Raw genomic sequence first — 72089 nt, 5'->3', positions numbered from 1 at the left:
ATCCCGTCTCATCACAGTATCATGTAGATGCGAGTTTTCACTCAAATCTACCTGCTCCTCCTATCGGCCTACAGTTCTACTGGTGCATGTTGGTGGGGATGATAACACCGTTGCATTGTGGACGTAGACATGGAGAGTGAGACTTTAAGTTGATCTTAACTATGGCAGGCCTTAGTTCCTCTAACCATTCCTGGCATAGGTTTATTTTATTTTATTCGATTTGATTATTGGTTTCTGCATCTTTTTTCTTTTTTTCATCATACATTTTCATGAACATAATATGGTTTGATTCAATATTTTAAGTGTATATAACTTTATACAGATAATAAACGAAATTAAGCAAAGGGACGTACAAATCGTGGTCACACATCTACAAAATTTACCTTTTTTGATAGTTCATTATTGAAGGAAAAGATATTATCTACAGATCATAATTGAGAGACCAATAGAATGGTTAAGTGTGACGTCATCAAACATTTATTTTTAGAATTTCTCATTTTTGTCTTCATTTTCCAAAAGGGCATAAAAAATAATGTCCAATTGTCGAAAACCAATTGAATATGTTAAGTATTGGCTGAGATATGACCATGTGATTAAATAGATTTCCAATAGGAACTCAGTGTTATTTTGTGAAACACCCCCGTGGTACGAGTGTTAGGATGATGGTGCCCAGATGTTCCTTGCTCATTAAATAAATGTCAGATTATATCGAGATGCATAGTTATCATACACACTCAGAGGGCCGTTCGCCTCTTTCATTTTGGAATCTCTACTCAGGTGATGCCCCAGACAAAGTTAGTTGACCCGAGGACTGTAACATTTACCCCCCCCCCCATTTCGATATCAATGCAAATAAACTTATTCACAACTTAGTATTCAGAACTTTAACCAAATATAATACTCCGTTGACGGGATTCAGAAAGATGTAGAATTTTTGATAACATTTTACCCTGCACCACGAAACAACCAAAAGTTCGCCATAAATACTTTTAATTTAGGGTTGACTCTGAAAAAGAGATACTTAGCTTTAAACTTATAATTATTACTCATCACAATTGGATTTCACTAACTCAATTAAAAAGAGAAGAATATTCACTCCCGTAGAGATAAAGGGTGTTTAAAATCTGTAGTCTAGTTATTAAAGCACTCTCACTCCCATTGTCTTGTGCAATGTGGCAAAAAGAGGATTAAATATTTATAGAAATTTCTGTGAAGGAATAATCAGATTGTCGTTAAATTTGGCACACTTATTAAACACTTCATGTACTTAATGACTTCAAGGATTCAATGTAATAGCTTACTCTTTTTTCGTATATGAAAATGAGACCAGTAGCAAGGGTCGTACATAAACAAAACATGAAATCTGAACAAACGTAAGTCTACAAAATACTGCCAAAATACAATTTCTTGTTTTGTTTTGTGCTTCCAAACTTTGAAATTACATGGAAAAAAGTATACTGAAAACTAAAATTGGATCATCCTGACCAAATCACTTTCATGGAGCTCTAACCTCACTATGCGACTTTTTGGTGGCCTTGTGGTGCGGGGTCACAATTATAATTATGTTACGACATTGTGTAATCATAATAACACACATACACATACACGCACACGCACACACATACACATATTATACATTAATGAATAAACAAAGATGGTACAAAGTAATATGTGGCATGATTAACTTATGATTACATAACATACAAGAATAGATTTGAAGACAATAGTTGTTTTAAGAATTCCGTTATCATCACACCATCGATGAAGCTTGGTGATGAATAAACGTTGTTCCTTTCATTCAGGGAGGGGGCGGGGCGGGGGGGGGGGGGGGGGAGGGTGTCGTTACCTCGTCACCTTCCACATCTCTAATCTTCACATATGAACTGTTGTACAGTGTATATCATTCTTTCTATTTTTAGTGTAGATTTTGATTTTTCTCTATGATTACCAAATCAGAATTCATGCACAGATCGTCTAGCGTGCGTGGATATGATCACGTGACTCGATTAGGTACGTATCTGTTTGAGTACTCTGTACGTAGTTATCAAATTAATATTCGAGGATGGAATTATCATCGAGATGACTGATTAATAAACATGCGAACGATGCTCCGATCCCGATTAAACCATAATCACATTTTCACCCTGTTTATGCAGGCCTAGTTGTCGTTATTTTCTTTAGTTTATCTTGTACAAGAAGTTTCTCGACATTTATAAACAAGCTATTTCTATGACATTTTGCCTATATGCACACTTACCTCAAATTTTTCCAGAAACATAACTCGACATAATTATACAAGTACAATAAAACTGAAAAAAGCAAACGAGAAAAACGGTCAAAAGCAGAACGAAGCCTTCATTTTAATAAGGAATAAAAAAAAAAGTATTTTTCGTAATTAAAAACAGTATAGAACATGGATCTTCAACAAATGGTATTAATCTAGGCCTATTTTATAAAATTTGTCAATCCATGTAAATAAAACGGTTCCTTTTTTTTCTCCAGGAAATGCTAAATCTATTAGTCGCAGGGTCGTTATTGCATTATGGTTGATTAAAATATTAGAAGGTGAGCCAGGTTTTACCAGCAAGGGTTCAATATTAATATGTCTCAGTATGAGGCCTATTACATTGAATTATGAACAGGCATCGATGACACTCATCATGACCGTGGAGTTATTAAGTTGAACAATGTAGGCTCAGAATCATGCCGTCTATCTATCTCTTTACCTATAGTTCAAGGTTTATCACTGTGTTATAATGTGTATCCACCTGTTAATCAAGTTTATTATTCTATTGTATCAGTATGTCTATCTAATTTGATTATTCTTCTATTAATTTTGTAAATATCACTCAATCCAAAATTAGTTTGATCATCGTACTGACATAGCCTATGTTATCGCACATATCATCTCAACTTCTACATTCTCTACAAATGGCGAAATTAAAGGTAGATAGTGACCCTTTATCTTGTTCAAGAAGTTTGGGAGTTGACATTTGCATAAGTGGAGGAGTCGAGGTTTAGTGGTTCATTCATTTTACTCTCAATCCAAGGGTCCAGGGTTCGAATCCCAGCTCGACACTGACGTCCTTTGAAAGGACACTTATCCACATTGATAATTATTACAGCCCCCAGGAAGATCAGAATTGACGCTAATGAGGCTTCCCTGGGTAAAAATAATTATAATTAATATATTTTATTTTGTTTTGTTATTGTTATTATTATCATCATCAACATTATTGTTAGTATTAGTATTATTAATATTATTATTATCATTATTATCATTATTATTATTATGATGATGATCATTATTAGTATGATTCACTTTCATTATCATTATTATCATCAAGCAGTATGTCTTGTGTCCTTCCTAAATTTCTTCCTGCCTTTTAAATTCATTCATTCAATAGTGATCTGTCAGTTTATGACTGGTTCAAATACAAATCGTAAACGGGTTACTGAAATAATTTATTAGATTTATACATTAAATTTGATTACATTACGAAAATGGACTATTCCCTTTAAATTTTGTCATTACATTCAGGTTCACGGTCTTCTTCTTATCCAAACAATTTTTAATGCCATATAATCACCATCGGCCCCATGAGGTGATGAAACGCAGCCAACTTGGATTGAGGGTTAAAGGTCACACTGGTTTAGTAGCTGTGAATGCCATGTGTTTTCTTTCTATCACATCGGGGACCAGAGGCATGATTCTAAATCTATATAGTCCGCATAAATCATACGTGAAATTAAACCAGGTACGTGTACAACTAAATTAATCTGGATTTTCTTTTTTCAGTTGCTTTACAACGAGGCCTAAATATAAATGAATTAATTAAGTTCCAGGAAAAAATAACATCATGCACGAAGATACACATCATACCTGGTTTGTAAATAACAAAAGGAGGTTTGGCGGAACAAAAGGAGGTTTGAGCTCAAACCTTGGTCTGAGCTCAAACCTTGCTTTGTGAATTCGGGCCAATGTGGTGGGAAAAAAAAAGGCCAACAGGCATATTAAGGTAATTACCAGACTCAATATAATTATATAAAATGTTTATTCATCGTGCTTTATTAATTAAAATGGAACAAATGAAGGACAATTACAAACAAACAATTAAATAAATATATCAAACAAGGAAATAAAAACACAATGATAGAAAAAGGCAAGTTAAATTTGTATACTATTGTACTATATCAACATTTAGGCCTACTAGAAAGTTTTTGAACTTTATTGTAATTGTTGACATGTCGGGCATAAATTTGTGAGTCAATTTGGAAATTGGTTCCACGATCGTGGTCCAGCATACACAATGGTCATTCTGGAAAATTCATTTGTATACTTGGGTAAGTAAAAAAGCCCAAATTTTCGAAATTTGTTACATATCTATTATTCATAAAACAGTCATATTTATAAAAACTTTGGCAATAAATGTTTACAATAAAAATACATAAAATAATAGTAATTTGTTGTTTGTGTACATTATGTATTGTAAAAATACTATGTTTTCTAAATCGAGAAGCAGTAGGAGAGCATGAGTATAAGTTGAAAATAATACGCATGCACGTTTCTGAAGAATTAAAATCCTATTTAAATGATTCTTTGCGCAATTTCCCCAAACTATACTACGGTAGTCATGGCGAGATCATGCTGTTTTTACAGGTTAAAAAGAATAAGGTACAATCTTTTTTATTATATTCATCACATCAATGGCCTTAGTGGCTTGGCCAATGGCCAGTTTGATACGACACACTGTAGTTTACACTTTGGCAAAAGAGAATGACTGTTGCAAAGATTTACTGGAAAATGTACACATGCAAACTTTTGTTAAAAGCCATTCGAAACCCCAAACTAATGATAACAAGGATAACGAAATAAATTTGGTTCCCTCATTCACCGATATAGAATAATTGGGAAATAAAATTAATTTCATTGTTTTTTTGTTTCCTTTGACCGTGGACAATGATACCTCAAAATGCTTCCTCACAAACAACGATCAGGTTAGGTCTAATCAGATATCAAAAGCTGTGGGGAATACCATAATGTTTATGTCCTTCGGTGAGTAGACGGAAGGGAGAGTCGGGTGATCTATCCATTAATAGAGACATCAGAGCAGATTATCTCATGTAATTATACTGTACTCTCGTTATTATTAGCGATGATCTACTCTTCTCTCTTCCACTATGATTAACTCTGTTTTGATCCCCTTTCTTCCTGTTGAGCTGGTCTAACTCAACTCTTATTTCAATAAATACTGATTGAAAAATTTGTATGATTTAATATAAATGCGAATGTATGGTAGTATCAACCAATAAAAGCATCAATAGAGAGAGAGAGAGAGAGAGAGAGATAAAGAGATTGAAAAAATGATTCATATAAGCCACTGGACCACCACCGCATGTGATAGAGAGAAAGAGGGAGGGAGAGAGATATTGAGAGAGAGAGAGAAGAATTTAGACATAACGTTTAGTGGCATAATTAACTAACCGCGTGCATCATTCGCTATTACATTATGTACATTTAGGTTATTTCTTTTTCTTTTTTTGGACTTAATTTCTGGAGCAGACGATAATAAATCATACAAATTATTCACACCCGATGAAGATCTGATCGATATCTTGTGACCGCTGTGACTGCTTAAGACTGATTGCCGCACTATGACAGATTTTGCATAAAAATGATACTTCGTTGATAGATTGTTTTCATTGATTCATTCTCGACACTTGTCGATCATGTGTCATTTCATCGTGACTCAGTGTCTTGACTTCGTCTTGACCTTAAACTGACACAATTAGTTGCCCGTGATAATGATGAAATTTCCAAGATTGTGAACGATTTTAGTTACTACGTAATTAACTATCCAACTATCATTCGAACGTGTTTTTCCAGGAGAGAGATTATTCTGATACTTCCTTATCATGTCTCTTGTTCGCGTTAAGATGCAGTCGTCGAGAAACTTCATCTTAGTAAAAGACAGAAGAGGGAATATGAGAAGTTACGTAAAGGTACTTAGACCCTCGAAATCAATTAAAGGGAAAGTTGAGTTCTGTTGCAGAGGGCGCTACACAAAATATTTTTTGTTGTGAGATAATGAAAAACTGAGTATCAAAATTGAAAGAACATACAATTTAAATGAAAAAAAATCATCTTTGTTTGATCAAAATCGGTTCAGAGACGGCTAAAATATCCATAAATATAACGATTTATAATATTTGTGTACCACTATTCGATAATTTGAAAAAAACCGTTGAAAAAAACGAATTAGCGCTTTTTACGTTGTCTTTCAGCCAATGCTGACGTTGGCTTTTTTGTTGACTTTTACTTGTTTTTTTATATTGCGCACAACCAGCAAGCCCGTGAATTGAAAGTGGAGTTAAATTGGTGTGATCGTATTGGCTAAATTTCACACATTTTGGGGTCTAAAATTACCTTCATAGCAATTTTAGGTCCTAAAAGGGCACTAGAAATTTCATAGATAAGAATAAGAGCAATAACCATTCATTTTAAAGCCGTTTGCGGTCTGAAGACAGAACTCAACTATCCCTCTAACATTGAGATTATACAGAATAGAAATTTACAAAAGACAAAGCTAAATAATTGATTTTCTATTTAGAGATAAAGTTGAGTTCTGGTCATGTGATTACATTGTGAAAGAAAGTGTGGAAGCGATTGGAAAAGAGTGATCAAATCTAATAAGTATTGGTGTATAACATGAGGTTTTGGAATCACCGATATGATAAGAAATTGGCCACTTCTCGTTAAAAGTCACTTGCATAGGGACTACAGCACCTCGGTTGCTTCATGTCATGTTTTGCATATGGGGGCATTTCAAGAGCCATCCTTTTCAGGGGGGGGGGGGCATTTTACTATGACACTCTTCCACGCTACCATAACAAGAAAGAAAAAGCTCACAATTTGTTCACCTTTCCCAGAACTGAACTCAACCGTCTCTTTAACATGTACATTTAACTACCTTTACTATTTCCATTTCCACTACAGTAGTATTACGTTACTACTATCTGCTACAATACACGAAAACATCAATAATCTTTCTACGTAGTAAATTCATGTTCAAAATAATGTTCGTCTTCCACGTCGTACACCGTCAAACATTTCGACCAATTTAAATAATTCGTGTCAGGAAATTGCTTAATTTATTAGATTCCGTCACTGATGAGGCAATTTCAGGACTGACAGTAAAGCTGCAGTGCTGCATGTGTGTGCAGGCGCGTACGCAGGGGGGGGGGGGGGGGGGTTTAAACCCCCCTGAGTTTTTTATGTGTATGTTTTGTGTATATTTGTCGGGAACCCCCCCCCCCCTTCTGATTTTTCTGTTGATTTTCTTTTTAAATAAAAAAAAGAAAAAAAGGTGACCTTACCCCCCCCCCCCAACGGACAAAAATGTCAAATTTACAAATTTCGAGACCCCCCCCCAAAAAAAAAGTGTCCTCTTACCCCCCCCCCCGTCCCACTTATTCAGTGGCTGGCTGAGTCGTTGCGAAATTTTTGGCCCGATTTTAAAATTCCCCCCTTGAAAAAAATCCTGCGTACGCTACTGTGTGTGCGTGCGTGTTTGTTTGTGTGTTCGTGTGTGTGTGTGTGTGCGTGTGTGTTTGTGTGTGTGTTTGTGTGTATGCGTGTGTGTGTGTGTATATGTTTGTCTCTCCCTCTCCCCTTACCTATCCCTATATCCTTTCTTTGTGTTCTCTGTCTCTCTCTTTCTTCCTCTCCCATCATCACTTTCCCCAACACTCGGACTTTCGTCTCTCCCCTCTCTCTTTCCCTCTCATTCTCTCCCCTCTCTCTCTCTCCATGTCATTCTCTCCCATCTCTTCCCCTCCCCCTCTCTACCCTTTCCTCTCTTCTCTTCTATTCTCGATACTAATGATTTCCCAACTCGGCAGTCGTCTAGTACGTTATCCCAAGTCTCCGTGCTTTTCATCACACCTGACATTAACCCACAACTACACACAGGAAAGACTTGTAGGATAGATTAACAAGTCCCAAACCACCCGGAAAAACAACCTTTGCCCACTTCATTATGATAGATCATGAATCGATTAATCCGATCTTAAACTATAATTACCGTCATCATAATTTTACAATCAATACATTACATGACGTAAAGCCTGTAGGTGGTAGCGTTTCGGATCTGATCAAATCTAATCAATTCGCGGACTCCATCACCACCTTCGAAACGCGTAGGATAAAACGAATGATCAAGGTTCAACGAAAAGTGAACAGTGACTTGGCATTATATGGCTATCCTTCGACAGAAACGGGAAAATCGAGAACAAAAATCATGATTGGTGGTTTCAACGAATATTGAAATTTAATTCTTCGATCAAGCTTTTATATACCTTTCCTTAAAATCAGCTGAAAACACAAAGTGGCAGTTTCTAGCAAACTCTCATTAATTTGTATAAGGATTACATAAGGATTACATAATATAAGCGAATATACTTCGGCTATGAATTATGCGTTATACATTTAGAGCTTTCGGATAAAAGGGTATTTATCAACATTCAAGCAAGTGATTTCCAGTAAAGGGGGGAGGGGTATACCTGAGAATTGTCAACGTATTTCAGTATCTGAAATATGACGTGTGTAGATCCTTTTTAAACAAAAAATTGGCATTTTAATGCTATTAATGTGTTATTCTAAGTAATTTGGGAATAATAACAATAGAGATTGTTTGGCTTAATTTACAAAATAATGTATCAGATTATGTATTTACTTTTCATTGGTTAATTTCCTATTCCTCCCTAGGATATTAGCTACAATAATTGTATGATCTATTTAAATAACGACTCTTTAATTGGAATGAGTTGTTAAAATGGTTAGTCACAACTTAAAATATAATTGTCAACCTGTCATAGTTCTAATATACATCTTCTCCTGATAAAAGCAACATCGTTAGCTTAATTTCATTATCCACTGATGTCATATACACAGTTTATCTGAAATCTAAGAGTTGTGGAAGCGTCTTATTAATCTGTAGTAACATCCAGTTGCTTCAAAACCACTGGTCTACAGCCCCCTGTTTTGTCATTCTCGCTCGTCCTAGAAGAAAATTGATGTTTCATACCAAAAGAAAATAGAGAAACCTTATCGATTGTTTTGACCAAAGGCAAGTATAATTGCTAATGTGCTACCATGCTAATTGTTTATGAGATATTTAAGAATTTTGCCATATTGTGGGTGTGTGATTCAACATTTATGAGAAACCATTTCCATATTATTGTTCCAAGCCATACGGTATCATGTTTCAAACACCTCTCTACTAGTGTTATAATGATACGTATAATAGTACACGATTTATGCTTAGAAAGGACGCTTTGCCTGGGCACAAAGCGTCTGTTTGGTTGGTGTATACACTCGCATTATAATTCTGCTTTTTATTCAGTTAATTGTTGTAATTGATTATCTTTATTTCTACAATCGTTGATCGTCAGTGAGACATGAATCAGCGTATGGAATATTCTATTCTACATGTATATCATATTTTGGTAGGCCTATATGTGCTGGGATGTGTGTGTAATCTTAAAACTGATATACTGTTTCATCCAAAACTTGCAACTCCATTGTTCTGAGTGATCCTATTATGGTGATTATACCTCGCTTCCTGTCCGCACATTCGTCATGAGGGCAAAGTCTGTAGGCCTATACGGATACAATGGTTTCATGTATCACTTTGTGACAAAACAAAACAAAACAAAATACCAATTTGTTTCTTTACTAGTCATTTGTCACCTATATATAGAAAAGTTCTATAGAAATAAATAATTTTTAAGTGGGGGTAGTGTATACATTTTTTGTGACTCAACACCCCCCCCCCTTGAGCAAAACAAAAAGAAAGAAGCTTTTTTAACTTTTTTCTGGCCAGGGGGACCGCCCCCTGACCCTTGATCCGCCACTGACAGAAATATTGAGGGGGTGATTAACCCCCTAACCCCCCCCCCGCGTACTCGCCTGCCTAAAGCCATCATGTTTCAGAAAGTAACTTGATGACTAAACAGTAGCGAATCTTGCCTGATATGTCACCATAGTGCATTAGTGCATGAATGTCAATGCCATTCTCTAGAATTTGGCATTCATGGATGACCAGTTGGGAACAATAGCCCCAATGTTATTTACAAGAATACACTCTCTTATATGTAAAGGAAATAAGTGCTAGCTCTGCATGACGATACCAGAACTTACCACTTCCTTTTGTAACTTTTCACTTTCGACCTTGCCCCTTATTATGATGTTTTGAAATCATAACAAACATGGTATCATCTTTCAGAGAACTAAACACACTTAACTTTATAATGATAATAATCGAAGCGAGGATTATGCCATGATAAGAGAGCTAAAATTGATCCAACTTGACTTTCCGAATCCTTTCAGGGATGATAGTGAGCACTAAAAAAAAAAAATAGGGGGGGGGGGGGGGAGGGGTTTCCACTCAACCACGCCCCCTTGAGTAAAAACAAAAGAAAGAGGATTCGGGGGGAAATGGAATCCAACAACACCCCCCCCCCCCTTTTGAGTAAGAAAAATTGGAAAATAATAGGGAAAAATAGGGAAGAATAGAGAAAATAAGTGAAAAATCGGGAAAATCAGGATAAAATCGGGGGAAAAAATCAGGAAAAAAAAAATCAACAAAAAATAATCGGGAAACCGATTTAAATCAGGTTTTTATCAGGCCTGCCTTGGAAGGGGTTTAGAGTCGACCAGTTTCCGTATCGACAGGCGTAGGTCTACCTTGTGATAATTCAGAATGATCGAAAATTTGTTTAGACATGTAATCAAATTTAATTAATAACGACGTAAAATGTCATAACATGCATTATTCGTGAGTCACTTTCAAGGTTCCTGATCTGCCATGCAAAGAACCACAGGAAAGGAAACTACACCACCCGTCAAAATGATAATACAATATATTTTTGCTAACTCAATTATTCATAAACAATCTTACGAAAGCGAAAATACAATTAACCGTATAACGTCACTGAATTGAAATTATAACATATCAATACCGATTATTAAGATGTGAGGCTAATGACCCTTTCAAACATAATTTTGTGTCATATGATATAAGTCCCCAGTGTGACATTAGCGCAGGCCTGGAAAGGACTTTCCCATGAGGGGCCGGGTCAAGTCTTTCTACAGTGCTTATTTTCCTTTAGATATGCTATACCAAGGAGGATATTAGCTGGTATCTCTTTGGCTATACTCCTCATCCAAACATTTGCATATATCTTCTTCTCTTCTTTTTGTTAGTTCTTGGTCTTAACGATTTACGTTCGCTTCTTTCTATGTGTGTATTTTCTATGTCCCTGCTTTTTAATTGGGAGAGATTGAGCACAGAGAACATTCGAGGTACTTGTTAACCCCCAACAGTATGTACAGCAATAAATCTACAATGCTTATATCCTGCCGATATGCTGTTCTCCTCATCTAAACATTCGCATATCTTCTTCTCTTCTTTTTGCTAGTTCTTGGTCTTATTCACTTACGTTTGCTTCTTTCTCTGTGTGTGTGTGTCCTCTATGTCCCCGCTTTTCAATTGTGAGAAAAAGAGATGGAGATTGCGCATAGAGAACATTTGAGTTACTTGGTAACCCCCAACAGTATTTACAGCCACAAATCTACAATGCATAAATTTCCTTCCGATATGCTATACTCCTCTTCCAAACATTCAAATATTTGTTTCCATATTGCTTTTTTTTCTCTCTGTGTGTTCTCTTTGTCTCCGCTTTTCGATCGAGAGAGATTGATCAAAGAGAACATTCAAGTGAATTATTGTTAACCTCCAGCAGTATGTACCCTGATATACATCAGCAAATCTGCAATTCTTATTCCATTCCGATATGCTATATACTCCTCATCCAAACATTCGCATATCTTTTCCCCTATTCTTCGTCGTCCCTTCTTTCAGTTTAGCTAGTTATTGGTTTCATTGATTTACTTTTGTTTCTCTCTCTCTCCGTGTGTTCTTTATGTACCCGATTTTAAATTGAGAGCGCTTGGGCATGCAGAACATTCGAGTTACTTATTAAACTCCAAACAGTATGTACAGCAATCTGTATATAAAGAAATAATGAAGCTTGGATGGAAGATTTACAGCCTTCCTGTTATCGACAATAACATGACCATATGCCTAAATCATGTTCGTTGTATACATGAAAGAATAATCCCCTTGCACGCTAGGCTCATGTTCATAAATTCTCGGCAAGTCATGAAACACTTCAATCTATTTAGATTACCTTATCCGAAGCGTCTAGGAGGGCATGGATTGGAGAATAAATCTAGACCTCGGAATTATGGGGGAAAGGACAGCTTGAGGAAACATCCGAATTAGTGATCTCTAATACAAGATTGATATAACGAATATAATTTTCGGGATGTCACTGGGGAGAGGATTAAAGATTGCCATACCTCCTAGCTTTCATGTATTCCTCCGGGCTAAGGAAGATTGTCATATGAAGGAAAGGACAAGAAGGTAAGGCTAAGGAACAAAGACCGTGAGAGAGCTCGGTAACCATGACAACTCTAATTGGCTTCGTAGATTAACAGGAAGGACATACGCTGGACAATGCAATGTCCTCATTTTGTCAGAAATCTAAACTAAGACATTTCATGGGTCGTGACAGTGTTCTTTGATGTCTATTGTAATCCAGCTGTGTTTCGCCAGCCGAAACATGGTGTTTCATGGCAGTTGTATATATTGTTTACTGAGTTATAAAACGCAACTTATGTGGTGATATAAAGAGTTTATGCAAACTGACGAAACCAATTAATCCTAAAATTTGTTTCATAATTGAGACGTGCAAGAGGAGAAGGGAGGAAAAAGGAAAGGGGAGGAGTAAGAGGGGATTACAGGGTGAAAATGAGAGCAAGAAAGAGAGAGAGAGAGAGAGAGAGAGAGAGATGATAAAGGAAGAGAGCATAGGGCGGGAACAGGGAAATAGTGAGAGAGAGAGAGAGAGAGAGAGAGAGAGGGGGGAGAGGGGAGGAGGAGGGGAGAGAAGGTACAGTGTGTGTGTGTGGGGGGGGGGGTGAGATAGGGGAGGAACAGCTTGTCGCTATTTTCATCAGACACCCCAAATCCAAAAGTTTACCCATTGCCTTGTATTTATGTCATGTCCTCTGTAAACGGACATAGCCTATTATATCAATAAATCAAATCAAATCAAACGATCAATATATGTGATAGGGTTACACTATGAAACAGGAAAGCAGTATAGCCTTCGCACTTTCGCCTTTTCCCTTTATGCATGTTATGTACTCTCTAAACGGACAGAACCTTTTATATCAATAAATCAAATCAAAAAATCAATCTAGGCTATGTGATAGGGTCACACTTTGAAACAGGAAAACAGTATAGCTTTCAATGATGCATCACATCATTGAAACAAACAGGAAAGTTAATTAAAGGACCTCAGGACAACTCGAAGAATATGCTCACTCTGCACTGCAAAAATAGCTTAACTCGTTATTTTGTTGGTTTGATTTTAATTCTGCATGTTTCAACATGATAGAAAGTACTATACACATTAGGTACATGCTTATTATTAATAAAAGTTAAAAAGCATACGTAATCATAATCATCATTATATAAATCAATTAAATACTTATAACTTTAAAAAACACAACATAGTTGACATATCATTTAAAATTGAAGAATGCAGGAGACCACCATCTTGAGCTAGAGCATGAACGTGATGATGGTATCGGGAAAAGACCAAACCTACAACATAATGTAATCATACATAAATAAATGTTAACAGTTATGATACGTAACCGAACTTCAGAGAAAGCAATAACCTCTGTATTGGACATTGCGGTGGTATGGACCGGGAAAAAAAATCAACATAATATATAAAGAGAGAGAGAGAGAGAGCGCGAGAGAGAGAGAAAGAGAGAGAGAGAGAGAGGGAGAGAGAGAGAGAGAGAGAGAGAGAGAGAGAGAGAGAGAGTTACGACTGTAGAAAACTTGGCCATGGCTCACCTCACATGTTTAAAACTACACTGTTGCTCATAAAGTTGGTATATTTGTTCTTGCATTTTGATTTTTAATGAAAAGAGGCAAGAACAAATATACCAACTTTATGAGCAACAGTGTAGTTTAAAAAAAAAAAAATCAAAATGTGACAATTTGATTTATTCTAGATAATAAAGTTTACACCTTATCAGATCTTTAGTGATCAATATTCAATATTTATTGAACAGTTCTGAGAAGAAACAAACTTAAGTTCTTCTATCAAGAATGCATCGTAATTATTGTCACAATCAATTCATGAAAAGAGGTAAGAAAAATATATTCAAACTTAATGGACAACAGTGAAGATGACCACGCTAAAAAACAATGGAGCTGAGCATATTAAAACAAGATATGAAATTCACATGACAGCTCATATCAGGTTTTATCACGTGAATTCAATATCAACAAAAGGACTTGTACGTCCGGACTGATATGCTCTGTACCACATCGTAAGTGACAAGCATATCTATTCGTGTATTTATTCAATCGTGAAAATATTCAACAAATTATTCCTGTTTTGAATGGCATATGATCGATTTTGCATTGAACATTTCCCGACGTACATGTTAAAAACGTTTAATTTTGTTGAACCTCATTACTATCTATTCATTTTTCATTCATTCAATAATATTTATTTTTGCTCCTCAATTTATACTTTTTTCGATATAATATTTGTCAACGCAAAGTTGGATGCTGGATAAAGAAGGGAAATATTTTTTGATGAGTTTATCGATGGACTTGGGTAAATTAAAAACCGACTGATAACTTGGAACAGATCCATTCATGCATGAATCATGCTAGCTATACAATGCATTAGGTCTCGTAGGAACGCTATTCTTTTTATTATCATTTTTATGTTAAAATGTACTATGTGAACAATATTTAGCAAATATGTTTGGGAATATGTACTAAGGGTGAAATGCTCACCTAAATTTAGTCACAGCAATGTGGATAATTCAAACCTTCATAATGTATATAAAAATTATTGGTTTTAGACTAGCCTACTTGTTTATGAATGTTCACAAAGAGAAAAACAAATGTTTTTCTTTCAAATTTGAAACATTTGCACATCCCTGCGATACAATAGTCGGTCTTGGTCCGGCTTACATTGCGCTATTCAAAAGCACGGTGTTAAAGTAGACAGTAATGACCTATATTTACGGAGGCGTGAGAGATGACGATGAACATGATTTTTTCTTGCTAGGGTGGGGGAGGGGGAGGGGAGAAGGGGGAGGGGGAGGGGAGAAGGGGAGGGTAGAGGGGAAAGGGAGGTAAGAGAGGGTGTTTGCTAAACAATTTACCAACAAAATTCAAAGAACGACAATCAAAACCAGAAAAGGATCAGCAGATTTCAAATGTTGAAAGTGGAAGGGGCTACTTATCACCCCCTGAACCTCCTCTATCGACGCCCCTTCTGTAGGAAGATGGCATGGCATAATTGAGAGATCTCAGACCGCTGCCCGGGGGATACAACCCCTGTGGTATTTGAGCTATGCTATACTGTATACGATGATGGACCTCAGTATAATCACTATGCGGGGTCTCGATTATTTAGACTATACCACACATCTAACTTAAAGCCGGACTCTGATATTCCAGATTTCCGCAAATGATTCGACGCACCAGTCACGTGTCATGTGTATTTTTCTTCTAACTCCGTATATATAAATATATATTCTTCGGTTTTGTTTTAAGGACAGTAATAGCAGATCAAGAGAGCAATAAAACTTGAAACCATGACAATCGAAAAGCACCGGAATATTCCCAGATGACATAATCAGACACAAACTGTCATGAAAATTACTTAATTTCAATTGTTGACTGCTCGTCTTTGTCATGGAATTTTAAAGCTATATTTGCGTGAGTTAATTACGAATAATAAGATCAGAGAATACTTAAGTTGACGTTAGAACGAAACATGTACGAGATGTAACTAAAGAGTATTGCTATTTTATACGATTGTGTCGAAATGAATGTTTTACATGCTTTCAATCTTAAAATAGAGATAGAATTGTGTTTTAATCAAAATGAATTCGCAAACCGAAATTGATTGATAATGACGATTGCTTTTTGGTGTATTTATAAAATGACTATTTTTCGTAATAAGTATGGGTATGATAATAAAGATTTGAATTTGATTTATTTATTTAAGAGAGAGATGACTAACAGAATACAAATAAATGAACATTTGAAAGTACAGAATATGAAATTTCCTACGCATTTGCTTAGTTATATTTGAACAAATATTATGTGTGTTATTGACGTTCCATTGTTTTGCTTAATTGGAAGTAAAATGATGTTATTGTTTGAATATTGAATACACACCTCACCACTTTCAACAAATAATATTGACTTTAGCTGCGCGATGTATCATATCATCTGTATCGTAAGAATCCAATGCAACAATTTATAAACTGTAGTTGTTATATCCAGACATTATTTTGATACGGAACAATTGGTATCTGTTTATAAAGTGCCTGTTCATTAACCAATTGACTAATAGTATTTCAATGGCTAGAATACATTACTGCACATATTGCATTCATGTTGTCGGGTCGGACAAGTTGGTTTGTCCGACATAGGGACGACTAGTACATGTAATTTGCATTCTAGATGTTGAAATACGAATGCTCTTTTAACAGGTGCAATGTATGTCACTATACACAAATATGGATACATTTGAATGCTTTACGAGTCTATTCTGTTTTAAAAAGTGTACACAGAATGTTAAAAAAGCCAATAACAGATGTATTGATATGGTGGGGAAAATATGTTTACTGACATATTCGAATTCATTGATGTTTCTTTTCTGGGGACCTTGTTACGAGGTAGGCCTAATCCATTAACCTGCTATTAATTAATGAATTACAATACTTGGAATCCAGTCTGCAATCATTACTAGTTAATATGCTATGTCGGACAAGCCTCGGGCAAGCTTCTGGGTTTTGTCAACAAACTGGTCTATTGATAACGGCAATTTTAAACGAATTTTAATTTGACAAGAAAAAAGAAAGAAACGAAGGAGGTCTGTCATACATATTCGATATCAAAACTTGGTAGAGGGAAGAAGACTTACCTTGTAGAATAACAATGGTTGTCAAAGCTATGCTAAGCTTTGGATATGTTAACAAATTGGTCTTTTTTTAATACGGCAATTTCAAACGAATTTTAATTTGAACAGAAAAAAGAAAAAAAGGAAAGAAACTAAGAAAGTCTGCCATTCAAATTCGATATCAAACCTTGATACAGAGAAGAAGACTCGCCTTGTAGAATAACAATGGTTGTCAAAGCTATTCGTAAGCTTTGAATTTGTCAACAAATTAGTCTATTGAATACGGCAATTTCAAACGAATTTCAATTTGAAAAGAAAAAAAAAGAAAAAAGAAAGTAACGAAGGAGATCTGCCATATAAATTCGATATCAAAGCTTGGTACAGGAAAGACGACTCACCTTGTAGTATAAGAATGGTTGTCATAGCTACCCAGTAGCCGAGAGAGAATCCCTCTACCCTGATCTTTAACTGGCTCGACTTCATGCTGTCTTCTGCTCTGGTCATCCCACAAACGATTAAACTCTTGAAATACCGATCTTACTTCGTCTTGCTCATAAGTTCTGCAACGCTATTAGTATATTTAGTTCTCAAGTTGGTGTCCGTCTTTGCACCGTACCTTCTTAATTTCATAACATGTTTTAGAGTTATGAATGTAATGTTATTTGTAAAAATGGCAAACTTCAATCCAACATTTCACAATCGTGTGCTCACATTACAGCTTAACCGTCTAAGATGTGTCGTGTAGTTTCCCTCAGATGAATTACAAGCGAAGAATTGACCTTTCATTAAGCAGCTGTCAAATCCGTGCAGTTAGAGGCGATTATCAAAGTGCCATATTACTCACTTGCACTGAAAATTTGTCCAAGTGCTAATTGTTTAATAACTCATTGTAGCACATGTAAGAAATCGCCTCTGATATTATACAATAATGCCTCTAGCAGCTGGCACTGGCGTTGCTAGGATATATTGGTCCTTCAAACGAATGTTTATCGCTGTAAATGAACTTGGGGGAAATTTCGTTCAAAACACTACGTTCTCGACTATTTCATGTTCGACTAAATAGTTGAAAGCTAAATAAAGTGAGCACTCTTCCTCTTTCTATCTCCTCTTCGAGACAGTGTTCAATTGCTGAATGATAGTGCTGGAACTAATGCCAGGTAACTCCTTACTTAATATTCTGGCAGACGATCCGATGTTAGCGAAAGCATCGACACTAGTATCGTGGACGAAGTATCCTGGTAAAGTATTGTCTAGAATGATTTTCCCACCGACCCTCTGCTCGAAGAGATGATGTCATGAGTATGCGTGAGATCAGTAACTTGCAGAGTAATAGCGCTTACGAATTCGATCCTCACGAGCGCAATGACCGTGCATGTGTGCACGCATGTTTATACTACGGATTGATAACTTCGTATATTCCAGGTTAATAAACCATATCGCTAAGGAACAAAATTATGTGCAAACACTGTTTTATGAGGGGTGAGGGTCTAAAGTCCACGACAGACTAAAATGGTAGTCTAAAATAATTTTCTTTTATTCTTGTTGATTGACGCGAACAAAGGAACATGTAATTCAATGCTCCAAACATTAATGTTTATTCACAGCGGACGTTGGCCGATTCGATAATCTATACTTTGTGTATGAATAAAGGAACTTATTTTAAAGGTACTATGTTCCATTTGCAGGCAAAAAAAAATGAAAAGGTTAAATTCCAACAGCATTTGAAAGACAATTCTAATTTAGAACTTTCCTCAAAACGAAAGGGCTTGAAAATGGCTTTTAGTTGTCGAATTGACTTAAGTAAAAGTCTGATTTTCAGACCCTTTGGCCGAATGGTCGTACGTTTTGTGCTGCACAAAGATTCAGTCAGTTTAATTTTGGCCACTACAAATAGTGGGTTATTGATGTAAACAAAATGCTCATGTACCTGTTACAGCTCATTTTATGTATGTTATTACCAAAGAAAAAAAGATGTCAGTCAGTTACTCACTAGTGTTCGACAGTGAAGTCTAGAAGGTAAACGATTTTCTTGCATAATTTGAATACTAGGACACTGCTAATATTTAAATTTCACAGATAGAACATACATGACATAATTTATAATTTCTGCAAAATTCTACAGAATTTGATGTTGGCTACAAAAGGGACATAGTATCTTTAAGTTGCACATATTTGTTGAATTCTCTCAGGCCTAGCTACAGATGTGTTTTCAGATGCAGGAACAGGTTGGCTGCATCATTTGTCAATGAGAGGGCTCAATCATCAGAAATAATTAGAATATGAAAGAACTTATCCTTGAATGCTCTTTGCTTCCCACATTGGAAAAGGTCGTTGCTTGGTAATAAAGTGATTATCAACCTTGCCGTGCACTTGCCAACATGCTATATTGTGTTGTTATGATTGGAAATGAAAAGATCTGAAATGAAACGAAATGAATTGAAGCACGGTAGATTCCTTTTTAGATTCTAGGACAAAGAAAAGTGATGAATCATGAAGACTATTCTCTGGAAGCAGGCATGCACAAGATTTGATGCACGCTGACGATGGTCTGGTACTTAATTTATACTGGGAATCTCGCTCAACAAGCCTAGCTTTGCTGAGATTCCCCCTTTCCCCTCTCAGTCAAGTCAAACAATATAAACTATTTTGTCTACAAACTCAAATGTACTCTGTAAACTTATTTTTTTGCATATATACTAATTAGTATTCGTTACTTGTATAATTAATTTGTTCAAATATATATTGTAATACTGAATGTGGATATTTGACTGGATAAATAAATAAATCAAATCAAATCAAATCAAATCAAAATGCATGTATATACAGGCATGTTGAATGAATATATACAGGAGGGAGCTAGATTACATGAATGTAGTATACACTGCACTCGTCTCCGAGTTGAAATGTCAGTTAAGTGGAAAAGATGAAAGCTGAAATATCAGAAACACTTGGGGTGTGTTACATCATCAAATCTCTCTGCATATGGCCATCGTGTTACAAACGAGCTTTGCTTTCAAAATGAAGATGTGTCACATTGACTTCAAATTTCCTTGGGCTTGATGAAATAAATACGCTGGCGATTGATTGAATGCCGAGGTTACCCCAATCAAGTCGCTCTAACCCTCACCATCCATCACACCAGTCTCATACTTAGATTTCAGAACTGTATTTCTGAGCCGTAGGAAACACACGTGCAGAAGATAGAGGTAAATAATTTTCCAATTTGCAATTTCCAGAGTGTCACGTTTTTTCCAATCAACTAGTATACGCCTCAGAAGAAATGATATTACCAGTGTCGAGTCATATCAATTAAATGATAGTGACATTTGCAAACCAGAGTCTCATATCAGACGATGTAGCGAAGATGATAGAGAAATTCCAAGTGCGAGATCAACTTTGTCCAGATTTATGAGACTATAATATCATATATGTTTTCTTCCCGTCCAAAATGGTAAAGTAACATATATGACCCTGCACCACAAAACCACAAAACCACCAAAAAGTCGCCAGTAAAGACTTCCTAGTTCAGGGTTGATTCTGAGAGAGGAGATTCTCAGCTTTAATTTTAATGATGTATACCTCATCACAATTGGAATTCCCTTACTTAATTAAAGAATGTCTAGTCCCACATAATATTACTTTAGAGAAAAGGGTGTTTAAAGTATGTGGTCTTTTTAAACACTCTGACCCCAAGGTCTTGTGCAAGGTGACAAAAAGGATTAAATATATTGATCATCTTTATTTAGTCATATTTTGTTTTCAGGATATACATGAAAATCAAATTAAATAAAAGTAAAGATGTGACACAAAAACCCAGCCCCTTTGGGTTATGAACATTATTGCTTAACCACACAATATAGGCAGGGTGTAACGAAACAAATGACAACATAGGAGCTCAACAAAGAAACATGCATTTTATAGTAATTAAGTAGCATTTCTCATACCATTATACGATATTGCATGTACTACCAATCTTCCTTTATCAAATCGTTAAAGAACCAAATAAGTTTCCTATTAAATACATAGCATAATAATAGCATAATATATTGGAGGGGGAAATTTATATATTGAAGTGTAAAATTCATGTTGAACTATCGCATTTTGTGTTACCTATGTTCAAGTCAAATGTACTATTCTGTATCCTTTGGTATCTTATTGATGTTTATAATCTGTAATCTTGTACTGACATGCAAACGAAACAAATTTCCAATCATTGGACAATAAATTTCGATTTGAATTTTGAATTGAATTGAATATTATATTAAAATCCAGAAACGAAATGTCCCCTTTGTTATACATGTATATGGGGAGGTAAAGAGAGGACAGTGAATACTTTGGTGAGTGAAATTCATATATTTCATTATATTTAACGAAATTAGGTCCAGACGGGACTTATCAACAGAAAGGAAGTAGATACATATAAATATAAAGACGATGACCCAGTATTATAAGTGTTATGACTCATGAAATGTCATAAATGTCTGCAAGGGATAAATAGATCGTCCTAACACTCAGCTCACTTCTTGATCACATCTTTAATAGTTTAAACATATTTGTAGCTTACACCCAGTAAATAAGATCGATTGAAGCATTACATTTATAAAATGATCACATCTTGTTCTTTATTTCTTTTATAATAAATCAATGTTATGGCTTACTCTGTTTAAAAGTTATTGGAGATCGAAATGAAACCAGTAGCAAGGGTCGTAAATATTAAAATCAGGATTTCTACAGCAAACTCAGAATCAGAAAGATACTTTTAAATTGTTTTCTGTTTCCAAATCTTCAAATTACATAGAAAAGGAATATTCTTCCAGGAAATGCTGAAAACTGACCAAATACATATTCACTGTACTCTCTATGAAAACAACACTGCGACTTTGTGTTGGGTTCGTGCCATGGTGCCCACGTTATGGCCTCTGTCGGTTTATTTTGCGAGGCAAAACCGCGGCGTTTTTAAAATTGTGTTTGTATGACGATGTAAAGTGTACACGCCTTATTATATTAATTTGTATAGTTATTGATAACACAGAGCTTATTCAGTCAATACGCACAGGGTCTTTGTTGGTCTATGGTTGGGCGCAGTTACTATTTGATTTACACATAAAACAATCAAACGAACAAATAAACAAACGAATACAAACAAAAAACAAAAAAATTTGTATAGTTATTGATAACACAGAGCTCAGTCAGTAAACACGCACAGGGCCTTTGTTGGTCAATGGTTGGGTGCAGTTACTATTTGATTTACACATAAAACTACCAAACGAACAAATAAACAAACGAATACAAACAAAATACAAACAAAAACTCGGATGTTTACTGCGTCAAATTTAAATGATTCTTAATGCCAAAATGTGTATCACACAGACTTAAACTATTCTGGTATCATGTCGCTGTTTATGATCCTTCATTGCTTTTTATTTTGTTGACGGGGGGGGGGGGGTAAATGTTGATCTGGCAAATATACTTGTACTTGTACGGATGTCATCAATTTCTAACGGTTATAAGTTATATAAAATATAAAATATATTTATATCGTAAACTTTACCCAATCTAAATACCTTTCGCAAAAGCCACAAGAGACTGAAGTAAAATGATGTCGACGCAGATAACCTTGAAAACTGATTGTGACAAGATATATGTATATAAGCTGTCATTTATTCGCCAGGAGCAAAACCTTGTGACGGTCACGGTCACAGTCAAAGTCACGTCACAGTAATAAGGCGTGCACCCATGGGCAACCAACCATTGTATTGTGTATGAGTAGACTGTTTGAACGTGCGGTTTAAATTTACCTTTGTAATACAATTATCATTGCCTTGTGAATGTGACTAATCAGGAAGTTCCATAAAACTAACTAGCATAGGTTTACGAGGCGGGTGTGGGGGGGGGGGGGGTACTAAGGGGGCTTAAGTCGCCCACAAAAGTTTAAAAACTACAAATACGCGTATAATGTTTGTATCCTCAAATTAAATAAAGATGGATGAGGTTGCTGCTTCATAAATTACTATTTGTATGTTATTACTGTTCTTGATATCCTGTACTCTACCTCTACCTCATCTCTTCCCTCCCAGAGCTCCTCGTTTTCTGTCACCTTCTCTTTTCTCTTTTCTCCCTCCTTCTCTTTCTCCCTCACATTTCCTTTCTGTTCTACTCCATTCGACTCCTCCCTCTCTCTCTCTCTCTCTCTCTCTCTCTCTCTCTCTCTCTCATTTGTTCTTCTCTCTCTCTCCTCATACCCCTTTCTGGGAAAGAAGGGGTGAATGTCTCAGAGCACTTTTAAATTCATTTATTCAATGCATTCTGTCCATTATCAAGATTCATTTTTAAATGTCAGTTTTCAAGTTTATATGTCAGCTTTGTTAATGCTATTATTGCTATTATTATTGTTATTATTATCATTGTTGTATTTTCTTTGTATCGGTATCCTCGAATGTATTTATATATTGTTTATGTTGTTTGTATACATGTATGTACGTCACTCGCCAGTGGAGGACGAATTTTTGTATTTTTTAAAATCAGACAATAAATTATCTTGAATCTTGAATCTTGAATCTTGAATATAATTTCATGTTTTCCAACAAGCCTGCCTCTCCCCTCCCCCCTCTCTCTCTCTCTCCTCTCTTTCTCTCTCTCTCTCTCTCTCTCTCTCTCTCTCACCCCTCTCTCTCTCTCTCTCTCGCTCTTTCTATTCTCTCTTGCTCTATCTTCTATCCATTCTTTTATGTTTATACTATCTCTTTCACACGTTGACGCATTTCTCAAGGTTATATTCATGGATGAGTGGCTTTACACAAAAATCTTGTTAATAAACAAAAAATCACGTTGATGAAATGATTTTATATTTAATACAATGATAATCAAGGTTGACACTGTGACACTGTGACACAAAGCTATTTGTTTACCTTCATACGAATCGAAACTGATAAGCATGAATATTTTATTACAAAAATTACTACTTTAGCAATCAAATAGCAGGATATACTTGAAAAGTTGACTAATTGTAAGATGGTAAAAATGAAATTATTCATAAATGCAAAACACTTGAAATGGGGTTACTAGTACTTTAAAATAGTAGGCCTACATTGTTCTGATACAGCGACATGCGCAGTATAAAGACCCATGAATGGTGGCGAAAGGCCTAATAGTACCAAAGAGTTAATAGTACTCTCTTTCATATAATATAACCCTGTGCTAAATTATAAGTGATTTAGACCTTCAATATAGAAGAGCCTTAAATGGAAATCCAAGCTAAATAGTAACCTCCTTTTAAAAACATTTTGAACGAAATCACACAGAAAAATGAGAAAGTTATGAATTTCTGAAAGTTGTAATTATTATTTGTATGTCACACTCCAAATTGGTTGAATCGGTAGTGTCACTGTGACGAAGTGACGGATAAGTTTCCCATTTGTTCTAAGACACAAAATTACATTTTTTATTTTCTCAATATGTATGATTCAGGACAGTCTATTCTTTTTAGAGAACCTTTGAAAATAATGCTACCCGCAATATATGTTGAGACCTTGCCCAGGGTAGAAGGCACTTACAGGTGTAGGAGAAAAACATCAATCTATGGTATTTCTCTACATGATAAACGGGACAGTTGTCCGTGTGCACGTCACAACCCAAATTGCCAATCAGCGATTCGCTTAACTTGAGTGATCTCATTTAAACGCTCATAGCTAGGCCTATCTTATTATTGGTCCGATTTTAATATTCAAACTTTTGCCATTCTGTCTATCTTATTTTTCCGCTTTCATTCAAATACATCTCATACAAGGGTTGGATTGCCCTTTAAGTACAATATTTTTTTCTTCAAATAAATTAACTGTTATGCATCAAGATAAACCCCATTATATATTTCCATGGGAAAAGGTGTGGTGTACATCAATCTAAAAGTGAGTTGAGCCAAGGTTATGACTGTCGCTCAAATCTATGCTCAGATCAAAGTTTAAAATTGCAAGTTTATCAACACAAGAGGGCGTTTGTTCATTTAACCATTGCTACATGATTTATTGTCGTGGAACTTATGGAAACTTGTCTCATAAATAATTGTTTGTTAATAAAAACATCTTATTTAATGTATTGATTTACTGAAGATATAACTACAGCACATTCAGTCATCAAAAGGCAATTGGAAAAGCTTTTATTGCATATATACTGTTGCACAAAACAAGGCTACTGATTATACCCAAATCTTTTACATGATTACAGCTACACAGACCAATAAACAATGAGCATTCATCTAAAGTCTCTGGAAAGACCCAAATTATGTAATAATTATTTGACAAGGATACAAACGGACGACGCATGCATCTTTTGCATTGTAAATTATATGAATAGGGTTTTGAGGAGTCAAACTTTAATGGGAGTCATATGAATAATATAAATGTCAAACTTAATTGATTTGCATAGTTCACATAATGGGAGGGGGGGCATAACGGAATATTCAAAGAAAAATCAAACAGATAACAACAACAAAAAGGGATATGAATGCTAAAGGAGACAATGTGTTATTATAAAAAATATGTTCAGTTATGTACATGTAGCGCAGCTAACATTTGAATATACTCTATTGCGCTTAATACAAGTATCTTATTATTACTACCCCAGCAGTAACTGAGCCGCCATTATAAGGCACCAAAACATTCAAGTAATTACTTTCTACCGGGTACCCATTTACTGGGTGGAGAGTGGCAAAGGTAGATTAATGTGTTGCCAAAGGACATTGGTGCCGCAGCGGGACTCGAACCGCGAACCATGTGATCCTTAGTCCGGTGACGTTTCCGCTAGACCATGACACCTCTACATTATCACCATTATGTACATTAAACATCAAGTGAAATATTTCCCTTAAAAGTTAAAAGTCGTCATGGTCATTGAAATCGCAACACATTCCTCTAAAGATGAAAGTCGTTGTCATTGCATATTTACAGAGAAGTCCTTTTGAAAACTTAAACAGACGAGTTAGATTTATTTCCTAGAAAACAGGACAGTTTGAAACCTGTCATAACGATTTTAAATAGTTTGATGCCATAATATTTTAATTTATGTTCCTTTCATTTGGTAGTCGATCAGGACAAACCCTTAAAGGGTTCGCAGGAGCAGGTGCCTATGATAATTATGTGAGATACTCGAATATCCCACTTTTTTTGTAACCAAACAAATTGACTCTCATGGTATAAATCCAGTGTGGTTGATTAATGTGCTATTTTTTTTATCAGTATTGCCATGCCCCCTTTTAAATCCGTCCGCAAATAGTGTGTAAATGAAGGAGAGGCAAAGAGGCAAATTGTCAATCCTGACAGATTTTCGACCATGAAAATGAAATACAGCCTCACTAGCAGTATGTTGATTAGGATTCACTGTTAGTGTACACGTAACCTCTAACAACTTCCCTAAAGGGATAGTTTAAAAATGTTAAATCTGAGATACACGGTCCTACATGTTACCAGTGTCTGTGATATGCCCTAAAAAATCGCGCTTTAAAATGATCAAGAAGTGCCTCAAAAAAGTAAAAATCTTTGAGTGACCGGTTTTACCATACTCGTTATCCCCAAAAGACTGTAGTGTTATTTTGCCAACGTTTGCCAAACGGTTTTCAAAATTTGTAATTCCAATCATTAATATCTTGATAATCAGACAGGCGATCGGCTCGTAAAAGTCATGGAGTTCCTGACTGACCTAAAGGTTTATAATTATCATTGCAGCATGAGCTAAATCAAGGATTATTTCTAAAGGATCTAAGACAAAGTTACCGGATCCCTTTAAATGATACATTTTAGGCGAAGCCCCCGCCCCTCCACCCCCTCTGCAAGGCAAACCCGGCCAATCCTTGCTGAAAGTGTATGGATCTCAATAAGTTGAAATATTTTGCCCCTTCTGAGGCCAAGGGTTGGATACGCCTCTGTAGTGTGCATTGTATACTTGTAATCATTAGTCCACTGCCGGGACTGTTTCTGTCTCGCGCTCACAATCGGCTTAGAACATAACACATCCTCAACGCTTAAACAGAGAACGTTTTTGCCTTACATTCGACGGGTGTATTTTCTGATCGGGATCTGTGCGGGATGCATGTAAGGGAGGTGGACATCGTTGAAGAGTGAAAAAATATATAACAAGGGACATAATCTGGACTAGTAATCAAATGAAGCTCGTTGAGGGACTCCTCTAGTTTTCTTGAATGACTGATCGTATCCAGGCATGGTAGAAGCTAAGACGGGTGAAGAGGTTCGGAGTGTAAGGAGTGCCACATGTTGACCCACCTGACACTGTGCCAATAATCGTCCACTTGCCTTCCCTCTGTACCACGGCTGGGCCCCCAGAATCACCCTGGAGGAGTAGATGAAGAAGAGAAGAACATAATTAAAGGAGAGAGAGAGAGAGAGAGAGAGAGAGAGGGAGAGAGGGAGGGTGGGGAGAGATATATATATATTGAAAGGGACGAACAAGAAAAGCAGCGTGATACATTGTCCCGAGGTTTTTAAGTGTATTTATTCACCTATCCTGTCCAAAGGGGTGTTCTAAAACAGTTCTAAAATATTTGATAATTTATTTATTGTGGCGTTTTCTTTGGAAACATATTTTGTTGAACAGTATTCGATTCAATGTCAATATTTGCATGTTGATGTTGTACTCCTACATGAAATGATTTCTAGAATTATGAATATTCTTATCTAATCCCAATTAAAACCATGATAACTTACGTAACAAGCACTCTGAAGTCCACGCTCATAACCAGCGCATATTATACGTGCTTCGAGGACACTGGTAGTGAACTTGCTCCACTTATTACATATATGCGGTGGAATTATGGGTAGGCGAGCCTCCATCAACTGGATCCCATCAAAACCTATGCAGAAAAATAGAGAGAAAGAGAGAGAGAAAGAGAGAGAAAGAGAGAAAGAGAGAGAGAGAGAGAGAGAAAGATTGAGGCAAAATAGAGAAAGGGAGAAATAAACAAAATATCAAAATATAGTGGCACTAGTAAAAGAAAACATACACATTCTGTTATTTTCAGTCAGTCGGAAAGTTTCTAAATTGAATATGAAATCATTTTGTGTGAAATATATGCTCTTCTCAACCTCTCTTGATACAAATAATTACGACCTCTCTCTCTCTCTCTCTCTCTCTCTCCCTCTCTCGTAGGTCACTTTAGCAAGTTAAAAACCACCTTATGATTTTGTTACCAATCCCCACAATGATTCATCCATTTTTTAAATTTTTGTTTTATTATATAGCAAACTGTTTATCTGTACAGTCCACAAAGCTGTGTATAATGCCAATGTTTCTATGCACAACTTATTTTCTTTTAGCGCCTTACTTTTGGGGGGATAACCCTCCCCATGAGTCATCATGGAATCTTACCGCCTCCTGTAGCACCCCAACCGGTAACGGTCAAGTATTCTCCTGGTGTCAGCTCGATATCCTCCTCAGCAAGACACACCGGCTGTACCAGGGCATTGTATGTGAAAGGTTCCGTCACACGAGCCATAGCTACGTCGAATCCACCCTTCGAAACGTTTGGGTGTTGAACTACCTGACTTATACCTCGATACTGAATGTCTGGATGAATGTCTGTACGATCTGTAACGCCTGCCAAGACGTATATGACTCCCACGGACTGTGAGCTGAGAAGGGACGAAAAAGTATTATATCCCGCATCAACAATTTATTGGCTTTTAATTGGTTGACAGCTCGTCACATGACCATATATATTTCAACTCTTTTTAGAAAGTGCTATTAATATGAGAGTACTATTTGGGAGTAGAAGTACTATTTGGGAGTTGACATTTAATTTTTTTTTTTTTTAAATAAAAATAAATCAATTATTTTGATATGTTTTCATTTGTAATTCTTTTTTAATAAAAACTGTAATTGTTAAAACTTAGAATGTTCTAAATTTCAATAACAATTTTTTTTTAAACCATAAATTTTTGATCCAGGATATAAAACAAATATACCATGCCTTCTTTTCGAGGTACTGGTTAAAACTATGGGCCTCGGTGACTCCAAAAGTACCATTTGCTTTGCCCCTCAGCAAATAGTACTATTGGAGTCACCTCTTGCGCATAGTTTTAACCAGAACCTCTCAAGACATATATAGTGTATATTTGTATATTATTAGTAGAACAGGTAGTATTAGTTTAGCTTTTGCAAATACGTTCATGTCAGTCAAAACGTCGAATGGAAGTAAAGGTGTGATATACGACAAACCTGGCTACGGTAGTTAGGTATTTCTTTGAAAGTAAACTGCTTGTCTATGATGACATCTAAAGTTTATATGTTCCTTTTGACGTCCATAATTTACTTAAATTATTAACACTGGGAAATATAGGTTTACTTCATCTTCAGACGATACATTCACGTATGTTGAAAACAAACCAAATACTCGCAAACTTGCTGAAAGGCATCGGAAAGTTTTCGCCAACGAGAGAAGTCTGAAACGCTTTTGCACGTAAACAAAATAGAGCTAGAACTTTCACACATTATTGGCTCGGGACCGCAAAGTCTGGTGATGACGTATAGGTCACGTGATTTGCAAGTTCGCATAGTTGGGGGGCAGTTCTTGGAGGCGGGGCTAAATAGCGTGGGAAATCATTATGATTAATGAAGGAAAAGCAATATAAATAATTTAGCACTCATCAATTTATGATAGGAATATTGTCTATATTTCGATTGCAGTACAAACGTTTTAGTTGTAATTTGTTAACATGTGATTTAAATACACTGAATCAGAATGATGGTTGTATCAGTTGTATATTGTGGACTTACTTTATACAGTGAGCTGCAGTGATAATCCAATTCTTGTTGATAATTGAACCTCCACAATGAACTCCCTGTGTGGAATTGGACTCTAAAAACGGATATATAATTTTTATATAGTTACCTAGGGTTTAAATATCTCATTTCGTTCGTCACGTCCTATTTTCCTCTCTATCTCCTTTTTTGCTTGTTCCCTCTCTCTCTTTCCTCCCAATCCACTCCACCCTTTCCACCCTTTGCGGTTGCCATCCCTCTTCCACCCCTCCCCCGGCATCCAAGCGCACTTTCTTTTCTTCTTTATATATCTCACTGACTCACTCTCATTCTCTCTCCCACGCTCTACCTCGCCCCTCTACCTCTTTTTTCAGTAATTGAAAGCGGTGAACTGACTTCCAGAGTTTAGATCCCCCCCAAAAAAGACGTGTTTTTATCTAACCACTTATATGAAAACATACCCTACTTACCAGTTAGTAATACCTGCCACGGCCACGCCCCTTTTTGATCTGCCAATCTTCCGCCTAAGATCTTGGCTGCTTTTGCAGGCTTGGTGCCACAAGCTAAACAAGAAAGAAAAGAAGAAAGAACAAATGTTACTTAAAGATATAATAAACATTTTGATGTGGTCTGAAATATAGTTTTATTGTCACCGCGGTATGAATAGCATAAGATCATAAATATCATCATAATACAGGCTTGGGTGTTTTTTAAAACACATTTCATACTAATATCACTACCCTAACAAGTTTCTAGTCACTTCATTGACTGGTGTTTCACCGTGAATTTTCAACTTACAATCTCAACAGAATATCAAAGTATTTAAGAGTCGGGAACTTTAATATTAACATCCACATTATTACAGAGAATTATCATCATCAACTGATGGTTTTTATCTTTCTTCGTATCAAGTCTGGGGATGTAGATAAAGGGGTTCTATATTTTGTGTTTGCGGGGGAGGGGAGGCATACGCCCCTTTGCCTACACTCCTAACTGGGATAACATTACATTGTGATAAATTTTAGAGATATGAATAATATCCTTACTGCAATGTTCATCTGCTCCATTGGCACAGTCCTCTTTACCGTCGCATACGAAATATGAGTTGTCATCCAGATCAGAGCAGCTATCTAATATGAGGAATATTAATGCAATATACATGTATATAATGTGATAGGAACCTTACACTGATTCATGTACATGTACTTGAATTAAAATACACAATATTAAAATACACTGAAGGAAATGAATATCAATGACAATTTGACGAAGATATTATCTTTGAAGATATTTCATCTTTGATGCCTTCGCGTTTTTATTTTTTATTTCTTCTTTTGACACCAACACCGCCGAGTGTTTCGTATAATTCTATGCTCTCCATACAAAACGTATAACATTAAAGTCTTCTTACCGGTGGTTTCGGTGCACGAATCCTCATCTTCACGCATTGGACAGTCACGAATACCGTTGCAAAATCTTGAAGTGGGTATGCACGACATGTCTGAGGTGCATACGTCTTTTCCTTCAGGGCATGGTGCTAAGATGGAAATCATTACACACAGATTGAAAGAGAGAAGATATACAGTATATATATATATATATATATTATATAGGGAGAGAGAGAGAGAGAGAGAGAGAGAAAATTACAGCATTCCAGAAGTTAAGAATCAGAACGTTCAATAGATGCTCCATCAAACATGACAAAGTTGTGGTTTATTCTTTTGTAGCCTATACCTTGCACTTTGATGACGCACACGATTACATTTTAAGACGAGTATAACGATTGCTTTAAGCTCTGGCAAGAGCCGAACCCCACAACAGATGATTTCGTTGAATACTATAGGAAGGGCTACCCATGTTACATTTTGGTAAAAGTGTCACATGGGCATCATTGGAGTTTTAATCGAGGCCGCTGCAGGTGAGATTCAACAGTTAAAGAGGTGTTTCATTACGAGACTACGTGGCTTTCCAGTGGCCTGACTCGGGGCTAATCGGGTATTCACGTGCGGGCAACATACGCGAAACCGAAGCGAGATAAAAAAAAAACTTCGGTCTGCTTCGCAAACGCTAACACGCGCTTATCGTTATAATCAAGTCCATTCGTTTACGTGCAGATGTCTAAAAGAAGTCGTAGACGGCGTTAACTATATTTTGCCATGCTACACCCCCTTTAAGTGTCACAATTATACCCTCTACTTTACATCTCTACTGCATGCTCACATGATGTAGGTGTTACTTCGGTGCTGCATCCCTCCTCATCCTCACCACTAGCACAGTCTGCGTTACCATCGCAACGAGCCTCCAGACCAATGCACTCCCCGCTGCTACACGATGTGCAGTTGGTGGTATCTGGCATTTCTTACAATAAAGAATAAGGACAAAAATACCGATGCATATTGTTTAAATAAATGTACAATGTGATCAGTATTTGTCAAATAAATATGTACAAAATATTTTGAAAGTAATTATTGCGTTTACCTTCTCTTTGTGAAATAGAGCCCAGTTTGTATTGCGAAAATTCAATTTATCTGGAAATGCCTCATTTTTGCAAGACAAACGAACACAGCAAAATTTCTAATAGACCCTACTTTTAAACTCAGTCGAAATTTTGCTGTGGAAAGCCATCCATAAGGTCATTATCATTTATGATTAAATGAATATTAGACCATATGATAGTAGACAAAACAATGGGCATTAGGCCAACTTGGAATTAGACCGACTGGAAAATTAGACTAACGAACAATAGACCATATGGAAGTAGATTTATTGGAAATTAAACCAAATGACTATAAACCGAAATGGTCACTACACCAAATGATAAGTATACGAAATAAACCAATTGGGTGGTAGACGAACTGGATGTAGACCTTATGGATATAGACCAATTGGGTAGTAGACGAACTGGGTATAGACCTTATGGGAAGAGACCAGTTGAGTAGTAGACGAACTGGTTAATTAGTCTGAGTAGTAGACGAACTGGGTGTAGACCGTATGGGAAGAGACCAGTTGAGTAGTAGACGAACTGGATGTAGACCAATTGGGAATAGACCAATTGGGTAGTAGACGAACTGGTTGTAGACTATATGGGAAGAGACCAAAAGGGTAGTAGACGAACTGGTTGTAGACCATATGGGAAGAGACCAGTTGGTAGTAGACGAACTGGATGTAGACCATATGGGAAGAGACCAGTTGGTAGTAGACGAACTGGATGTAGACCATATGGGAAAAGACCAATTGGGTAGTAAACGGACTGGGTGTAGACCATGTGGGAAGAGGCCAATTGGGTAATAGACGAACTGGGTGTAGACCATATGGGAAGAGACCAATTGGAAAGTAGACGAACTGGGTGTAGACCATATGGGAAGAGACCAATTGGGTAGTAGACGAACTGGATATAGACCATATGGGGAAGAGACCAATTGGGTAGTAGACGAACTGGTTGTAGACCATATGGGAAGAGACCAATTGGTAGTAGACGAACTGGTTGTAGACCATATGGGGAAAAGACCAATTGGGTAGTAGACGAACTGGTTGTAGACCATATGGGAAGAGACCAATTGGGTAGTAGACGAACTGGGTGTAGACCATATGGGAAGAGACCAATTGGGTAGTAGACGAACTGGGTGTAGACCATATGGGAAGAGACCAATTGGGTAGTAGACGAACTGGTTGTAGACCATATGGGAAGAGACCAATTGGGTAGTAGACGAACTGGTTGTAGACCATATGGGAAGAGACCAGTTGGTAGTAGACGAACTGGTTGTAGACCATATGGGGAAAAGACCAATTGGGTAGTAGACGAACTGGGTGTAGACCATATGGGAAGAGACCAATTGGGTAGTAGAAGAACTGGGTGTAGACCATATGGGAAGAGACCAATTGGATAGTAGACGAACTGGGTGTAGACCATATGGGAAGAGACCAATTGGATAGTAGACGAACTGGATATAGACCATATGGGAAGAGACCAGTTGGGTAGTAGACGAACTGGTTATATACCTTATGGATATAGACCAATTAGTAGACGAACTGGGAATAGACCAGTTGGGTAGTAGACGAACTGGGTGTAGATTTACCTGAGCCAGACTCTTGAGTACAGTTGTCCTCATCAGCTCCGCCTTTACACTGCCTGACGCCATCACACACCAGGCTTGGTCGCAAACATTTACCACCGCAAGAGAACTCTTCAGCTGGGCAACTCGGTATTGTTTTATTAGCTAGAAGAGAGAAAAATGTATTGCAATAATTGTTCTTGACATCATTATAGAACTCCGATACACGCCATAACATCTCGCTATCCCTAAACAAATATATTCATATAATATAGAGTATCGTGCAAGCTGCGAGGGTCGGAGACGGGAAGGGAGGGGGCGGGGGTACTGGTCTGAACAAAAAAATAGTGGTGCCTCGGACGAGTGTATCCCCTTCTCCTTCTCCTTCTTCCTCTTATTCTTCATCTTGTTCTTGTTCTTGTTCTTGTTCTTGTTCTTCTTGTTCTTGTTCTTGTTCTTGTTCTTGTTCTTGTTCTTGTTCTTCTCCTTCTTCTTCTTCTTATCCTTCTACTTCTTCTATTTCTTACCCCCTTTCTCTTTATTTCACACTCTTTTTCTTTCTTTCACACCTTGTACTTCAGGAGTGCCACGAAAAAGAGCAAAGAACAAAGGTGAAGGCAATTTTTTTTCCAGCAAAAAGTGATTAAAAAAAAGAAGCTCTTATGCGGTATACACAACAAACCATGTATTTCACATCCTTTTAATTGCGATGAGAATAAGTATCATAAAGTAATGGGAATGTTCTTTATGTCAAGTTGTTACATTAATACCCACCGCAGTCCGCTTCGTCGTCTCCTGTGAAACAGTCTTTATGTCCATTGCAGACCTTTTCTACCGCCAGACATTGGAAAGAGTCGCATTGGTACAACTTATCGGGGCACTCTGCGTGAAATAAAGAAGAAACCATTCACCTATGTAGAATATATTGACATTTTCAGTCTGTTATAACATGATATACGAGCATTCGTTATCACCCTTGAATACTCCCTGATATAATTTCAATAGATGATGATCCATCGCTCTTTCCTATCTAGCAACTAAACCGCCCGAAACCGCCCCTCCTTTTACTCACTGAACCGCCCAAAACCGGCCGTCCGTTTTCGTCCTTTTTCAACTGTATATAGTATCCGTTCTAGGGTCTACCATTATAATGTTATACGTGTGTAATCCTTACGATGGCTACAGTAGGATTCTAAATAGAAACTTAGCGCATGTTTCATATTGTTCAGTGAAAGGTCAAAATGAGAGCAATATTGCAACATCTTCCAGTGAGTAATAGGCGATTTTTTACAAAATCTGTAGTTGCTAAAATTCCTCTTATACCCCTTTCAAACTGGCCTGATTTTCATCGGATGCATCCGGACGCATCCAATTAAACGGCCACTATGAATGGTACAGAGGAGAAAAAGCCGATAGAATAGCCGATTAAAACAAGAGAAGTACTTTAATACAACTTTCCATGATTATTATTCTATATATTCCTATTGTTAAAGATAATAAAAAAAATAAAAAAAAATTAATCATTCAAAAATTCGAATTTTCAACATACCTGGACAATCTTGTTCGTCTGAGCCATCCCCACACGTATCGTTACCATCACATCGCTGCCAGTATGGAATACAAACTCCATCATTAGGGCATTCAAACTGCCAGCTCTTACAAGCTGCAAAATTATAAGAAAACAAAAATAATTTCTGATATAAGATCTGATTACAATCATCGCATCAGCATGATCAGGGATCGTTTCACAAGACTTGTCATCAGTGACAAATGACAGTTTTTTGTTATAAGCTACTGAAATCCTTGCTTCTGATTGGTAATCAGCAGATAAGTCACCGATTTTTGTCATTTTTCGTTGATAACAAACTTTGAGAAGCGCCCCGGACAACTATATAACCCCAAAGGTAGCCACTCTTAGGAGACAGTTACTTAAAGCACATTTATCGCTAGGACATGTATATCATGTAAACAACCATTTCACTATAGGTAAATCAACCCGAAGCAATTATCCATTGCTATTGCCATATTAGTAAGATGGGCTAAAAGACGGAGCAAACTCACTCACAAAGAAACACACGATTTAATTGTGATAAAAGTGTTGTAGCAGAAAGACAAAGTAAATAGAGGGAAACGTGAAGTCTAAAGGGATGCTTATTTTGTCAGGGAAAACAGGAACACGGAAGGAGCCATGGAGATAAATGAATAAATCAAAAAGCAAGTCAGCGATAAATAAAATTACATGTGAGACTTGTGAGTACTTACAGCAGTCGGCTTCGTCCTCTCCTCCCGGGCAATGAGGATAGTCATCACAAACATTATTCCTGTAGATACAAGGTCCATTAGGACACTGCCACTTCTCTCCCGTACATTCTACAACAAAATACAATGACAATTTCACTTAACGTTAACTTTATTTACTATTGTATCTTGCGAATTTCGGCCTCATCGAGAATGAACTCTTATATTTTAATCCAGTTCCTAATTGTTAAAGGTAATACAAAGTTTTGGTACGGGGTCATGAATTTGGTTCTAATGAAAATATTGGAAGCATATGCAATCCTACAATATTCAGTGATCGTTGTCGCGGTTGAAATCGAGTCTAAAGTTATGAAATTGTAAATAATAAACTCTTTATGTTGTATAGCTCCCTCTAAAGGTCAAGATATTAATTAAGCTATAAAACAATGTTTCTTGACTAAAATCGACCGACTAACTATTCCCGTTAGTAAATATATATCACAACTACACATTCTGAGATTTTCATGGTCGCAGCTACCATTGTGCGGCCGTAGGCGCTATTTCAAATTTATCAAAATTTACCGGGAGCACCGGTAAATTTTTATATTAAATCTTTCTCCAAAGCTGAAGTGTTTTAGGGGCTAAATTTTCTAGTGCTTATAATACATCCACAGGGACATCCAAATATATAAAAATTGTAAAGAATCACTATCCACTCAATTTTCGAAATTTCCCAAAACTTTGTATTACCTTTAACGATTCGATTGATTGAATCAGAGTATTTTTCTACGAATGTTAACTTGGTAAATTCAGTGGTAAACCTCGACATTTGATGGGGGTTATATCCTATGTTTATTTATCAATTAATATGTAGTAATTAATGCATTTATATTACCAATGGTTTCCATTCCGGCTACATTGAAGTCAAATTCAAACCAACGGTACTCTTGTTTGTTGTTTGTTTTTGTACTTGTATTTCCGTTAATTAATAAAACAAAATACAAATACAAAAAATGCATAATTTAAAAGAAAAATGAAATATTATACAAGAGAGATACAAATGAAACACAAGACTGGTAACCAATAAGCAGCTGCAACATTATATTGTTGCTGCTGGTGTTCCACGGGGCCAGAAAACTGAAAGATCTGGCAACGTCTTTGTATCATGTGTGACTGCTCGTCCTCATAAATAAATACTACATTAAAGTGATTTACCGCAGTCTTGTTCGTCTGTATAGTCTGTGCAATCATTTATCCCGTCACATAGGAACGCATGAGAGATGGAGTAGATGCCATTATCACACTCAAAACCTGTGAAGAAAATAATGATGATAAAAAAGGACGCGCATCCAACATGAATGCCTGTATGATTTTGTGTAAGTATGAATATAGAAACGAAATCGATCTCAAGGACAATTTCAGTACCCTGTTGAGTGATGTCAAGTTCGGTGTCTAAAGCTGGTGTTCGTGTTGTGAGAACACCAACATCAGCCCCAACACCAAACTTGAATTGAGGCCGGTGTTGGGATTGACCTTGGAAAATATGACGTATTTCCGGTAGGCAGTTTTGAAGGTCGTTGAATATCGTCTGCTAAACCGAGTATCGCGGTCGGTGTTAACGATTTACGTATAATTTTCCCATGTACCAACACCAGCCCCTAGGGATTGGGAAATTCATGATTTCCAGTTCGGTGTTGGTGTTGGTGTTGCAGCATACCGCAGTTACCTATGCGGGCATCGCTGTCACGAATCTCACGATCATGCCAAGGTAGAATCCATTGTACAGTCAATAACTGTAAATCATGGGAGCTATTTATGTTTTTCAAGATCAATTTTCTATTAATTTTTTTGTATAAGACTTTAGATTTGATATTTGTATGATGAAATTTGAATGTTATTTGGCCCTTATTTCTCTTTCATCGTCGAGACTTTTGGCGTGAAGGTGTGACGTCACTCGGTGTGGAACTATCGATAGAGTGATAGGTGTCGTCTTTCTATAACAAATATAAAAAAACTGACCACCGGTGTTGGAGCTCGGTTCAGCAGCCTTTCCACGCTCTCAACACTAACAGTAACACCAACACCAAAAACCGAACTTGAACTCACTTTGAATGTCCAATACAAATTATGCTCGAGGTACGTAATACGTCATTGCAATGTTCATACATTTCAATAGGTGATGCGCAATGCTATTAAAATTGCCTAAAATTAAAGGTTGATTTTTCGAAAGTAGCTGCTATCGCGTTCTCTTCACTTCAGCTGAGTAACGAGGTAGCCTCTTTCTCCCACACCCCTCATACGTCTCTCCAATCTAATGATCGTTATTCTTAAAACTGCATATTCTCCCAATATTATTATTACATGATTTTCAACTCTGTGTTTTTATGTATTCACATTACCATATAACTTATTACCAGAAATTTTCTGTAATATGTTTCGGAGCAATAATGATATTCATAGATATAATACCAGGACTTCAGCAGACACTTGTGTAATACAATGTATATGGTCATTCTTCATTTTCAAATAGTATCTTTTAATGCCAAGGACCCACTATTTGGAACAAACTACCCCCTAAACTTAAACAGTGTGCATCTTTAAACAGTTTTAAGCATCATCTAAAACTTCACCTGATACAGAAAATTTGAATTTGACAAAACGCAATTTTTATGTGTGTAATTACCATTGTAGTATTGAATTTTCTTTGTCCCCCTTTTTTTTTGTGTGTGTACATTTTTAGGATCATCTATCTATAAGTTTTTGTAACTTTTTTGATGATCCAACCACTTCGTAATTTCCTTTAGTGCATTTTCCATTTTAGTGGTTTATCTATGTTTGCAAGAAACTATTGTATTCTTTGCCTTTTTATGTTTTTATGAAAGTGGTGAATAAATTCAATTCAATTCAATTCAAGTAAAACAGTGAAAATGAATACAATCGATCATAACTTACCACAATTGTGTTCATCATCTGAGCAGTCTACTATGCCATCGCACGTGCGTGTGCGTTCAAGACATCTCCCATCAGAGCATTTAAAGAAGAAAGGATTCGAACATGCTGAAAAGAGGACAAAACAAACATCAAATACAGATCGAGATTGATTCCGATGAGGTCATTTAGGTTCAATGAACCATGCTCCGCAGTCAAGTTCTAACTCCAATCAAATTCTTAAAAGGAAATCCAACCTTAGTATCAAACTTATCGAATAGGAAGTACAAAGTCAAACCGGTGAAAGTTTGAATGTAATCAGACAAACAATAGTTTGTGAAATTTGTAATCACTATACGTATGGGAACTTAAAATCAGACAAACAATAGTTTGTGACAGTTCACTGTACCACGTATGGGAACTTAAAATAGGCTAAATCCCTAATGTCGTTGTGATGTAGTGCCGGACTGATTATTCAATCACACATGTCATTTCTGCCCATATTTTGATATCCAGTGTCATAATGATAATAATCATATCAACTGTTTCTTATAAGGCGCTCTACCAGTCACAACGTAACCGACCAAAGCGCTTATATTCAGTATTATCCTGTACACTGGATTATGATACAATGTTGTGCTTTGTAGGGCACACTCTCCACTCCCTTGGGGAGCATTTCAGCCAATGGCCTTTTCTGGGCGCGCACGTGCTAAATCCAACTACACTGACGTTCGCGACCTACTTATTCCTGATTATAAGTTTAAGCAAAAAACAACATCCTGGAATGTTAGATGCGATGCACATATTATATACATTAGTATATTCTGGATTACTTACTGATACATACAGCTTTTGCATTTTCAAGAATTGAAAATTAATTAGAATTTCAGTGCAATATTTTAAGAAAGGTATTTAAAGAAATGTTTAAAAAACTTGCTCCCCCCAAATTAGACTTCCTTCAACTTTAGAATTCGAAGATATCAGCCCGGTTTGAATTACATTTTTTGACTTATTAACAATCAAAGCGTCAGTTTTTTTTGGGGTGGTTTGTTTTCTTCCTTGTTTTCTTTTCGATGTTTACCTAAGATTTCATCTTCATACGATAATTTCTTTCATGTTAATTACCAAGATACTACTGCATCAAAATAAAGTACGCAATAAGGCAACACATCGGACTGGAATTAGTTGGTGTTCTGAGTTGACCTTCTTAACATCTGTTCACCATGTTTAAAACTGTAAGCATATCCGCTGTATTGTTTAGAATTCATCTTCCAACGACTTTGATGAAGAGCATCGGTGAAATCTATCAAATTGTCTTTTACCAAAGCAGCTGCATGTATCTTAATATTGATTTGAAAAGAATGAGCTACCGTCTGTCAAGTAAATCACGTTCAAGTAAAACTCACAGCAATATGGCTTACAAAGTATTTGCATCGATTTGACATATGGGTCAACGTCTCAGCTGATACTTCAAATGCTTTTTCCTCCAGTAAGAGAGAGAAAAAAACACTATGTTCAGCCGAGAGCAAGAAATAGATAGGCAGGGAAAACATGATTCAAATTGTGAATGTTTAAGTTACTGTAATTTGTAGTGCTAAAAATAAACATGTAGTCTTTTTTGTTATTAAATATACATTACAGCGGAAAGGGAAATAGAGTGAAAGTTGTGAGAAAGTTTCTACGATTATTTCTTTTGACCAAAATCTATTCTTTGTTCATTTTCATGGTTATTTATCTGCTCTCAACACTTCAGATACACGATGCGGGGTTTCATGTGAAATATTGTAAAGTAAAAAACGGAGCGGCTCTCATGAGAGGGTACATCGAGGAGGGGGGGGGGGGGGGGGGGGTGGTATCCTCAATTGATTAATGCACCTATACTCACCGCAGCCGATCTCGTCATGTCCTGATATACATGTATAGCTACCATCGCATGAATGAGATTCGTTGTAGCACTCCTCGACGTATTTGCAGGATTTCTCCCCTGCACTGCACCGAAAGACGGCATCTGAAATAAAGATTTCAAATGTAAAATCACTTTTTTTTCCACAATTAATGTACACATTATTGAAGAAAATATTGAGTTCCGAGGTGAACAACTATTAATGTGCCTCCTCGTTCTTTTAATTCCAATATTACGCTGGAATATGATGGCAGCAATGTCACATGCAATTTTAAATATGACCACTAATAATTAAAACTGGACTAAATTTTGATACCCTATGCGTGCAATCCCTATACCAATATATGTATGCAGTGTTTCATTGGTTTTTGTGGTTTAATGTTGATGGCTCCATAATTTTACAGTATTCTTTTTCTATTTAACTTTTCTCAATCGCTTTAAACAGCTTACTTCATAATGCAATTGCATGTTAGTATTAAAACATGGTCACTGAACAATACGAAATATTGGTATATATATGGTTTGAATCATATATATTACTAGTATACATGAAAATGAGATGCACTGTATTGACAAAAAAAGGTATCATGTATCACAAAAAGTAAGTGAGGAAAAGTACAATGAATTTGTTTTGAAGTCTCAAAGCGTCATTCACGAATTACTGTGGAACAATGAGCAGGAATTGAATAAAATATTAATAATGAAAGAGAAAATTTTCCAAACAATAGACAGGTCGTATGTGGAGAAGAAAAACTATCAAAAAAACATCAGGAGGCAACAACCAATAATTAAGGAAGAAAAACAATGACAAGGATAAGGAGAAAGAAGAAATTGAAGAAGAAGAAGAAGAAGAAGAAGGGGACGAATACGAATAATAAGGAGTTCGAAGAAGATGAAGATAGGAGAAGAAAACAGATGAGAAGAAGCAGCAGAAGAAGAAGAAGAAGAAGGTGAAGAAGAAGAAGGAGAAGAAAATGAAACATAAGAAGAAGGAGGTGACGAAGAAGGAGAAGAAGAAGAAAAAGGAAAATGAGGAGAAGAAGAAAAATAGTAAGGGAACAAACAAAATAAGAAAGAAAAAAGGAAGGAGTAGATTGTGATGAGAGTATAATGAAGATTTTGTCTGAGCACTTGCACTCTCGAGGTCGGACTACGGTAGATGTTCGCTTGAGGTATTACTAATACCCCAACCTAACATCCGCGGTAGTCAAGCCTTGGACCTGGGCAGACTTCAACGTCTCCAGAATAAGTGTGCTCGACTATAAATCCGTTGACTACTGAACTTCGCTCATTGCCATAGGCTTAATACATAAACCACCCGGTTCCAGGAAGCAATGGGTTAAAGCTGTCGTGAAAACGTTCCATGCTACCTCATTGTCAAACGAGCTACACTGGCTTCCAGTATCTATAGACTTCAATATCGGATACTTGTTCCAACCTCTAAATCTATGTCAACCACATTTAGTCTTTACATCTCTTCAATCTTTCAGCAGCAGCAGAGAACATCATAATTCACTTCAGTCGACTCCTTTCTTTCACACTTCTAAATCATTTTAGCTTCAAATCCTTTTAATCCGTTTACCCACGTCTATGGAATAAAGTCCCTGCATTTCCATTTTTTTTCTCCCAGAAATAGTGCCAAGTTTGAACGAAATACAATTGCCATTTTTGAGATATCTGTTCCAAAAAATTGTACGGGGTAATAGTATATTTGTAAAGCGCTTAGAGACATTCGTATTAAGCGCTTTATAAAAGTTAAATATTATTATTATTATTATTATTACGGGAAAAAAAGAAGAAGATTGTGACAAATATTAGAGGTGATATTATGTACATTCGTATAGGCCTACGTACGACCTAATAATATTGTGTTTATTTTTTTTATTTGAAACTTATAAACAATGCATACAACTACCCCTTTTACTCCCTCCTCTCGACAAGTACAAAGTATCTCCGATAAGGATATTTTCACCCGGGGTTTTACACTCTACGCTTTACAATAAATTGGAAGTTTTTACTTATTATCTGATTGAGTAACGCCTAACTGAAAAGCACTGCTTCCATAATTGTACATTATGGTACCACTTGTTATCGTACTTGTTAGTCAGGGCTATAAGCTCGATTTTCTTACGTTACTTTGATAATTGCTCAGCTATCAAAATAAATAAAAAAAGTATCGTTTGTTTTTATCTGTAAGAATTCACTTTCTTACACTCACGATATAAACAATTACTTTAAAAAGCCAAAACCTCACATTTCTTGAGCAATACATTGAGAAAGAATGCAAGTTTGAACAAGTATAGAAAAGATACTAACAGACAGTTTCAGCTGAGCGCCCATTACTATGATAAGTTAAGTACGTGTACTTTTGTCTACATTGTAAGAAAGGGAGGGACAATATAAACAGCACCACCGCATGTTTCTTTTTTCTTTCCCTTTTTGATTTTTTGATTTATTGAGATTGGTCACAGTTTATATCTATCCTCCTTTCATTACAACAAATTATTTCACTGGGGCCTACAGCTTTACAAGCTTGCTTTCATGTAGGTTCCATCATATTTCTCTCAGTTAAATCTGTACTCTATATTGATCACATTTATATCTTTATGTTAATTATTACGTAATATTGATTGTTATTTTATTACACCAAAAACAACTTGTACTTTATTTTGAAATATATATGTAACATGAGAAATATGAAAATAAATGAAATGACATACTCACCGCTGTCATGTACAGCCTTGACCATTGCATGGAAACCAGATTCAGTTGAGACGCTGTCACTGAAAAGTTGAACCCACAATGCATTGCCTGTGGATGTTATGACAGGTGGAAGGTCATATCCGTTGAATGAAGCGATGTAATCGACCTCCGTTTCGTTTGAACTACCAATCCTGACCATATCGTATTCTTTGAAAAATAAAGAAAGAGACGATTTTTAAGCATGACTTCATATTTCCTACTCTTTTAACAAGCCTGCATTGATCATGGTAGAAATTTGCATTTGTATTATGATCACGTGATATCACATCATAAATATTAGCGAATAAGCAATGTAAAACAGGCGCACACGCACACACACGCACACTCACATACGCACACACAAGAAGAAGGTGATGGTTTATATAATATAAATAGTGATATAGGTAGAGGCCCTGGAGAAAAAGAGAGAGAGAGAGAGAGAGAGAAAGAGAGAAAGGGAGTGAGTGAGGGAAAGACGAGTTGGGAGATGGGGCTTCAAAAGAAGACAGATCATTAGGTAATTAATACGAACGATATTTGCTAATATTGTACTTATATTACCAAAGTTTGAAGAAGTCCCCTAAACCAACCCCACCAATACTTACTATATTCAGTTCGCATATCTATGAACTCTATCCGGACCCGATAATTCTCCGGAACGACAATGATCCAATACTCTCTGCTCATATCCGGGTAGTTTGCCGGGTAGCCGGGTGATGTGAGCTCGTAAGTTTCTTCTGACTTGAGGTAAACTGTAGAAATATCAGAGAATACATTATACGAGAAAAAAATAAAACACATTAATTTATTATGTTGCTGATATGGCAATGTGTTGACCTTTGTATGTTCCGTTGTAATGCATTTTATTTGTTCAGACATTTAGTATTAAAAAAACCAAACATGTCTAGGGATGCAGCAAAAAGGTTTGAAAACCCCGTACAGGGCTGCTTCCCCAATAAAAACGATGAGATTGGCAACCTAGAGATGTACGAGTAGTGTGCGTATGATGGTAAAGATATAACAAGATAAATGATTAAAAAAAAAGGAGATAACAAAATAAACATTACATAGGTAAATATGAATAAAAACACACAATAAAACTCGATAGCATGTGAACTTAAAACTCATGAAAACAAATCATTACACAAAAATAATCAGAGAGTTGAGTATTAAATGCACGAAGGTGTCTTTATCAGGTCAGACATAATTTATTCAGACATTTCAGACAGAGTATGACAAGGTAAATTCCAATCATTGGCAGTTCTTACATAAAATGAGTACTTGTATTAATCACTTTTTGCGAAAGGCACAACCATGCATCTTCGCGTTTAATGGTCATTAATTTTTTACTGCGATGTCTTATTCTATTCACTGCACGGTGGACTTCTTTGACTGACATTAACTATATTATTAATAGTCTGAATAATCTTATGAACCTAAGCATAGATTTGATGAACCTTTTGCTTTAAACAATAAAGTAGCGGCATATTTGAAGAAACTGTGACTCTCTAAAATCTTAGAAATGGAATGAGGCACTTTTCTTTGATGCCCAGCTGGCAAATAAGGATTATGATATCATCCAAATTTGATAAACATGTTTGATATCAAATTGACAAATAATATGACCAAACAATAATATTCTACATACAGTTCTTTAAAAACAGAAGAAAAAAAAGAAGACAGATTTAAGGAGAAACTTAATGTGATGAAAGTTCGTTAAATAATAAGATAATGTTAATCGAAACTCAGTTAGCAAAAAGGAGGAGTATATTTACAAGAACATGAATGCTTGTTTGGTGAAACATAAATCATTTGCTTGGCTGAAACAAGGGGGAGGTCATTAGTATCTGTTAGGTTGTGGATTGTCTCGTCAATACATGAAGTATAGAGATTTGATTTTTTTTCTTCTCCAAATGTAAACATTTAGTTGCCTGTTCTCGAGATCGATAATGGGTGACGCGTTTGACATGAAATCCCTTGATAAAAAGAGGTTGATCATTATTTCAAGGAATAAAAAGTGTATTGTCCTCAAAACGCGCCGGAATCATTCCAAGACAATTGTTTTTTTCTTAATGTGCGCCCTACAGTCCGAAGCCTTGACCCTGAAATCATTCTGTCGGCTTTACATCTGCTCATACTTCCGAACCAAAATATATCCCTGTTGTCAATGCTAATGTAGCATGGTTCCCAGATCAGGATATTATATTTCTTTGGAGAAGACAGCACATTATTCAAAGAGGGGTATGTGGGCAATGAACCCCCCCCCCGGATCCCCCCCCCGACTAACTCAAAAGTAATAACTTACTTTGCAGTTACGTGTGGTAGTTTATGTAAGGTAAACAATCATCAATTTTGCTGTAATAACCTATTTAATCATGAACATGTTCCCCAAAACTTTTGCCTGGTCGCAATGCATCCTCGTTAAACAGTACTTCTAAGGGAAGAGGAGAGGCAACTAAAGATAAAGCCCGATAAAAAAAAACGTGAACGCTGCAATCGAGTTTGGAATTAAAACAATTTGGAATGTTAGGACTAGATAAGATGCACCTGACGTAAAACTACAATACAATACGCGTACATGCGCTGAGTACCGCTATAAAATGTATAACTTTATCTTGCAAATTTGTAGTATTATTTTCGAATCGGTCATAAAATGTGCCAAATTAAGAAGAGATGGGAAAAAGGAATGTACATTGCCTTACCCTACCCTCTTCCTTCTGTTAAGGCAAATAAATTATCTGCGGTCACTTTTGGCTTAGATGTATTAACCATACTCCCCCAATGTGTAGATACGCCCCCGGAAGTTAGGAAAACATGATTCGACTGAAATACCACTATTATGTCTGCATTCTAAAGTGTCAGGTGATCGAAATGATCACCAACATATTGCCAAAGACACACACCCCTTCTTGTCCTAAATCCAGGCCATATAACCGGGTTCTTGCTTTCAATATTGACCATGTGAAAGTTTAGACTTAAAAGATCCCTCTCATTTTTTGCCTAAAGATGAGATTTCTCATAATGTTCACCTTTTAAAATATGTTTCACCAAGGAGAGTATTTACAGTGTACATAGAGAAACTTCCCTTTCAATATGTATCCATCCGTTTCCCTCCGCGATCTTTGTATTTCTAAGATAGTTGCCAACGTTTTCTGTTTACGTTTTTTTTCTCACGCTTGTATGTGTACCTTCTCCCATGCAGTAAAACAGGGCATCAATACTTACTTGCTTCTTTGATCTTATCTGGCTGCATATTTCCATCGTCTGTATTTGGGGTTCTTCGTGTTCCTTTAAAGAACACAAGATTTGAGAAAAGCTGTTAAGAAAAGCAGTGAAATCGAGGAAGGACAACAAAATAACAAACAATTGTAAACTTTGAAAAGGTTACCACTGTATATGTCAATAAATAGGATCTTAGATTTCTTTACGAGTTAAAGAACATTACTTCTGATTAAGAATATATTAACTTCATAGTTGTATATTAAAATATCATTTCATATCCTACAGCGAAATCAAAATTCGTCGAACTGTGCATTCATGAATTATGGTTACTTCAACACAGCAAAGCAAAGTTTGAAGCAAACATCTGAAAGGCCTACAATGACTTGATTTTTTCATTTGCGAAGATATTAATTTATTTACCAAATCCATGAAATCGTATTTATCAAAACTCGACAAAACCACCGCCATTGTGGAAAAATGAAGTTCGGTTTCTTAATACAAGTACCAGCGTGAATCTAATATTATTAATATTTACTCGTCAGTTTTCATAAACATCCCGAACTCGTACATGAACAAAAATGCTTAACATAGAAATGTCTTGTAACGAAAATGTTTATTAAATGTGTTTTGTCTTTCTGTCAAGTACATCTAAAATATTAAAGAAAAGGATGGCTATATACATAGCGGGATAACAATTACACATTAAGTGCGACTAATCATTGTGATTAAATCAGCTTACCGAATATAATGCCCAGCACAACTGCAATGGCGATAATGGCTATGAAGAAAATGGATAGCGAGATCTTGCACTTTTGTGATTGGCATCTGTGCTCATTATCCATACCATCTTCCTTCTCTTCCACGAATTGCATCCTCTCCCCATGACTGAAAAACAAGAGGGAATGAGAGGGGGCGAGAGGGCGAGAGAGGTAGATAGATAGAGAGAGAGAGAGAGAGAGAGAGAGAGAGAGAGAGAGAGAGAGAGAGAGAGAGAGAGAGATATTTATCATTGGCAGGGAAATTTAAAATGAAAGGTTTAATGCTAATAAATTTCAAAGGATATGATGTAATTGAAGTGCAGGTAGAAATTTGATGATGGTTGTGATGAATTGGGAATTATTTACGTGAAGCTCGAGTGGGGGGGGGGGGGGTCAATGACGTTTCGTGAGTTAACTCATTGAGGAGGCCCTGGAACGACAAGGGGGAGGGGGCACGTACATTGGGCAGGGGATCGCCGAACCATTCCCATAGAAATTGAGAGAAAATTATGATAAAAGACTCAATCCCATGTGCCGTTGGTTCTTATTAAAGCATCCTAAGTCCTGGTGAATAATGTCTGGAGAGAAAAATTATAATATAACATACCGTACCAAAAAAGTGTTGGAATAGCATGCCATTTCATGAAGCCTTAACAGTTTCCTAGTACATTATTATAGACAAAACATTTATAAGCACAGATCTTACCTTTCAACGTTTTCACTATCTGCCATACTGTCCTAAATCAGCTGTTATCGTACAAAATAAACTCTGGTATGTAACATATAACCTCTCAACGGGAAGATAACCCGACCTGAACAAGGGCAGTGACACTGTCAACCCCAATCACCTCTATAGAGTCAACTCGTATATGCCGCGATTAAAACTGCTACGTAGACGATCGGGAGAATTTGACAACAATGGTGACGAAAAACCAAACCATGCTAGCAGCTACATTGAGACTAGTGGCGTAATGAGCCAAAATTTTTTAAGGGGGCTGAGCCAGGAACACATTGCATGTGACTCGGTTATCAGGGAGGGGGGGGGGGTATTTACCCCCAGTGGCGGATCCAGGGGGGGGGGGCCAGGGGGGCCCGGCCCCCCCCCTTAAGAAAAAGATCATGCAAAATCACGCGATTTTTACCTTTTTGGGGGGTTGGGCCCCCCCCCCCCTTGAGAAAAAAATCATGCAAAATCACGCGATTTTTACCTTTTTGGGGGGGTAATAGAGTAATAGAGCTAGAAAATTTTACATAATATGTGGAACGTTGTTTTAAAATGCCTCTTAGACGAGATGGCATAGTGGTAGAGCAGTGTTCTGGTAATCGAAAGGTCCTGGGTTCGAAAGTAAGTCGATGCGCTAGTGCCCTTTTGTCCTTATTACCAAGTCCCTCGGATACACTCGCATACACATGTTTTCCTAGCAGTCAGGTAAAGCAAACCATCAAACCGAACCAATTTTTTGACCCTACAGGCAAATCAAAGTTTTTGTGAGAGAGCGCCGCAACCTAGCAAGAATAATATCCATTGTCTATTTGCATTGATAGTGAGACTCCTCTTTAAAGGAAACCAAAACCTTTATACTAAGTTACTTTTATTGTAAAGTTTAAAAGATTTGAATAAAATCAGTGAAAATTTGAACAAAATCGGGCAAGGAATAAGAAAGTTAGAGCTTTTTGAAATGACTAGTCACTAGAGGGCGGTATTCAATTTGATGACATCATCTGTGAACAACTCTCCTTGCCTTTTGTACATAAAATTTCACAATTTTGTTGTTTTCTTCGTATTTATTTGTGTTCTAGATCCGACTTCATAACATGTGAAGTAGAATATCATTTTGCATTCTATATCTTGCTTACAGGGGAGTACATTATCTCAATCACAAGAAAGAAGGAAAAACATGAAATTTGATGTACAAAAGGCATGGAGAGTTGTCCACAGATGATGTCATCAAATTGAATACCGCCCTCTAGTGACTAGTCATTTCAAAAAGCTTTTACTTCCTTATTCCTTGCCCGATTTTGTTCAAATTTTCACTGATTTTTTTTCAAATATCTTAAACTTTACAATAAAAGTAACTTAGTATGAAGGTTTTGGTTTCCTTTAAAGAACAATGCTTATAGGGGTATGAGAAGAGGAGGAAATCGTGATTTCATAAGTATATATTGACATATTTTGGCGTGTCTGTGTATCTGTGTTCGGGGAGGGGGAGGGGGGGGGGTAATGCCGTTACTATGTAAATTGAGACACTTTCGGTCTCGTGTAAATAATGAAAATGCATTATTTATAGTAATATAATATATTTCATACGAAATAAATTATTACAAGGGTTGGATTTCCCTTCAGTACATAGACCCCAATAGGATATGTCCTACAAAGCGTACCTTTGATGACACGTGATCACGGTGATGGTAGCATTGGAATTGATGCAAAAGAAAGTGAAAGTGGGAAACAGTAAATCGTGGAAATGCCTTTTCTTTCTGTCTTTCCTCCATCCATTTTCATCTTTCTTTCTTTCTTTCATTTCACCCCCTTTTCTCTATTTCTTTACTTTTTTGTTCTTCTATGGGCAAAGAAGTTTTTTTTTAACGCAAACTTAGCGAGACCCCTTTAAAACAATCACCGAAATACCATAAAGCCTTTTTATCCGGATGTAGCACCTGGAGTGAAAGTTCATGTCTCTTCATGTAAAGCCTCCTAAAGAAAACAACGATTCATTTGACCGTGAAAACGTCGAGACTTTCAGGAAATTAAAGAAGAACAGATCGATTTGTAATGCACTTGTCAGATAAATAAACCTCTCGACAAATTAAATTTAAAAGAAAGTAAGGTTATAACACAGTAAAAAACAGTTTTGGGAAGACTTAAAGGTCATTTCCCGACTAAATCAGTGTAAGTTGACCGATGACGTATGTATGGGATGGGGGCAGAGGGGGTACATGCCTCGCGCAGCTCTTGAAGGGGCGCAGCCGGGCGCAACCGGACGCAACCCTCCCCCGCAAAAGATAAGGGCGCATGAAAATGCAACGAAATAAAGGGAAAGGGGGAGGAAAGAAACCAAAGCCATGATCTGTAATGATTATCTGCGCCCTCAATACGTTGGGTGCAGTTCACTAGAAACAGACTTTTGGAGGGTTTATAAACGCAATAAAAAAAAAATCTTGGTCGATTTGCTCCCTCGCACATGTTACTATATGATCTTGTAATTTACAAAAGTCAACGGACGCTAGGTAGACTGTAGTTCATAAGTGCTTTTAAATGAAAACTATTATGGGGTAGACTAAACAAAAGAGGAAAATAAAGGGGGAAAAAACCGTTAGGAGAGAGAGAGAGAGAGAGAGAGAGAGGGTGAGAGGAGAGAGGTGAGATGAGAGGAGATGTAAGGTGTGAGAGAAAGAGAAAAAACAAAGAGGGAGAGAGGGAGAGAGAGAAAGAGATAGGGGGATGAAGAGCCGGAGCCAGACAGACAAGTACAGAGGGGGCGCAGCAAAGACGATCGTATACTATCATGCTTGTATGTCAATACTGGGTAAATATTTTTTCTGAATAGCGCCATCTCTGAAAGCCTTTCATTTTCTCCCCCCCCCCCCCCCAAATGAGTCGATGTTTGAGTAAACTTCTCTGTTTTTCTCTTCTTAGTGTCTATGATTTTGGACTATTATACAATATTTTACAGTTTTATTAATTCATTTATATAGAGTACCGAAGCTGTGACATCATACAAATCTATTTTTAGAATTTCTAAATTTTGTCTTCATTTTCCAAAGGAGCATACAAAATAATGTCCAAATGTCGAAAACAGATTGAATATGTTAAGTATTGACTGAGACATGACCATCTGAATAAATAGATTTCCTATAGGAACTCAGTGTTATTTTGCTCTGGTCTATATTACGACCAGATTCCATTAAAAAAAATATATATAAAATAATTGATATTCATTTTACAATAAAACTACATGGTTTTGAATTTAAAATTCGTAAACATGAGAACATTACATTGCATTCAGAATGCAAAAGAAATTACAATATGAGATATGATTTTCCAGGAATTTTAATCTACTCAGAGACCCATTTCGATGAAATGATATCGCGTGTTTTGAATGTATACAAAAGTACGGTTTTATGAATAAACGCTTTAATAATCCTAATACAATGATCTTCAACAATAATATCATAATAAGCACATACACGAGTAAGGAAGTTCAGAATACAGGGGGCGGGGCGACCGGATCATGTGCCCACTATACCCTACAGTGCATGTATAAACAGGATGCAATGACACCTTCGTGTATGATTAAAGGTTTTCGTCGTCAGGATGAAAGAATTTTACACCAATTCCTTCTTGGTAAGTGTAGACTTAATTATTACAATTACTCAATAAACAGGCATGATACGGGCCTTTGTGACAATTATTGTCACAATTTCGAAACTATCGAACATTTTTGTTATCATGCCCTAAATATGAAAGACAGAGGAATCGTATGTATCGCAGACTTCATGTGATGAATCCTAACCTAAAAAACCTACTTGGAATAGCAAAAAACTGCTCAATCATTTTAGCCTTTATAAAAGGTACTGGAAGATATACAGAATTATAAAGTGTTGTATAACATTGTGTTATCATGCTTGTGCTTATCATGCCTTAAGGCATAAACGTAACAGAGTGACGGAGGAGATGATGGACATACGAAGCCTGAATAAAATAAAATATGGCAGCCGATTATTAACTGCGCATACTATTATTAAACATAAGACACATTATTCATCATTAACACTATAAATTGACACCAAAACTTCATGATATTAATTCCAACCAGCTCTAACATTAAATGACTAACAAATAATGAGTAACGAGCACATTAATCCTCCATAACCTTGCACTTCGCCAATAACATAGGTCAGGTAAATCTTTATCTCACACACCGGGCAAGTATCAGAATCACAGAAACGTAGAGCAGCAGAAGTGAGAGCAAGACGCCCTCACACACAGCCTGGCGGAAATCATCGGAATCGATGGATAGCGCCAACGATAGCGCCGATAAACTCAAAAACAACCTCGCACATATGTCACTTTCCTAGAACCAGACGGTACATGTAGGTAGCTTATCACATGTGAATCCCCGTACTTCTTATTTCCTGAAGTTAATGTTTCCTTAAACAATACTTGGAATCCAGTTAATAATAGGGACTTTTAGATTTGCACGTCGGCATAGCGGACTGCTAATAATGAATCACATACGTAATCAGGTCCCAAAGGATCATGTAAATAATATCGAAACTGTTGTGTTTCACAGTCAGGCCCTTTTAAGGCACTGCCAGTACCTTAAAAGGACGTCACCCCATGGAGTTACTAGTAACTCCATGGTTCTACGTAGCAGTCCACTATGTCGACGTGCAAATCTAAAAGTCCCTATTGTCAGTTACATCACGTCATCTTGTCAGCTTGCTACCAATAATTCTATTCCTAAATGTTGCAAAGGAGTGAAGCGAACGAGCGTGGTAAAAATGTAATTTTGACATAAAAGGTAGCACCTCGTCGTCAAATAGAAGGCTATTTCTTCCTACCAGGTAATTATTTACTTCACCTGGGTGGAGAGTGGCAAAGTGTCAAGAAGTGGCAAAGAAATTTAATGTCGCGGCGTGTGATCCATAGTCAAGTGACATATCCGCTAAACCACGACACCTCTACCTTTAAAGGTTGCGAGCAAACTGGCTTTTACAAAATCCAAGTTATTCCAAAATAATGATTTTAAAAATATATAGTACTACAATTCTCTCGCGGCACTCCTAGAGATATTTTGCAGCAACCCTGTTGAAAAAACGCTGTCATTGGCTGTATAGCCATATCATTATTATTCTAAATCTGGCATTGGTGTATTAAAGATAAAGTCTGTGCAGACTTGGCAGTAACATTAGCTGAACTGTTCAATGGGTATATAATAACACCAAGAGAGACCGACATGGTTGGTTTTGTGGACCCTTTGACACCTCTTCTGAGAGATCACTACACCGCGACGGTCCATGGAACCAGAAATTTCATACTCGTGTGCCTTCTGACAATTCTTCTTGATGGCTCACCAAACCAACGACCCCCTATGGTCATTCTTCCCTTGTAGTTATAAATCTCTTAGTTGTATCGGTCTCGTGAACTGTCGGTCTTATGGGTCGTCGAAGGGCTGTTGGTCTGCTAATTTCCCTATATATTTGCAATCTAGTACTTGTGTTAAAAATACACGTATAAATGAACGAATCAAGGTATTCACATCAACCATTCACTGTAATATCTGCCTTTAAATAAAACATGTTTCCTTTGAAGTAAAATAGAATAGATTCAATTCACATCCGACCCTAAGATTGTTATTACTACCTAGAATTCGTTAACTTCATGAATGCGGAATGGGAGATTTCACCATTATACATCGTCATCAAATTTTTAAAGCATCTGTGTAATTTGTAGAATCACTGTTTCGAGCAAAAACGTCAAGCTCCCTCATTTTTTGTTGGCCGGTTACCGTATTTCGTAAGACGGTCAGGAAAATTGATACCCGATATATGACCTTGAATGTCCGTTCAGTCATAAAGCCAAATTGTCTTCTAGGTAATATGAGAAATTGTTATAGAATATTAAACACGTGCTTACATTTTTCCTATGGTTTTTGGCATGTAATACACGGTGCTATTTTTCAAAAACATCTTTATTTCTATTCAATCGAAGGGTATTTTTACGCAATTGCAGTGCTTCTGTCAAGTTTTGATATGTACAATACTACATCCGGCGTTTAGTAGGATCGGTTACCATACGTGCAACTTCATTTTCTGTTAATAATCAATCGTGTTAGTTAAGGAAAACAAATGTATTTGTCCATATGGTTGTAAAGACTGCTTTATGTGGTAAACATCATAAACATCTTCCACTAAAGAAAAATGTTTAGAACTTTTGAAGGAAAGAAATTTTAAGTGATTAAAGTTTAGTAAGGCGTTGTGTGAACCTGGAAGTGCTTTATGAAAAAATCAGAACAGCAAGCAACATAATTACACTAGATTTCACTATCTTACTACAGGGGTGAAATTATTTACGCGTTTCTCCGCGAAACTCGATTCTAAACATAAAGAGTACACATATTCTTTCGTTAAAAGTCATAAATGAGAATCGGAAGATTAAATTCATAGTCATCAGTATTTAGTCTAAATTTCTTTGCAACGTTATTATTTCTTATTAAATTAAAACATATTCATAACATAGGAAAAATTAACACAAAATTTACACAATATACACTTTAACAATTCTATTTAAATTACTTCAAAGAAAAATCGAGTCATACATTCAAGCAAAAAGGATGAAACAAATATTTCATCATGAAGAAATACCAAGGTGTAGAATAAAATGAATCCCCGTACCCCACCTACAATGACATATACAAGGACACTTCCTACACACGTCCAGTTTCATTGAAGGGAGAGAGAGGAGAGAAGAGAGGAGCTGCTATTATTGTTCAAAAGGATTTGTTTTTCTTAATTATTATTGTTTTTAAGTACCACACGACTACCGTGGATTTTTTGGGGCGATGAATTACTAAATAGCAATTACTCTAATGAATCTAATGTGACCCCATTTCTGTTAGTGAATCCCCGATGTAATTTAGTTTTATATCATTTTTTCCTGTTGAGCATATTTGATGTCGGGATATTCTCTTCCTGTCTAAAAATATATGTACAATATAGAATTTAGATTTCTTTTCCTACTGGAATTTCCTGCGACGCCGAAAAACAAGACTTGACAATGCAATTTAAAACCTTTTTAAATGAAACGCTCAAGTTACTTCCTGCCGCGAAAACTTAACTTTGAAAGCATAAAAAGTGAAAATATTTCCGTGTATAAATGTCAACAATATTAGACATAGATAATAGGCAGCTCGGGGAATTCCTTTAACGTTAAAAATGAGGCCTATTAATATTCAATGTATATGACAAGCTATCTTCCAGCATCTCAACAACAATTCGACAAATTCTTTATAAGGAAATAGACAACAGTGATATATTCGTCGAAACAGAAACTTATATTCTTCGTCAAAACGAGGATGTTGGTCATTGATGGTCACTCGTTAAGTACTATTCAAAGATGTCTTTAATTACCAATCTATACATCCGCTGACAATGAATGAAGAGCTGTCATTGACACGCACTCCAACGTTTTGTTGAAAATTATAAAAGTGTTAAACTTCAGTTTCTCTTTCGCCTTTTAAGGATACCCAGTGGCCTGCATGTAACCGGAGAGTACATACGACCTTCGGGTAAGATGGACAAAGAAATGCAGTACAATTTCACTTTTGTCATTCTCCTTTTACACGGAAGAGATACGAAATTTCCATACTTCAAAAAGCAAACTAAAGTCCAACAAGTCGGGATGGTTATGATCATTGGAGATTATATTACTAATTGTCTTTATTTGGGGGCAAAATTGAAAAGGAAATCTTACGAAAGCGCAGGAGGAGTTCTATCAAGCGTTTAAAGGGTGATTGAACCCTTTCAAAAAACTAATTTGTTAATATTAACATGTATTCTGGCAAGGCAAAATATGTGAGCTTACGGCAATCTGTGTTGGTAAACTTAATTTCAAGTACTTTATAAATGTTGCTTTTGATGTCTAATTACTTGATCTAGAGATATTAATCATGATGCCCTCTTCTTATCCCCCTTGTCTTACGTTTACAAGTTTGTCATCATTACCAGTATGATTGCCGATCCGTGTGTATACGATCGATGTCACATTGTAACGGAGCATGATTTTAAGGCATTCTTTTTTCGTGAGAAGTCTAGAGCGATCTAACAATCACAGGCTTACAGCTGTTTTCCTAAATAAACCCAGGGTGGGTAAACTGTCTCGCTTGCCCCTAATTCCAATGCAAATGCTTTATTACCTTGCTCCTTTACTGAATGGGCATAAATAACAACACATTTGTAAATTCTAAGTAAATTGAAAATAATATCGCTAGTGATATTCGTTTGTCTCGCAATGTATGGTCAACAAGGGATATAAAAAATCACGACGTTTCGTGCGCCGCTGCAACACTTCGTCAGGTGATAAAATATAATGTAATATAAGTATATTCTTTGACAAGGAAAGTAACGAACTTTTAAAGATTACTGTTATCGTCATTATTTGTTTTTTCTAACGTCAAGTATTGAAATAATTTGAGGAAGTGAATAAGATTGATGAAAATACCAAAGCAAGTTAAAAATAATACAGAATCAAATTCAAAGAATTTGGAAAATTCTTATAACTGTGATTTTTTTAATCAACAATGATTAACTTCAGTGTTTTTATATGCGTGTGTTAATAGCCATGACATATGAGAACCACTTCATGAATCATATCAGGAAACTTGCCATCCAAACTTTCACTCTCGTAACCGATAGTTATGATCCTTGAAGAATATAATTTTCTGTACAGCTTTGTAATGCAGTTGCACGTTGACTGGCTCTTTGGAATGACGACGCCTATATTTCCCATTGTAAAGATGCCACACCCCCAATCCTGTCCAGTTTTATAATTCAACACCCCTCCCCCTATCGAGCTGAAGTACATCGCGTGTGATAAATAATTTGATTAATTACCACAGGTGTCATATTTAGGAAATAAATTGTGAAACCAATACAAGAGCGACTATTAAACGTCATGCAGGTCAAATTATGCTGTCAGAAGATATGTTCTTTAAGGGCTGATCTTTGAACATTTCGTTTACTTCTCTGATTTCATGGGCCCAGAAGTATTGCATGTTTGCAATTGATTGAATGCGGAAATCGTGCGGTTGCTTGGATGATCAGTTAGTTAGGGAAGTAGACAACAAAAATCAAGGAATCAAAGAATCACATCATCATATTATCAAAAGGGATTTCTTCGCAGACGACGGACTGACCGTTCAAGAACTACTTTTTAAAAACTTTTAATTAGCATTATGCCAACGGGCATGTTTTTAGGGAACGCTTGGCCTCAAACTTGAACAAGTTTTATTGCAAAATAAATCGTTGGTGTACGTCACCTCCTCTAACCCTCTAGTGCGTCTACACTGTAAAGGTGTAGTTTAAGATCAGTTATTCATTTTCACATTTTTACACTCTGACAAGACCTGACAACCATGGAAAGAGAACATAAAATGGATTTCAGCTCCAATACAACTGTGACAATGGTGATGAATACAACCGGCAACCAGCCTCTCCATTCACATGCTGGACTTGTGATAATCTCTTTGATTGTTGCTGCCATAATCACAGTAACAGTGGTTGGCAACATCTTTGTGATCCTAGCTTATTGTCGAGATCCACGCATACGTGAGAAAGTGGCCAATCTCTTAATCTTAAATCTCGCCATTACGGATTTGATTGTCGGTGTCTTCAGCCTGATCTTCAATTTCTCAAGGTTTATTCATAGGTTCTGGCCGTATGGTGAGATCGTCTGCAAATTATGGACCATCCTGGACTTCACAGTGTGTTGGATGTCCATTATCACCATCGTCCTGATCAGCTGGGATCGCTACACTCTAGTCAGGTTAGGCATTGGATATAAAGCCTACCAGACGAAGAAACGTGTAGGTCTTATCCTCATCTCCTGTTGGATTATCGTGGTTATCTACTGGTCCTTGATTGCGTTCACCTGGGGTCCTATCAAGGGAATGAAAGCAATTCATTATGATACAACCTGCAGAATGGAATTTAATTACACACGTTTTGCGCCTCTATTCATCAATTTAATTCCATTTAGCATCTTACTTTCCATTGCGATCGTAATGAATGTTTCCGTATACATCAACATCTACAATAGATCGAAGGGTATCAACTCTCCATACAGCAACAGAAAGCCTCCAACCCAACCCATTGAACAGTGTACCACTGAATCCTCCTGTCGTTACACGCCTTCTGAAGGATCGGCATTCCTTGAACAGGCCGACGAAGTAAAGCCTCCAAACACCATGAAAGCAACCAATGAACCGGTCGGGTCTAGACCGGAAAGACGGGTGCCTGACTACAGTGAAATAGCAAGAAGTATGAAAAAGGAGAAAATGACACTCGCAAGGCATCGGAAAGCAGCCATCGTTTTGACCATACTCACTGGATGTTTTACTCTATTCTGGTTACCATACAAGATCATGACCGTGGTCTTTTCATTATGTGGATCCGACTGCGTTTCCGATGCCCTTTGGGAGGTCACCGAAGTCTTGGCGTGGTGCAACTCAACCATTAATCCAGTCATATATGCCGCTTTCAGCGTGCGCTATCGTAAGAACTTTCGTTACTTTCTGCAGCTGGACCGATGCAAATGCGATGCAAGAAAGTGATATGCCAGATATAAATGGTTCTTTGAAGACTATAAAACTAACAACACTAACTCTCTGTCTACTATATAAATATCACGTTTAAACATTCCGTTGACATAATGTCGAAAGCAGTATACTAACCAACATGAAGCAAGAAAACAATTGTTAGTTTATGAATGATACTATCTTTTTACTTGTGCATAATTGTATATGCATGACTCTTAAATTTGAAAATTAGATATTACCTGAAGTAAACCTGGTGTAATGACCACACAAATTCAAATGATGCAATTAATAATGCAGGCAGGAGTGCCTATATACAGAATATAATTCACTTTTCACTCTTCCCTAAAATGACATTAACGGTGCACAGCTCAACCCTGGTTATACTGAATGATTGATGTGAATAACTTTAAAAAAAAACTTTTTTAAAAAGTTTAGGGCTGGATAATTTCAGAACATGTTCTATTTATTTTGGCAGATAAGGCAGGAAGGCAGATAACACTGTGAATCGATGATGTAACATAGATTACTGACTGCTATGAGGAGCATCGCTGTTTCTATAGGCTCAAGGGGATGTTACATCCAACTATGACCCCCGAGGTGCCCCGGGGCCTCCCCGAGAGCCAGTATAGAAACAGCTATATTTCGAATATTAAAGCAGTCCATATATCTTTTATTTACCGAATTCACAAAATAATCTACAAAGAATTCTTACCTTGTCCTTTTCTTGAGTAAAATCTGAAACACTGTCCGTAAATCTTTGCTGGAAAGTTGCCTGAAAAAGGCTTAACGTTACGATCATTTGGGAATCGCACACACATTACACTGTATTTGTATCCGCGCTCGCACAAAGAACTTTTTACACGTTAACCAATGGGGATCTCAGTAAAATGTATTTATGCGGCGCTTTACCCGGGGCAACGGGCATTTTTTCATAAACTATTGACCGTTTATAAGCGAACATGGTTAAAATCACGACTCCAATTTCGACCAAATGAATCAGATTACTAGATTTATTCAAAATACTAAAGAGAGGTATACAAATACCTTTGTTCTACATTTAAAAAAACAGTTGAGGGCTGAATAATTTTAGAACATGTTCTATTTATTGGCAGATATTACGGTGAATTGTTGATGTGAAATACTTTATTCGTTCATACAGGTGATTTGTAAACAAGTAGTAGATTGCACATATATGTATATATACATGTATATATAAACATGTACATGTATATACAAGGACATTAGGAGACTGACAGCCATGCGACGACCCATGAGACCGACAGTTCACGAGACCGATACAACTAAGAGACATATAAGGGAAGAATGACCAAAGTGGGTTGTTGGTGTGGTGAGCCATCAAGAAAAGTTGTCGGAAGGCACACGAGTTTGAAATTTCCGGTCTCATAAGACGTCGGTGTAGTGATCTCTCACAAGAGGTGTCAAAAGGTCCACAAAATCGACAATGCCGGTCTCTTGGGCCTTTGGTCTCGTAGAACATAGCCGTTTAAATTTGTTTTTATTAACTCAATGTCATATTGAATCCAATGTAATGCTGTTATATCAGAGCAGATGACGAAGCAAAAATCAGTGTATTGTGCAGCGAAACTGTTGATATCAATGACTTATTTATCTAACATCTATGCATGGTTTTACATATTGTGGTCTGTCAGTCTATCACTATTACGACTAATCTATCAGATTGATGAAAGCACTTGCAAGAGTTAGTTTCTATAAAAATGTGTTTACAAACCATCTTTCGTTACATCGGAAATGGTATCATAACTTTAAAACAATTACAAATAGAATTTGAATATTGTAAAAACCATCTCATTCACATCTTTATCACCATTTGCACACCCCAAAAAAATTCTTAAAAATTGTCATCATTTTATAATCTTTTAATTAAATTGAATTAAATTCTTGAATTAAATTCGGCCACATGCCAATCGATTTGCGTCACTTTGGAATCACTGTCGTTTTAGTGTCGATAAAGTTCGTAAGTTATGATTCTACTTGGAGATTTATGACGTTTAATCTTTTATTTCAGGCTTTAACTGTGCTGTATGTGCTGTGTGTGCGTGCGTGTGTGTGTGTGTGTGTGTGTTTGAGTGAGGGGGTGCGTGCGTACGTGTTTCTGCGTGAGACTAAATGGTATTGACTGTACAGCGTGCTCTATAAATGATATTCTTAATGGTCATCAGTATATTTCAATCGAGTATTTTATTGCCGATTTTCCTTTAAAGTGTTCGATTCAGTTTAACTCACATCTCTTTCAAACATAAAAATAATAACAAGTATAGCAATTTAGGGTAAATATAAAATATGACATATATACAAGATAAAAAAGATAGATATCCATACACGTATTATAGCCGATATGACAAATACAAAAAGAAGGATGAACTGCAGTGGATATGAGGAAATAGCGAAACCATTGTCAAGCGCAAGGCTAATCCCCTTTTTACCACACATAAAATGATATTAATTAAGGAAGCAACTTATATTATATTATTACACGACACAATACAATACAATGCAGGAAATGAGCAAACCAAAACCCCTTTAGCTGAAATTGATTAAGTGAAGTGGAAACAACCATAACAATTTGGTTTCGAAAGTAATTATTTTTAATTGTTTAGAAATCGTTCTCTGTGATCAATGTCAGTTTAAAAATAAAGTCGAAATTTTGCACGCTATCGGTTGGCCTCTCTCACACAGTGAGAGAAAATGACAGAGACACAAAGAGAGGCAAAATTAGACAAACCGAAAAGTGAAATAAATGGTGAGACAGGGAAAAGTAGACCGAAGAAGGGCAAGGCTAATCATCCTTTTACCATTCATAAAATTATATTAATTAATGAGTAACTTATATTATATGATTACAAAACATAAAACAATACAATGCAGGAAATGAGCAATACAAATTCCCATTAGCTAAAATTAATTAAGTAAAGTGGAAACAACCATAGAAATTTGATTTCTCAAGTAATTATCTACAATTGTTTAGAAATCGTTCTCTGTGATCAATTTCATTTTAAAAATAAAGTCGAAAGTTGGCACGCTATCTGATGGAAAATGCCAGAGACACAATGAGAGTGAAATTAATTGTGAGATAGGGAAGAGTAGACGGAATAAAACAGGAGAGGGTACGAAAATGGAGAGAGAGAGAGAGAGAGAGAGAAAGAGAGAGAGAGAGAGAGAGAGAGAGAGAGGGGAATTTAGAGAGAGAACAAGAAGAAGAAATAGAGACAAATTTGGGAAATAGACAGAATACAGTTCCATAAGTAATTAACTGTTATTGTTTAAAAATCATCAAATGTGATTACTGCAGTTTTGAAGAAAAAAAAGTCTAGAGTTGCACGCTCTCTGTTGGTACCCCCCTTCCCCTGGAAGAAAAAAGAGACGAAGTGAGAGAAAATGACAGAGACACTAAGGGAGGTAAAATAAGAGAAACAGAAAGAGTGAAATTGATTGTAAGACAGGCAAAAGAAGACCGAATGAGACAGGAGAGGTTAATAAAGTGAAGAGAGAGAGAGAGAGAGAGAGGGATTTAGAAAGAAAGAAAAAGAAGGAGAAAGAGAGGCAAGTTTGAGGAAAAGACACATTACACAAACGCACACACACACACACGCACACACACACAGCCACGTACACACACCCACGCACACACGAACACATGCGCACAGATTCTCTCTTGCTCTACATTGATGAAATCATTGTTGTATTCTACCACAGAAAATTCGAGAAAATTATGGACTTTAACAAAAGCGCCACCATATGATAAATTTTATACAGGTTAAACATTTTTTTCGTACCTTCTTTGATAAGAATGAATCCAGGATCGTCATTTAAAAAATATTTAGTCAAAATAATATTAAACCGTGATTGCAAACGCAAATGTATCCCTAATATCAGAACGGACATCAGAAAATCAACGAAAAATAGGCAGGCATGGGAATCAATGTAATGTTATTGGGGAAATAGTAAGTCATGAAAGTTTGGAAACAAACAAACAAACTAGACTAAACAAAACAAAGTGCGTATGTATATACAAGCGGTTCTTATTATATACAATATTTTGAACCAGCTTTGACATAAAAAAACAATGCCTCGAAATCGACGATATTTCCCGATGAAAAATCTGATTAATTCGTGCTAGTTCGTGCTTATTTGTTTATCATGTGAAGTTTGCTGTTTTTAGCAATCTCAATTTCATAATTTGCAAACATTAACCCTAATATTGATTTGAAAACGTATTCACCTTGTACACTGACCTCGGAAACATCGGGTTGAACGCTTCCATTTGTTAAAATTGGTTATTTACAATGATTATTATCAGTTAATGTTAAGATGAAAACATGACTTTTAATGTATCTATCATCAAAGAATATTGGCACATTATGCAAATCAATTAATTACATTATGTTGGACATGTGTAGATCTTTTTGCACTGCCCTTGAAAATATCGGTTTGAACACTTTATTTGTTTCAATTGGAATCTTGGTGAGGAGGGGGGGGGGAAGGGTCAATTTAAGGATTACACATATCGAAAATCACCTTTTGTGTGTAATCGTTAATGCTTCTCTGACGACATTGAAATTGCCCGTCAGCCCTCAACACTGTGTAATGGTCCTATATCAAAACACAGACGAATTTCAAATTCAAATCTCATCATATATAGACTTTCTTTCAAAAAAAAAGAAGAACATTCTAAAAAAGAATAAAAATCAGAAAGAAAGTCCAATCACACATTGAAGTGACATTTATGATAGATGCTAAATATAGGTCACAGCCACAGACCCCCATCTATCATACGAAAGATGAGATGATCATAAATCAGTATTGGAGACTGTAGAATGGTTGATGTGGTTATCTTCCCACCCGAACCGTAGTCCATGTGTAGGGTCGATGATACACTGGGGATAACCATTCAAGGGCGTTGCATGAAGAGCGGGGGTCACCCCACTCATCGAATTTTGTTGGCCAATTCCTAATTGATGGCGGCATTCTTACATCGGGTATTTGGTTTTGATTTGATTAGATTTTCTTCTGCATTCATGTGAGTACACAGTTTGTCGATAACAATAATATAAGTACAACAAGTATTTTTCTGACAATGAATCATAAATAAGCATTATATAGAAAAATTGTTATTTTCAAAAACGAAATGATAACAACTGTCATAAAATACTAAATTTCCTCAAACATTATATAATTATTTGCGAAAGAAGGAATGTCACTGTAACTAGATTGATTGATAATACGACAGCCCCAGACAAAACTAATGAAATAGATTAACACATTTATGAAGCAGAACGGATAGGTATTTGAAAATACAAATTTTGATAATGGTGATATTGACAATGCAGATGATGATGCATTGTGTGACCCGTATTTTCTGTTCTTTTATGTTGTGTAGTATCGTGTAGTATTGTATATATATAAAGTGGTTATTTGAAAATCATCTAGAAACATTGCGATTTTGCTTCTTGGTGAATTTCGGCTAATTGTGTTGTTATTAATAATGAAAATTCATATTTCAGTTTTTCTATTTAGGTTTGATATAGTACTTGGTTGTATACTCTTTTGTATCGGTATTTATGGTATATTACTATGTATTAGTTACTTTCATGTTTTCTCACATAGTACCAAACTGTCTCATTACTGATGAAATTTGTTCATGAATGGCATTGAAATAAAGTCAGTAGTTATGCAGTGTATAACTGAAAGAGTGAGGAAAGGCATTTGAAAGGCCTTTAATGTGAATTCAGGGTGTGAAAATATATTTCTTCTTTATCGAGAAAGATATACTAGTTTGACGTTTCGTACTCAGCCTGTAAAATTAAGGCTTTCCCGATTTCCATTTTCTCAAAAATGTGTGGTATCACTTTCATAATATGTGTTTGTTTCTTAGAATGCACATTTCACTTCCGGGCGAATTCTAGACCAGCCTCTGGATAGTTTCCGTGTCGCGCGCCCAATCAGATGATAAAATAACACACCCTCAACGTTGGCAGGAGAGTTAGACCTTGCCATTCCTCTCGTAGAGGTGTTGTGGACGAGTGGATAAGTCGCCGGACTGTGGATCACAAGGTCCGTGGTTCAAGTCCCGCCGCAGCACTAATGTCCTTTGGCAAGACATTGATCTACATTTGCCACTCTCCACCCAGGTGTTAAATGGGTACCCGGTAGGATGCGAAAGCTAATGTGGTTAGATTAGCAAGTGTGCGCATGTAAAAATGACGCCTGGCTGGAATGCTCCCCAGGGAGTGGAGAATGTGCATACATTGTGTGCGGGTAAGCCTGAATCCAATGACCGGGGTAATAATATACTTATCTGTAAAGCGCTTTGTGAGGGCCTCCGGTCCTCAAAAGCGCTATATAAGAACGAGCTATTATTATTATTATTCTGTAAATTTTGGGGGATAGCGGGATGTGATTGATGCGTCTGATAGAAGAATGAAAATAAAAAACGGACAGAATCTAGACTAGGCGAATTCATGCACTCCCCCCACAATAAATAGTCTGTTTGGAACCAGAAGGACATTAACTCGCATCATTTTACAAAACATTAATGCCCTTCTGGTTCCAAACAGACGACAATAGCCGTTGTCATATCAAGATATTTGTCATTATTTATTCAAAAGAGTAATGTATGAATCCCAGCGGGGTCGAAAATAACCCTCTATTTGCGGACCTTCCAGAACGGGGTACAAAATGTGCTCATAATATAACTCTCTTTGGGGCTTATTGACTATTTTCGCGAAGTTTTCCTGATCTTTTATGAGTTGGAAGTTCCCTTTTGAAATACATGACACTCTTTCAGGAAACTTTTTGCTCTTAAAGGTACTTTGTTCCATTTTCAGGACAAACAAATGAAAAGGTTAAATACCAACAGTGTTTGAAAGATGATACTAATTTAGAAGTTCCTTCAAATCAAAAGGGCTTGAAAATATATTTTTGTAGGAAAAAACAACAATTAGTTGTCGAATCAACTTTTAGTGATTGCAATCCATTTATTGAAAGTCTGATTTTCAGACCCTGGTTGTACCGAATGGTCGTACGTTTTGCGCTGCGCAAAGATTCAATCACTTCAATTTTGGTAATTACACGATGTGGGTTTTTGATGTAGACAAATGCTTATGTATCCTTTTCAGCTCATTTTGTGTATGTTATTTCCAAAGAAAAAAAAAGAAGTCAGTCACTCAATAGTGTCTGACGGTGAAGTCTAGAAGGTAGACGGATTTCCTTGCATTGTTTGAATACTAGGACACTGCTAACGTTAACATTTAACAGATAGGACAACCGTGACATATTCATAACTCCTGCAAAGTTCTACAAAATTTTGTGTGAAGTTGGTAAATTGGGTGAAAAGTAGGTGACTAGTTAGTTCTTCGTTTGTGTATCAAGAATCAAGATACATATATAATTCAAACTACCGTGGTTGTGGTTGTACAAATGTATTTCTCTTTAGTTGTTGTTGGAGGGGGGGGGGGGGGGTTCCACTGCTTGTCTAACTTTAGAAATTTGAGGTTATGATAGTACACGGTTTACTTCTGTGAGCTATTCATAAGCTGGCTTAGGGGTTATACTCGAGGTACACCTAATTAAAAACTACGACTTTTTCATAAAACGGTACAGAATGAAACCGCGTGAAATAGGTGAAGCGGGTGTACTACATTTATAAAATTAGATAAAAGTAAGACAAATGTTATGATTATTTCTAACGTATTATCTTAAATGTCATTATTTTCTCGATCATCTGGTCATGTAAGATCTCACATCTTCTAGGGGATACCAAAAGGGGTCATGGCTTTCCATGAACCAAAACTAATTTTAAATTTCGTTTTTCTTTTATTGAAGTGTGCTGTCAATGAATGAGAAACCTCTCACTCTTCGTGGTTTGCCTTGCTCTACGGCTAGGATATGGCGACCGTACGTCCCCGAAATCGAGAGATACTTGCGGCCTCAGGGTCACCCTAGGGCGTATCCCTATCTTTAAAGGCCGTATGGGTCGCCGTGGGATTATAACGCGTAGCTATAACTGTTTTCATTTTTAGTTTTGCCGTGGCGATAAGACACGCCGTAGCCATGCCGTAGAGCGGTTTCATGGCGACCGTACGTCAGGTGTACGGTAGCCTACGTTTTATATACCCCAGGGGTGAAGCGGTAGCAATAGTCTGGCCGCACGGCCGCCGCGGCAAATGTGACCTAGACATAAGGTAATGCAAAGTTTTGGGAAATTTTGAAAATTTGATATATTTGGATACCCCTGTGGATGTATTATAAGCACTAGAAAATTTAGCCGCTTAAACGCTTCTGCTTTCGAGAAATTGAATATTCAAAAATTTACCGGTGCTCCCGGTAAATTTCATATATTTCAAATAGCGGCTTAGGCCATTCCATGGTAGCTGTAAACATACAAATCTCAGAATATGCAGTTCTGATATATGATTTCCAAACAGGAATAGCAAATCAGTCGATTGTAGTCAAGAAACATTGTTTTAAAGCTTAAGTAATATCTTGAGAGGGCGCTATACAACACAAACAGTTTATTATTTACAATTTCATCACTTTAGACTCGATTTCAACCGCGACAACGATCATTGAATATTGTCGGCTCGCATTGCTTCCGATAATGTTCATTTGAACCAAATTCATGACCCCATACCAAAACTTTGTATTACCTTTAAGGCATTTTTTTCGGTGGAAATGATGCATAACATAGACGAATCTTTCTCAAGATCCCAAGCTACATTCCCAATTTGTTGAGCATGCTTCAAATTAAGAATGCTCCATTGTTTTAGGTATAATAACGTCGCCTACTAGTAGTGCCTCACAAATGGGAAGTTAATGGGGCTTGGAGAACCTATTGTTTAATTTATGCGTAAATTGACTTAATAATCAAAGTGCAATTTCCATGCTATATGAAGAGGCTGTGTGATTTAAAAGAAAATGAGAGCGGCAATATGCTTTAAGGCCACATAAAGCATTTCTTGGTGGAAATCACGCATAACAAAGAAAAATCTTTCTCAAGATCGGAAGCTATATTCACAACTTTTGAGCATTCTTGAAACTAAGATTGCTCTATTGTTTAAGGTAGAATAACGTCTCCTACGAGTGGCGCATCACAGATGACAACTTAATGAGGCTAGGAGCACCTATTGTTTCATTCATTCTCAAAATGATTTAATAATCAAAATGCAATTTCAGTGCGTTATGAAGTGGTTGTTTAAATCAAAATAGAATGATGAGTGGATAAAAGGTCACCGTCTAATCGGGTGTGATGAGTCAGATTCAGCGACCCGTTGTTATACAATAGACCTGGTTATACTGACCAAACGAGAAACGATCATTCGCACTTGATCGCAACCACATTCGTTATTAAACTCATGATAAGGGCAATTTCAAAGTATGTCCCATGTAAGTCATGTTCAGATTACGTAATATGTCATTGTAATGACTGTGAAAGGCACATTTTAAAAGGTGATGTAAAAGGCCATTTCAATTGCCTTAGGTTGATTCTTCGAAAGTAGTTAAAACGTACCCAAGTTGAGCACAATTTCACACATTCTATATCAAAGGGCCGCAGGCGAAAAACATCAATCATCCAAATTTAAAAGATACTTCAATCAATGAAGATTTTTTTTGAGGAGCTTATAAAAACAACGCATGGGCTCGAAGCGTCTATTACGGTATACTTTACAAGTACTTAATTAATGTTTAAAATTTGCTTCAGAATGATTAAATATCGGATACCAATTACAAAATCTAAACAAAAGTACTGCATCACGGTTTCTAGAATGTGAACCGTCTTGTGTATAACCTGCCTTACACGCCAATGTCATCGACACACTTTCAAGTACGACTAGTCGCTAATCACCACGTATGGCCGTTTTAGTGACACGTGGTGATTACGACATCTATGTGACAGTTACGGAGTGTAAGAGGCGCTTTCTGCAAGTAAGAAGGTAATTTTTTTCAAACTGTTCAAAAGTTTGACCACGTAAAATCAGCACTTCCTACTACTGTGTCTATAGGGGTCTATGCGGATGTACGCGGCATCACGGGCTGTACGTGGCGTTACGTGTTACGGGGCTGTTCATGTCGTTACGTGGCGTTACGTGGTATTACGTGACGTTACGAGGCTTTTTCATGAAAATACAGGGCTTTAAGGGACAGACATGGCAAAGTTTAAGACGGTGTAAAATTGTTTCTTATGGCAGCTAGGCGCCGCCTGGGTAGTATTTAGGGCGCCTTATTTAAACAAATTTAAAACTGGTCCTACGTGGCTATGGCCTTAAGGACTAGACAATTCAGACTGAACTGTTTATTTTATTGCAATGACTCACGTAGAGAACTTAGAGGCTAATCACGTATCATCTATATCGGTAATGAATAATGAAAACGAAAAAATGAACGTCTGTGAATAAGGGCTAAAGGATCCAACAAAATCTGCCCTAAAGTCTCATCTGTGAGGTCCAATAGAATTTTGTTTAAAGAGACCTTAATGGTGTAAGAAGCCGCATCGTAATGACGATGGAAACGCCATTAATCACAACAACAACAACAACAAGCCGCTACCTGCTCGCTAACTTAGGCTACTAAGTGATGTCTTGGACAATTCAAAGAAATTCTACGATTTCCCGCCCTAGAACCAAATGTATCGAAGCATTTTACTGTGTATCTGATTATTTAAAGAGGGAACTTACCTTCAGCACAGATTATTTACGCATCTTTTTTCATGGATTCCCTATTCTCATCTCTTGAGGTTCGTTTTAATGTAATATAAGTATTTTTTTTCTGCGTTTGTGCAAACTTGTTTTTTTGCGGCCAAAAGGGACATGCAATTATTTACCCCAATACTCATTTACCCTGACATTCAGACGAGGAGGTGGTTTATCGTAGAGTATCGGAATCTATCAGATGAAGACGCATCCAGAATCACATCTTGCGAAGTGGTATTACTGCTCTGATATCATGAAACATCGACCTAGAGACCAACACGGTTCAACTGATAGTCAATCGCCCGTTACCATTAACATTTTGATTAAAAGGCCGTCCCGGCGCAGGTGTGGAGCGATAACCTAGCATGTGCATTTTCATTCACTATTCCATGTCCTCCCCTCTTTTCTTATACACACGTTGCATCGGGAGACAAGCACATATTAAAGGTGTTGGATATTGCTGCTTAAATTCAAAGTCCGCTTTGCCTTAAAGTTGAAGGGTGAGAGGGTTGCCCCCCCAATCAAAAAAATGGGGGGGGGGGGCAAAACGCATTTTTGATGGGGGAAGGGGGATGTATTTCTTATTCGATACCAGTGATTTACAAATGTTGCTGTTATGACATGATTTTCCGGTATTTTTTCTCCATTTTTTTGTAAGTCGTACCTTTTTATGCGTTTGTTGGAAAATAAGAAATTCCCAAATTACAGTCGGGCGAAAAATATGCTTATTTAGAAGCCTTTATGTCATGGTCTGCAAAGTGGCTGGGCTCGAGCCCCCCCCCCCCCCCCCTCCAACTTTTGAAAAAGTATATTAAAGAGAAAAAGAAAGAAAGATGAAGAGAAAAAATAAGTGACCTGCTAATGTTACAAATAAGGTATAAACAAATGCTCATCTGACCGTCATTAAATGCCTAAAACCCAAGAGCTTACGGGGGCTCCGCCCCCGAGCCCCACCAAGGGCCCTAAGGCGATCCCCTGGATGCTCATCTGACCGTAATTAAATACCTAAAACCCCTGAGCTTCCGGGGGCTCTGCCCCCTGGACCCCACCAGGGGACCTATTGCGAGCCCCTGGATGCTCATCTGACCCGCGTAATTAAATACCCAAAACCCCTGAGCTTCCGGAGGCTCTGCCCCCTGGATGCTCATCTGACCGTAATTAAATACCTAAAACCCCTGAGCTTCCGGGGGCTCTGCCCCCCTGGACCCCACCAAGGGCCCTAAGGCGGCCCCTGGATGCTCATCTAACCGTACTAAAATATCTAAAACCCCAGAGCTTCCTGGGGCTCAGCCCCTTGACCCCCTGCCGAGGCTCATGCCTTGGACCCAACGCCAATTTACGCTCTACCTGATCGTTAATACTCCACTTTGAAAAACGTTCCGCGGGACCTGCATGTAACGTGTAAGACTGGTGGTGATGCAGATTTTTCGTCTGCCCCCCCCCCCTTCCGAACGTTTTTTCTCATTACGTCACTGCTCCTGGAAGGTGAGCCCCCTGGAATGTTTGCCACCCCAATCCCGAACTGCTTCCGGCGCGCCTGTGTTTAGTTAATCTATCAAAAATGATTAAAAAAACGATATTGTCTCAATCATCTTACGAAACGAGGTTAGTATTTTTATTCCCCAACTTCATGGGCAGCAATAAATTTCTGCTGCATTCAAAATACATATTCACAAACTGTAAATACAACGTATGTTTTGAAGAAGCAAATAGAATATTTAAAAAATAAAGGGAAAGTAAAAAAAAAAAAAATGAGAAATAGTAAACAAACTTGAATTCTTATGATTTTCAATATTCAATGCTTTTCGTGAGTAAAGACTAAATATAGTGCGTAGGCTACTTTGGCAAAAAAGCAAGAAGAGTGTATCGCTTCTAGTGGCCAAAATGATGAAAAATTAGTAATTACACTTATAAATAGGCCTATTTTCGAAGCACTCAAATTGAAAGGTTTTTAATTCAATATGATGGAACCATCAATAATTGTTGTGACATATGAACAAAATATGTTGACGCTGAGAGTGGAGACAGCGAGTGAATCACAAACGAATTTCTAATTATAATTGAAATTGTCAAGTGAAGTGAAGCAATTACCTATTGTATCATATTTGCTTTTGATTTGCTTCAATATAAATGCACTTTTGCTTGATGTTTTGAAAAATAATATAAATAAATAAAGCTGTTTGATACATTTATGTATTTTTTTCAAATATGAATACAGTCTGGTGAGTTTTATATTTTAAAAGGATTATAAAGGACAATTTTTGTTGTTGAATTAGAAGCCTTGCCTTATTTCCCCACCGTCTCCGCATTAACCGGTTGTGGACGGACATCAATGTCATTGTCCGCTGTGGAAG

General features: G+C 36.8%; 2 protein-coding genes across 2 annotated transcripts; one reads left to right on the top strand and one right to left on the bottom strand.

Annotated features, from left to right (window-relative positions):
• Positions 1-26814: 26814 nt before the first annotated feature.
• On the bottom strand, positions 26815-48591 carry LOC581329 (atrial natriuretic peptide-converting enzyme). The gene is made up of 20 exons (XM_011670904.2): positions 48397-48591; positions 47672-47817; positions 46936-46998; positions 44316-44462; positions 43693-43878; positions 40951-41073; positions 39090-39194; positions 37353-37448; positions 36162-36269; positions 35449-35562; positions 34674-34781; positions 33924-34064; positions 32068-32205; positions 31259-31384; positions 30894-30977; positions 30318-30410; positions 29863-29944; positions 28456-28718; positions 27795-27940; positions 26815-27420 (listed from the first exon to the last, which is right to left on the bottom strand). The coding sequence occupies exons 1-20, from the start codon at positions 48420-48422 to the stop codon at positions 27259-27261; spliced, it is 2457 nt and encodes an 818-aa protein (XP_011669206.2). The 5' UTR covers positions 48423-48591; the 3' UTR covers positions 26815-27258.
• A 9283-nt stretch (positions 48592-57874) lies between these two features.
• LOC100889819 (muscarinic acetylcholine receptor M4) lies at positions 57875-59023 on the top strand. The gene has a single exon (XM_003725084.3). The coding sequence runs from the start codon at positions 57875-57877 to the stop codon at positions 59021-59023; it is 1149 nt and encodes a 382-aa protein (XP_003725132.2).
• The last annotated feature ends 13066 nt before the right edge of the window (positions 59024-72089 follow it).

Source organism: Strongylocentrotus purpuratus, unplaced genomic scaffold (assembly GCF_000002235.5).
Source record: "Strongylocentrotus purpuratus isolate Spur 01 unplaced genomic scaffold, Spur_5.0 spur5_scaffold_7, whole genome shotgun sequence".
In the NCBI taxonomy this organism is placed as follows: Eukaryota; Metazoa; Echinodermata; class Echinoidea; order Camarodonta; family Strongylocentrotidae; genus Strongylocentrotus; species Strongylocentrotus purpuratus.
Note: the sequence above shows the minus strand (reverse complement) of the source record. Positions and strands in the feature narration are given on the sequence as shown.

Bases quoted from the DNA above. Each gene is read 5' to 3' on its own strand.
- LOC581329 (XM_011670904.2), bottom strand. From the start codon at position 48,422: ATGGCAGATAGTGAAAACGTTGAAAG. The intron at 30,978-31,258 runs GTAAGAAGACTT...TCCTCATATTAG, and splicing joins TTCGTGCACCGAAACCACCG to ATAGCTGCTCTGATCTGGAT. The intron at 28,719-29,862 runs GTAAGTCCACAA...GTCCCTTCTCAG, and splicing joins ACTGCAGCTCACTGTATAAA to CTCACAGTCCGTGGGAGTCA.
- LOC100889819 (XM_003725084.3), top strand. From the start codon at position 57,875: ATGGTGATGAATACAACCGGCAACCAGCCTCTCCATTCACATGCTGGA.